This window comes from Saccostrea cucullata, unplaced genomic scaffold, assembly GCF_032062105.1.
Source record: "Saccostrea cucullata isolate Sc308-1 unplaced genomic scaffold, CSIRO_AGI_Scuc_v1 ctg2288, whole genome shotgun sequence".
Taxonomy (NCBI): Eukaryota; Metazoa; Mollusca; class Bivalvia; order Ostreida; family Ostreidae; genus Saccostrea; species Saccostrea cuccullata.
In genome coordinates, this window is record NW_026937753.1 from 412 (window position 1) to 72,500 (window position 72,089).

The 72,089-nt window shown below is 35.4% G+C and overlaps 2 protein-coding genes and 1 long non-coding RNA gene across 3 annotated transcripts; all 3 read right to left on the reverse strand.

Annotated features, from left to right (window-relative positions):
• Positions 1-15,564: 15,564 nt before the first annotated feature.
• On the reverse strand, positions 15,565-16,222 carry LOC134248777 (uncharacterized). The gene is made up of 3 exons (XR_009988135.1): positions 16,098-16,222; positions 15,773-15,862; positions 15,565-15,678 (listed from the first exon to the last, which is right to left on the reverse strand). It is a non-coding gene; the product is annotated as an uncharacterized LOC134248777 (long non-coding RNA).
• A 305-nt stretch (positions 16,223-16,527) lies between these two features.
• LOC134248778 (uncharacterized) lies at positions 16,528-38,866 on the reverse strand. The gene is made up of 4 exons (XM_062731164.1): positions 38,742-38,866; positions 38,500-38,660; positions 18,074-18,157; positions 16,528-16,609 (listed from the first exon to the last, which is right to left on the reverse strand). The coding sequence occupies exons 1-4, from the start codon at positions 38,859-38,861 to the stop codon at positions 16,528-16,530; spliced, it is 447 nt and encodes a 148-aa protein (XP_062587148.1). The 5' UTR covers positions 38,862-38,866.
• A 14,843-nt stretch (positions 38,867-53,709) lies between these two features.
• On the reverse strand, positions 53,710-55,139 carry LOC134248776 (collagen alpha-1(XIV) chain-like). The gene is made up of 4 exons (XM_062731163.1): positions 55,064-55,139; positions 54,154-54,705; positions 53,945-54,067; positions 53,710-53,813 (listed from the first exon to the last, which is right to left on the reverse strand). The coding sequence occupies exons 1-4, from the start codon at positions 55,137-55,139 to the stop codon at positions 53,710-53,712; spliced, it is 855 nt and encodes a 284-aa protein (XP_062587147.1).
• Between the last annotated feature and the right edge of the window lie 16,950 nt (positions 55,140-72,089).

Here is a 72,089-nt window from a genome sequence, read left to right on the forward strand (position 1 = left end):
TCAAATGATCGGTATGATAAATAACAGATCCTGGTTTGTTAACTTTTTTATGATAAATTCACTGTAGGACCTGAGATATTGATGTTTTAAATAATTAAGGTTTTGATAAAATAAAAGGGAAAATTAAAGGGTCTTAAAAAAAGAGTGACGACTTTTTAAGTTCATTAATTTGTTTCTTTGTTCTTTTTAATATATTCGATCAATGCATACTATTAATGCAAGATATATTACTGTATTCAGCGGCGGCTCACACAAAATGGTCCGACCAAAATAGTTCCTTCATGATTAAGTAGATACAACATTATTGTTCATGATAAGAGTGAAGTTGTGTATGTCATACGTTAAAGAAATCAAAAACAACGTCAAAATATTATTAGAAAATCACTTTCCCCCCGAAATGCAAATAAAAAATATCAATATTCCTACGCTCGCTCCCTCCTCAGCCTTTTTTTCATGTTTGATAACAGAGAATATTTAGGTCATTCTTCGATTCATATCTTTTTATCAACGATGAATTGATAATACTATATCAACAATTGTATTAAGTACATGTTTATATTCCGTTAATTATCATACAATTTCTTCTTAAAGAAAAAATTAATCATTCTGTGTGTGTGTTTTACGGAATTTTCAATCCCTGGCCGGATTCTACTCTTGTGTATACACTTGGTAAACTGTAGGGTATAAAATGTGTAGCAAAACGAGAACTGGGTCGGAGATTCGGGTTCGTGTTGAAGTTCAGCATACCATTTCATATAGAACTTGAATTATATAAGTAATTTCTGCGACGATTACATTAGTATATTTCAGTAATTTTCAAAACAAAAAAAGGTTTTCAGTTTAGAATTTTCCGACCCGGTCCTGATTTTCCTAACCCGGCCATTTTAAACACAAGTTGTTGCAGATGCAAATGATAGAACAAACTATAGTTCAACCATGTCAACAGGGATTGTATAATTTTTATTAATCAGAATTCGTATTCATATGATCTAATTAAGAACAGAAAAGTTTTGTCTGCCATCGTAGCTTCTCGGCAAAACAAAACGTGTTTCTCCGAGCTCGCTGGATGCGTTTGACAACTCCATCGCACGTGTGTAGACCTAGGCTAATGTTGGTCTTGCGGACAAAGGTATGTGTACTGTTTGTTAGGTGACTGGGTGACCGTAATGCTACGGACTCACGAAATTTACACCAATTCCATAATTAGACTGCAGGTTTTTTTTTAATTAAAGTCATTATAAACACTGTTAAACATATTAAATATAAAAGTCGAATATCTTTGGATATGGGGTAACCCATATCTATTCTTGTTTAATTCTAGTTCTAAGTAGATGTAAAGGTGTATAGGGGGAAGCAACAGAGCATTTATCATAATAAAAAGGGGCCAATTTGATTGTTCAAAACTATGAAAATTCTTTCTCTCTCATACGTTTTACTGTGCTTAAACATTTCTAGTTTTCATCTGTTTTAATTAACTCATTTATTATTGAAAGTTTTCAACGTCATACCAGTTAGGTAAATACATAATTATATGAATGCTTTGAGTATAGCATAGACATCGAAACTGGGCGAAGGGCCAGGGGAGGGGATGGGGGGCTAAGCCCCCCACTTATTCTAGAAAGATATATACATCGTATAAGCATTGGAAAAGCAGCGTACCCTTTTTTGGTTTATTGCTCTCCTCCCCCGTTTGTTACCGACACCTATGTATTGGAAAGATGAAGATTTTGACAGAGGGATCTTATAAATACCCGTCTTCTCCTCTTTTCGACGGGAGTTAAATCAATTTATTTTTGAGGTTAGGGTTAGGCTTAGTTTTTTGAAAGATAAATAACAAATAAAATCTTTCCATGACTAAAATATGATTTTTTTTTTCAAAGTGCGTTAAGTGTCTCCATGGTAAAATATATAGATGTAGATTCTCAACGCACTTTGAAATTTTTTTTTCAAAGTACGTAAAGTTGGTCCCACATTTAACGCACTTTGAAATTTTTTTTCAAAGTGCGTTGATTTTGTCCTAATTTTAACGCACTTTGAAAAAAATTTTCAAAGTGCGTAATTTTTTCAAAGTGCGTTGCCACACACGTTACATTAAAATTAAAGCAAAACTATGCAAGGAACATCTTCGCTAGCCAAGGGTTTCTAATACGCTACTCTCCTCATAAACCCTTGGCCTACGGTGTTCATAGAAATCGAGATTTTTTTCCGGAGTTCTGATTGGATTTCAGTACACCCAGGTCGACCAATCAGCAATTGTTTTTTGTAAATGACGATATTTGCTTTCGGGATACATCTTCACTCTTTAATCTCGGAAATGAAAAACGCAAGTAAACAACGATCCGTAAGATAACATTCAATTCTATGAATAGCCATGGTGTCATCCAATATCTTCTAAATTTGTGATTAAGAATCTATATTGAAGCTTCAGATTTGTTCTATGAATAATGAATAAACATAACTCTATTATTGCTTCTTAATTATTCTTGAAAAAACTTTGATTTAATTCTTTTAACACGTGTCTTTATTTCTGGCGATGACGCAATCTGTGCGTACCTGATTAGATTCGAGATCACGTGACGGAAAACAATCCCGTCTTTTGACTTCACCGTATGCCAAGAATTTTCATTTTAAGTAACACTGATTACTGGAGTATCAAAATTGAATGAAAACCCCTTTCACTGAATAATGTATCTTTAGTCGGCGAAATCTACTTGTGTGCCAAGTTTTATTGAAATCAAACACAAAAACTGTAGGAGGAGTTTTAAAGATGACCAACATCTTTCATCATAATCATAATCAAAAACCCATCCATTGAATTGTACAGTATCTGGTTATAGTCTATTCGTTTATTTAGCTAATCAAAACTATATACGAAACAACGTTTAAAAAAGAGTTTTAACAAAAAAATTTCTAATTTTAATAATCATGGTACGGTTCATCAAAATCAAAACCCAAAAAAGAAAATAAAAGTATCTTAGCATAGTTTGCATGCGTCCCTTGTTATATTGAAGTCGGACCAAAACTATAGGAAAAGAAGCGTTTTGAAAAAAAAAATGTTTACAGACAGACTGACGGAAACCTTACTATCACACAAACTCTTTTGGTCTCTGACTATCAAAGCTAAAAGTACGCTCTTTACTTATGTAAATCTTGTATTCTTGTGATTATTTTTTCCAAGTCATGATCTTTCTCTTTCATTTTCTCAAAGACAGCTTTCTTGACACTTTCAAGGCTGGACTCTAATTCCTTAAGTCTAATGAAGAAATACATAGATGTTAAGAAATTTTACCTAGTAAAATCACCTTTAACAATGCACAGTACATATGCAAACCTAAAGCGTTTCTTTTAAAAAATACAACTCATTCGTTAAAATTGTATTTATAGTAAATATTGTCCATATCTATTTGATTTTTAACCTTTATATTTTTAAATGATCTTGAATATTAATACCAATATCAGACATCATTTTAGAAATTGGGTAGTTATTCATAAAGAGGTAAATACTTGTGTTTTATGAAGAGACTTACTTTTACAGTTGACGACTGACTTTTACAATTTAAACACATACAAACTCCATATACTAAAATGTAAAAGTCAGCTGTCGAATGTAAAAGTAAGTCTCTTCATAAAACTCCACTAGTAACATATTATAAATTATTGAATTATTAACAAGAGGCCCACAGGCCTTATAGGTCACCTGAGTATCATGCAACAACTTTCCAGCGATTGTATTTGGTTCGTGTTTTAATCCAAAAGCCATGAAATTCACAAATTTTGAAAGAGGCACAATTGCTTATCAAAGGGCAGATTTCAAAGCATTAATTTATTTTTAGTCAAAGTACCCCCCTGGTACCCCTGACCCAGCGGCCCTGAAATTATCTATTTTGAAAGAGGCCCCTTTCTTCATTACAAGGCCAGCATTTTTTTTATGTTTAGGTTTAGTTATGAACATGAGAATAAAAATGTCCCGAATGAGAAGAAAATAATTTTTTTTTTGATAAATCAATTATTAACATTTGTACATTCTTTTTTTTATGCCATTCTAATAGGCTCCTTACCACTGGACACATAATGCTTACAAATACGAAAGTAGAACATTGCTTATTTCATCATCTGCCAGTTTGGGCCAGTTATATAAATTTTGTGATGTTGGTCAAAATGTATTTAAAAAAATCAATTCTTTAAATGTCTTTCAATATATCTTCATTTTTTTAATATGTGTTAGGTGAATGTGTAGGCATTGTTCTAAAATTTACTTGATGCCTAAAATTATACAATTCCTATCATAAAACAGACAGGGAGTATTAGGGAGTAGGGTGAACATTTTTCAATTAAGTGTTAAATAATTTTTCTGGCTGATACAAATGATACTTCATGCCTGTATATATTTGTATATTTTTGCCTTTTAATAGTTGAATTTTTTCTTTATTTCTTCATGTTATTGTTTATTTCTTCCTCAAATGGACTAAACTTCTACCATAGTTTTATTCATTACATCTGATGCATAAGCAACCCTTTTCTGAAGAATGATGCTTAGACTGTAAGCTATAACAGAGATCTAAACAATGTCGCTGACAATATGCAATAGCTACCACTGGCAGTTTAAAACCTGGGGGAGGAAAATAATTTACAGACAGATACTTTTGAAACTAACCAAACTGCAGTAGATTCATTCTTTTTAAATGGAAGTTTCAAATCTTCTTATATCAACTGTATACATGCTAACAGACTAATACATAATTATCTCACCAGCATGTCATTGTGCAACAAAGTCGTCAGCATTTTATTTGTCCTTTGAACGGGTGAAACGTTTTGAATGGCACTCGAATCGATGAATTTTACACTAAACCAAGCTATCTTCTCAGATAGATCTAGCATTATTTACCCGCCGTTTCATCTTAAAACCGGAAGTGCGACTTTGTAAATTTGAAATCTCGATCCCGACTCAAATTTGACATCGGAAAGAAAAAATTGTTTTATTTTTTTCTGAAAATTCTAAACCTTGAGCGGAGGGTTTATAAAACTGAAAATGAAATAAATCCTGGTCTTAAATATGTAATTAGATCATTAGCATATTAACCAGGAGCAAAGGATAAGATGTTCAAAGAATTCATGCATTTCACTATATAATCATTAGAGCCCCACCCTAAAACAAGAACCCTTGACCCTGGGGCCATAAAATTCACAATTTTGGTAGAGGCACTCTTGCTCATCATAACTATGTACTTAGTTAGTTTATTTAATACCCAGGAGCAGAGAAGAAGATTTTCAAAGAAATAATGTATTTTCACTATATAATCAATAGAGCCCCGCCCTAACACCAGAACCCCTGACCCCGGGGCTATAAAATTCACCATTTTGGTAGAGGCACTCTTGCTCATCATAACTATGTACTTAGTTGGTTTATTTAATACCCAGGAGCAGAGAAGAAGATTTTCAAAGAAATAATGCATTTTCACTACCTACTTATTTAGCCCCGCCCTAGCACTAGAACCCCTGACCCCAGGGCCATGAATTTCACAGTTTTGGTAGAGGACTCATTGCTGATTACAATCATGCAAACAGATTGACTGCTTGATGTCCAGGAGTAAAGAAGAAGATTTTTAAAGATTGCATTAATCTTAGTGGTTTTGGCCCCACCCCTCAGGCCCCAGGGGGGCAGCGATCATGAAATTCACAATTTTTGTTCCCCTTCACCCATACATGCTTTGTGCCAAATATGGTTAAAATTGGTTCAGTGGTTTCAGAGAAGAAGCTGAAAATGTTCAAATGTTAACACACGACGCACGACGGACGACGACGGACGAAAACGGATAGCAATAGGTCACCTGAGTTTACTCAGGTGACCTAAAAATTAGATAGTCATTTCAATCACGAAAACCATGTAAGCTGATCATAAAACTCATTTCAAATAAATCGTAGAATTTATATTCTTCATTATTTCATTTCCTTGTTATGTCTATATATTGTATGTATCATACCTTTCCATTTGTTCTTTGTTTTTCTGCTCCTTAATACTTAACTCACTGAGAAAATAAACAGTATTGTTTTTACAAAAAAGTATCAAATTCATTTACAGTAATCTAGTCTATCTCTTTTACGTTAAAAGTGAATATTAATATAAAGCAGATAAGTTTCCATGTTTTCAGTTGGTATATTTCAGCACGAGTTTTCATTTCTTTGATTGCTAATAAAAAACATATGTAGATAACGAACAGTATTCAATATCAAAGTCCATAAAACAATACAAAATAGAAGCAGAGCAAAAACGAGCTTTTAAACATCAGCTGTGGGATCAGGTGCCAAGGTGATTTCCTTGTCATAATTGGGAAATAACGGGAAAAGCCTCAGCTTTTCTCGACCCCGGAGGTTATCCTACAACATTCACAAAAACATGAACTTTGTTTCTTAAGTATATACTATGCTTGTGGGAACTGATTTTGCTTTCTATATTATATACTACAAAAAGATAAACTTTGTTTGCCAAAAAGCAATATAAAGAATTATGCAAACTTTTTCAAAAAGTATAAAAAAAATATATCTATAAACTATGTTTCTCACTGTAGTGCATTTACATGACACGTTACATTAAAATTAAAGCAAAACTTTAAATTAAGGAATAACTTTTTGAATATTTCACATAAATTTTCATTTTTTAGTAATGATGGCAACGCTGATTATCAGAAATGAATGAAAAAAACATTCACTGAATAATGTATCTTTAGTTGGTGTAGTCTATACTTGTGTGTCAAGTTATTAACGTCAAAAACGTATCACTCCGCTTGACGTTAGTTTTAAAATAATGCTCACTTTGAAGCCTTTTCCTGGAGGAAATATTGTCTTATTGTCTACATTGAAATTAAATTATAAGAAATGAAGCTTATTTCAACTTATGTTATCCGATATAACAAAACTTGGGGAAGTTTACGTTTATAAAGCGTAAACTGCCCCAAGTTATGTTATATCGGATAACATAAGTTGAAATAAGCTTCATTCCTATTGAAATCAAACCGAAGTCAAACCAAAAACAAAACTTTAGGAGGAGAAGAGTTTTAGTTAACATGACCAACACCTTTCATCAAAACCATTGAATAATGTATCTGGATGTAGTCTAGTTGTATTTTTTGTAAGAAAACTGTATGTGAAATAGTGTTTTAAAAGAATTTTAACAAAAATTTCTATTTTCAGTAATCATAGTGCGATTCATCAAAACACAATAATCGCAAATCTCGCTTCAAAGTCTACACTCCGGCCGAAATAGTGTTGCGTTGAGTGATGATACCGTTGAATTTGACAATTGAACAATTTGAATCACGAATTTCGTTTTATAAAAACAAACATTTTAATTGGTTGATTAGGACCACCCACTCTCGTGCGGTGTCCTTTGCTTGACGTATAAAGTTGGAAAGCGTCCAACGGCCTAGCGAATAGCCATGTTTGATTGTCGGAAAGCGTTGTTGACTTTCTGAAGAAAAAAAAAAAACAAGCACACAAACTATAAAAATTTTTTTTTAGCATGTGATATGTTCCTTACGCAGACGGTACATGAATATCATTCGATGGCGCACACTATCGGGTATTTCATTTCATCCTACATGTATTTCTGCCGATTTCCTATATTTACGGCATTTTACACTTTAAGTGATTTTTTCTGTACTTCTTTTCAGTGCATTGAAAAATAATTTTCTCCATGTTTTAGTCACAAGTGAGCTATTTCATTGACCTTGCAAACACGAGCAAATTTAAAATTTAAAATCATACAAGTGAGCTATTTCATTGAGTTGGCAAACACAAGCAAATTTAAAACGGGGGTATTACTGGAAATCATGTAATTACCCAGCTAATAACGGACAACTTGTTATTCAGTGAAAAAAATATAAATTCATAATCATAGGTGGTAAAATACGTAAAACATCGGATTACTTCAGAGGTTTACTGTTTTATTGCCAATACTGTGAAAAATACCATATGTTTTAAATACATGAGGGCTACTACGTTCCCATTTCATGATCAACGGTCGTCATGGCAATAAACATGCGACCAGAAAAATCTAGATCTTTGTTCTTTATTGCGAGCAGTGCGATTTTTACTGCGAATGTTATTCATTAAAAATAAGAAATATCACTTATGATTTATGTTAAAAATAATTAATGTAACAACATTTACCAAATCTAATTTCGTTTCATTTTTATTGGTGTATTGAAGAAAAATCGAGAGAAACGGCTGTGTTCATGTGCACCTGGAACATGCAACTGATATTACATTACATGACTGCTGCAAGTTCTGGAACATATCGTATTTGAAAATCATTATACAAATTACCCATACCCACAATGATTTAATAAGGTATTGTATAGGTCTACTAAATACTTTTTTTTCAAAAATGCACCACTTTTTAGCCCGTTTTCTACAGCTATTCTATTTTACTTGGAAACATTCCATATTTTCACAAAATACTTTACATCTGAGAAAGTGGGCGGGCCTATGAAAAAGCACTGTGGCAACGCACTTTGAAAAAATTACGCACTTTGAAAAATTTTTTCAAAGTGCGTTAAAATTTGGACAAAATCAACGCACTTTGAAAAATTTTTTCAAAGTGCGTTAAATTTTGGACCAACTCAACGCACTTTGAAAAAAAATTTCAAAGTGCGTTAAGAGTCTACATCAATATATTTTACCATGGAGACACTTAACGCACTTTGAAAAAAAAAATCATATTTTAGTCATGGAAAGATTTTATTTGTTATTTATCTTTCAAAAAACTAAGCCTAACCCTAACGTAAAAAATGAATTGTTTTTACTCCCGTCGAAATGAGGAGAAGACGGGTATAAGATCCCTAAGTCCAAATCTTTATCTTTCCAATACATAGGTGTCGGTAACAAAGGAGGGGAGCAATAAACCTAAAAAGGGTACGCTGCATTTTCAATGCTTATACGATGTATATATCTTTCCAAAATAAGTGTGTGTGGGGGGGGGGGGGCTTAGCCCCCCATCCCCTCCCCTGGCCCTTTGCCCAGTTTCGATGCCTATGCTATACTCCAAGCATTCATATTATTATGTATTTACCTAACTGGTATGACTTTGAAAAGTTTCAATAATAAATGAGTTAATTAAAACAGATGAAAACTAGAAATTTTTAAGTAAAGTAAAAAGTATGAGAGATAAATAATTTTTATAGTTTTGAACAATCAAATTGGCCCCTTTTTATTATGTTAAATGCTTAGTTGCTTGAAGCTGTCCTCTGTTAGTGCCCCCTATACACCTTTACATCTACTTGTTAAAGACTAGAATTTAAAAAAAGAAGAAACGAATTAATGAACTTAAACAATCGTCACTCTTTTTTTCAAGACCCTTTAATTTTCCTTTTTATTTTATCAAAACCTTAAATATTTAAAACGTCAATATCTCAGGTCCTACAGTGACTTTATCATAAAAAAGATATCAAACCAGGATCTGTTATTTATCATACCGATTATTTGAAGGAATATTGATCAATCTTTACATTTTTTCAAAGTGCGTTAATATGGTCGATATTAACGCACTTTGAAAAAAAATTATTTTTTTCAAAGTGCGTTAGCTTGGTCCCAAATTTTAACGCACTTTGAAAAAAATTTTCAAAGTGCGTAATTTTTCAAAGTGCGTTGTAACAAAGCACCAATCAGATTCTTTGTTGGATTGCGCAATTGAACGTCTTTCAGATTCATTAGTATCGTCACTCAACGCATCACAATATCAGCCGGTGTATGGCACGCCAAATTCACAAAAATGAGCTAAACTTAGTTTCACAATTGATAAACTAGGTTTATCGACTGTAAACTATAGTTTACAAATCGTAAACTATAGTTAACGATTCGTTAAGTAGAGTTTTCATCTGTAAAACTATATTTAACGGTCGTTAACTATAGTTTACGAATGCTAATCTAAGTTTATCTGTGTAATAGGCGTTAACAATAGATTTTGTTGATAAACATAGATTCACGTTTGTAAACTATAGTTTACAATCGTAAACTATAGTTAATAGTTGTTAATCATAGTTTCACAAATCGTGAAACTAATATTTATCAGATCGTTAACTATAGTTAACGGTTTGTAAACTAAAGTTTACAAATCGTGAAACTGTATTTATCAGATAATCTATGTTTTGCAATTGCAAATGATTGTTTTTCGGTGTTAAGTATAGTTTATGGTTGTGAAACATAGATTAACGTGTTAACTATAGTTTACATATGTAAGATATAGATTAACTTCGTTAACTATAGTTTACAGTCTGAGAGAACATCCCCTGCCGACCTGTCACACCCTGTTTCTTCTCATGATCGGGAAATAACGGGGAAAATCGGTCGTCAGTTCAATTGATTAGAGATATCGTGATTTTTATAATTATTCTCTAATTTTTTTTTAAAATTCATTCATTAAATTAAAAAATAAATTGCCTACAGTGACTACACCCTACTAGTCTGGTCCTGATTTTTAATTAAAAAGAAGGCTAGAAATAACTTCTAACGGCAAATAGAAATTATTTGGTCCAGCATAGTTTTTTAACCTATTTCGAGTATGCTGAATCTGAAAAAATATGCTGGTCTTCATGAAAATGGCGTTAAAGAGGTCAAAATGGCGATTCAAAATGGCGAACATCCAATTAATTTTTCTAATTTTCTATTAATGTCGTTTAAAATGGAGAATTAATGAGTGAATATCTAATTGAGTGTAATAAAACTATAAAAATTATAATAGAATGCTAATATTATTAGTTAAACTCAAAAAAATTAGTCGTTTCTACACTTAATTCGAATTTTCTCTGCTATTTTTTGTCTATTGTTTCTATATTCTTCTTTGTTCAGGTTTTTATATTAGCTAATATGCATACACTGCAGATTTGTATTTTTCCCTCTACATCTCACTATTCTACAATTAAATGATAGTGCAGCTGTAAGTTAAAAGTCAAAATGGCGATTCAGAATGGCAGACATTCATCTTTTTCTTTAAATTATTCAATTCTTAATGTCGTTTACATAGGAGAAAGGATTTGTGAATATTTTACTGAGCTTAGTACAACTATGTAAAATGACAAATGAACACTTTAAATTGGAAAATTTAGTCTTTAAATTTGAAATGTGTTAATTAGCTCAAAATGGTAATTCAAATGACGTCTTATACACTCGAATGTCGAAAAATACCCAAACTGCTTAATTCTGGTTCGTTTTGCAGAAAATAAATTACAGTTTGTTTTTTTATTCATGAAATAATGTTTAACTATGCAATGGAAGTTGGAGGATATTTTTGTTAATGACTTAGGATATTTATAATATGTTTTTTTGTTTAATTACTTCTATTGTTAAGATAAATTTTTGACGATAATTCCGAAGACATTTTACCTTTTACCTGTCTCATCATGCTTCTTCATATAAAAAGTTAATAATATCATAAAGTTATTGCTGTTTTGAGTACAATATGAAAATTAAGCTACCCCAAGAGCAGTATCCCCCGAGCATTAAGGCGAGTGAACATTCAGTTGCTGGAAATTCTTGATCTATTTTTAGTCCAGAGTAGAAAAAAATGTGTATGTTCATGTAGAAGGTCTAGTGCAACATAACTTAGTATGATTTTTAAAATGATTTAGCACGACCACTTATAGGGCTAGTAATTGTTACATCATATAAATCTGAATATATTATAATATCTAAATAAATTAAATATAAACATATATATTAAGAATTACCAGTATAATATACATAAACCATAAATTTTATTGATTGTCCAGCTCTGATTCTGTGTCCCTTCATTTGCATTTTGCTATTCTCAGTCAAAAATTCAATTGCATTCTCAAATATTTCATGCTGTGAATGGATAATTTTGTATTGAACAGTGTACATAAATTCGAAAATTTTGAAATTTACAAAATCTGAAATAAGAACATGTTTGTGTTCAATCCCCCGTCAGTTCTTGATACAACCTAACTCTATCCTAACAAAGAAGTGTGGATCAAGTTGCCTTCTGAGTTCTTGAAGTGTTCAAGGAAAATTTGCTGTCAAGAGGTGTTGACTAGATCGAAATCAGGAATGGCTTAGGTCTATTGGTACAAAAGCTTGTAAGTGATAGGAATTACGAGGAATCTGCAAGCGCTCCTAAATTGCATAATTTTACAATTTTTCTCACCAAAATATGCACACAATGTGATTTCAGATGATCAGGTTTGAGAAATTGAGACAACAAATCTATATGAGGTCACAAAATAAAGAGCTATATAGAGAAATCGGTATGTCTGTCCGTCCGTCTGTTACGCTTTGGGGTACCCATCTATTATCCGCAACTCCTCTCATACCACCGATTGAAATTTGATGAAACTTTCACAGAATCTTTATTACAAATTGCGATTGTGACCTCCTATTTTACTTTTTGATCCGAGATATACTTTGGATTTCCCATAGCAAAACATGGACACTGTCATTATATTTATATGGGAGACCGGGGTATCATTTAGTGAGCTAATTGCTCACAGAAACTCTAGTTCATTTTGCGTATGGTTTTGGAAAACAAAAATAGACTTTTCACATTTGAACATAAATGTGTTGTTCCTTGAGTTTTGGTTGATTGATTGTATATTGTTTAACGCCGATTCGGCAATTTTTCAGCCATGTTTCGGTGGACTATCACTTTAAATAATTTGAAGAATTTTGGTTTCTCTGGCGGCCCCCCGTGAGCTTACTCTTTTTTCGAACCCCGAAGAAATAATGTTTTACATGCCAAGGGAGTTGCCATCCTTGGCAACATTTTACTTGAGTGTTGAAAATACCAAAATTTCGAAGACAGACTGAAACAGAAAGCAAATAAAGCTGGAATAGAAGATGTTAGGGGATAATACTAAGTTCTTATAAGTGCTAAAAAGCTAGAACAAAGTGTTCGATGAAATATAATCGGACAGGAATTTCTGCAGTAATTTTGATGGTGTGCCGAGGGATGTTGAGGTAGAAGTGCGAGTTGATAAAACTGCAGATCTGTAGCTCTCCGAAAAAATATATATTGATAGACCGGAGAGCTACAGAGCCATCCATTGAAAAAACTGTATATTTATTGCGCACAAAAAAATGCGCCCGGTTCTCGATTAATATCTCCATGTTTTTTAAAATGTAATCTCAAAATATTACTAACCGTGTGTTCCTAACATATTCTTTGACTCTTTCCACAACAAAACATTCCTCAAAATTGTTGTTAATAGTCCTCCTTGCCCCGATATTGCATGCATCGAACATTTCGCTTATTATTATACCCCCCGCTTGAAAAGCGGGAGGGTATATAGTAATCGTTAATTCCGTCCGTCTGTACGTCTGTCCGTCCGTCTGTCTTGTCCGTCCGTCCGTCTGTTACGCTTTGGGGTACCCATCTCTTATCCGCAACTCCTTTCATACTACTGAATAAAATTTGATGAAACTTTCACAGAATCTTTATTACATATTGCCATTGTGCACCTCCTATTTTACTTTTTGATCTGACATATATTTTGGATTTTCCAGAGCAAAACATTGACACTGCCATTTTATTCATATGGGAGGCGGGGGGTATCATCTAGTGAGCTCAGTTTTTACTGCCATTTTGGTTTCAAAGATAATTCGGTCCAATATGCATCGTTCAGAAGTCAACTACGAGAGAACTTGATAGAGGAGAGAGGAATTATTTGAAATCTTCCATTTTTGCAACTGAGGTAAGAATTTGGAAGAATTAATCAAGAATCCAACGCACTTTTTTGTGCGCAATAAATCTACAGTTTTTTCAATGGGTGGCACTGTAGCTCTCCGGTCTATCAATATTTTTTTTCGGAGAGCTACAGATCTGCAGCTAGAGCTGATAATGACAGGATTCGGGAGTGATTTTAGGTGGAAGGGGGCTCAAAGGCTTTGGAACTTATGTCAAGGTTGTTTTAACTATTTCCAGAAAAAATGAATCTTTTCACGTATTTTTTGTTCATATTTAATGGACTAATCAATATACTATATATACTATATATATAAAAAACAAACTAATTTATTTTCTGCAAAACGAACCAGAATTCAGCAGTTTCTACGAAATTCGAGTGAATCAGACGTCATTTTGAATCTCTATTTTGAGCTAAATAACACATTTCAAATCTAAACGACTACATGTTTGATTTAAAATGATCAAATGAGTGTTCTGTTCGTATTTTACATAGTTGTACTACGCTCAGTAAGATATTTACAAATCCTTTCTCCTATATGAACGACATTAAGAAATAATTAAAAAAAAAAATGAATATCCGCCATTTTGAATCACCATTTTGACTTTTAACTTACAGCTGCGCCATCATTCAGTTGTAAAATAGTAAGATGCAGAGGAAAAAATACAAATCTGCAGTGTATGGATATTTGCAAATGTAAAATCATGAACAAAGCGGAATATAGAACAATAGACCAAAAAATCAGAGAAAATTCGAATTAAGTGTAGAAACGACTAAATTTTCTGAGTTAAACAAATAATGTTAGCATTCTATTATCATTTTTTATACTTGTATTACGCTCAGTGAGATATTCACACATTATTTCTCCATTTCGAACGATATTAAGAGAAATTTAGAAAAATTGGATGTCCGCCATTTTGAATCGCCATTTTGACCTCTTTAACGCCAATTTCATGAAGGCCAGCATATTTTTTCGGATTCATCATACCCGAAATAGGTTAAAAAACTATGCTGGACCAAATAATAATTATTTGCCGTTAGAAGTATTTTTTTCTATAAATCGGACCAGACAATACCCCAGGTTCATTCATTGAGCAGACTTGAATCTAAACAATTTGATGATGTTTTGTACACATATGATTGATCATTAAGATATTTGAAAAAAGATTTTCCTACCTAAATATACCCATTGAAAACTTTGAATGCTCAGAGTGGCCACACTTTACTCCCGGGGGTCATGATTGAACAATCTTGAATCTAAACTGTCCATAAATGCTTCCATATAAAAAGTACTCATCTTGAATTTGCTATTTTTGAGGAAAAAACGTAAAAGTTTTTTCTATATGTTCCTAATATGTAAAACTTTATGCAATTTCTTTTTAATTGGTATAATCTTATAGACCATATATGGTAACATCACTTCATGCAAAAAGAACAATGTTTCATTCTTTTTATAAAAGGCATCACATGTTTGGTAACAGTAACTGTAAACGAAAAAGATAATGACCTTGATCCATCCTTGATTCTCAAAAAACGGTCAAATTCAATCGATTTTATACCATCACTTAGTGTTGGTATACCTTTTTTCCTCATGATAAGAGGTATTTTGAAACTAAGACTTCAAATATACTGTTGAAACCCCAATGGGTATGCAAAATTCGTAATACATATATTTCCATTATAGAAGTCGTCAGACAAAAATCTCGAAAACCCACTGCATGCTCTTTATTCAATGCATTTGTCTGGAATATTTTAATGTTTAATATTTTACTGTTATGACTATAGATTCGATAGACTTTTAAATTATTTAAAAATTACTCTTTAGTTACTGAGTATACATTCATAATTGTTAAAAAAATATTAATCAAACCTCGCTGCCTCTGTAAGTATCTTTTCTGATGCTTCTCCTTCTAAACCTAACTCTTGGGCAAGAAACTTCACCTGCCCATTAAGACAGTTAATCTCTTCAGCCTTCTCTTCAAATTTCCTTCAATCAAAAAAAATTCTTGGTTATTTCAAGTTATTATGAGTAAAAAAAATTAAATTCCATGGCCAAATGTTTTGCATTGCATTTCACGTACGTTCTCCAGTCGTTGGATTCTAATGAGGTAGAATCTCTAGATGGATTCTTATCTTCAACTTTTGTTGCATCTTTATTTGCAGACCTTTTCCTGAAAAAAAAAACGTATCTATACCCTTGTCATCTCCAGATGGAAATTTATAGGAATGTTTTAGTATGCTATAAACATACGGTGTTAGTGTAGCTTTCCTATCATGGTAGAATCCCAAGATGGACTCTTTGCTTTCATTTTTGTGGAACCGCTGTCCTGAGATAAAATATATGTGTACCCTTGTCGTAATCTTTTAGGAAAATTATTGGAATATCTCGGTTTGCCATATACTTACGGCGTTGGTGTAGCTTTCCCATCTTTCTGATTTACTTTGTTAAGCACAGCCTTCCTTTTCCCCTCAGGTACTCTGCAATATCAATATTTATATTCATATCGAAAGGAAGATTGAAAAATTATATTAAAAAATCAGACGCAAGCTAAAATGATAATACTTGTCAAGACCCTTTAATTTTTGCTAGTTTCATCACATTCTTTTCAATTTTGGTGTTACATGTAAAGAAGCAAATTAAAAGTTTGGTATATTTCTTTTGATTTGTCTATGTTTGTGTCTAAAAGAAAATTACTTCATTCTTATTTGACGTACAGCCATTATAAACACATTTTTACACAAACTGTACATTTAAACATAAAAAGTAATAATATTTAGGATAAATGACATTATTTTTGAAAATTATGAGAAGATCCCAATTTGTCATATACAGTACTTACGGTGTTGGAGTTTTCCTGTCTTTCTGATCTACCTTAGTAACTCTGTTGGTTGCATTCCTTTTTGTCGCTGAAGATGCTCTACAATGTAGGTTTCAAGGTATGTCACTCGTCAGCTTTTTAGAAAAGTTCACGCAGAACCTCTTACTTCAAAACTATTTATTAAAATTCAATTTTTATAACATATTTAAATTTAACAATGTTAATATTTTTACATTCAACTAAAAAACTGCTCAAAAAGCTACAAAGAATCAAGATTTATGAGGGACTATTTCTTGTGGTGGAAGGATATTTAGCAGATAATTCTGCAGATCTGCACATATATTAAATTTAATATCTTGGAACTTAAGCCTCACATACTTTTACTCGGAGAATATTTTCCGTTATGATATTGTTAGGAATATTTCATACAGGTCTTAGTTTATATTTTTAGAAATAGTTTTACATCTTCCTTAAACAAACTTGGTCAAAAATGAAGATATGTCAAATAAGTCAAGATAAAATTTACACCATTTTTTGCCTGAAAATCACATATTTTGACCAATATTTCAAAATTAACATCACTGACCCTAACTTTTTCTTGCATTATTTTGAAGTACTCGATACTTGTGACTGATCAGCACTTAAGCCGTAAAGAGCTTGATTTAAGAAAATGTTTTATTGCCTATTTAGTTTTTTAATTCCCCAAATATGTTACTTCTTAGTGCAAAAAGGTCAAACAATAATTTATGCGCATTAATTTGCAAGATTTGTTCAATGATAAATATTATTCAAACTATTTAACGTAAAATAGAATTACGTTTATTGGCATGGTTACATCTGATAAAATATGATAAAGGTTAAAGTAATTAACCAAAAAGTCAAAATTTAAGTGCAAAAAGTTTAACTTGATTGTACAGTAGATCAGTAAGATGCACACTGACCCCCTATTTTCTCTGCGATTTTAAGTCTTACTATATGAGTACTTATCCAAATTCTACTTCTCAAAAAATTCACGAGTGACATACCTTAAAGCAACGTCACTACTTTTTGTGTACTTTGTGTTCTGTTTTTATTCCATCGGTCTATTACACTTCCTTTGCCTATATATGTGTGTTTGATAACGGAGACTGTGTATATTTTTGGTTGTATGATGTTATCAAGAATTGACTTGCGAAATTATTTGCACATAACAGTAAATTTAAGCGATTATGCAAAAAAGTATCAAGACAAAATAACCCCACTGACATATATAGTTACTAAAGTTATTTAAATGATACCGTGCATTCACAAGCTTAATCAAAACTCGCTCTCTCGATCGATCGATCGATCGAAGAACCAATAGTCCTGTGATGAAACATTTTTTTCTCTAAAGAAGAAGTTTGAAAATGTAAATAAATGAACTCATTTTGTAGAATAGGCGATCTTCGCTAGCCAAGAGTTTCTGATACTCTACTTTACTCATGATTTATTAAATGAATTTATTTGGTGTTGGTGTGGGCCTTTACCCCAACCACTAAATGTTTGCCCCGCTCCCCCTTTTTTCAGGATTCCTGGATCCCCTACCTTTGATCTTTCTTTGTTCCCTGTTCAGAGTTGCTATGTTTGCTGCTGCTACTCCCCTCTCTTTCTTTCATGGCATTTTCTGGGCTACAATTAATAATTAGCATTTTTATTTCTAACAATATAAAAGATAATTTTTTTATGTGAAATGTTAATCAATCAATTTTATGAATATAACAAAATGGTGAAACGTCGGTTATATCCTACCTGATATACTTTATATTATAAGTAAAATATATTTGATAATATAATATAATGAAAGGGAAATCGCAAAGAATGAATATTTAGGTTATATTTTCAAGTAGCATCCAACTTGCCTAGGATGCGTTAACCCTATACCATATTCTTAGAGCAGGTAAGCATTTGTGATTGACTTACTAGTACCTCTTTTTATGACTTCCAATAATTTCTTTTATAAAGAGAAAGTGACCTATTTCTGTTCAATATTTTAAACCTCCTAAAGTTCATACTGTGGTGTTATAACATATGCCTATTATATGAATATAAGTACAAATGTACGTGATATCACCTAAAAAGTATATTTTTTTTTCTCAAAAAATATTTCCTGGAGATTCCATAAAACTTAACTCCAATAAAAAAAAACGCCTCGGATGTGATAATGAAAGTAGAATTGGCTGTTTTATTCATTTCGCATTGCACAATGACAAATATAATTGAAATGCCTTTAATGATTAGTTATAATTAAAAGCAGCAGAAATAATTTTATCTACGGTTAAAGCAACAACTTCTGGGAAAATATCCAGGTAAAAGAACTTTCAATAGAATGATCTCATTTGATGAAAAAGTAAAGATGACGAACTGCTATCTATCTTAAATCCTCTAAACAATACAAAACGAGAGCAGTCAAAACATGGATCTTAGAAATAGTTAAAGTCATCACGTTTATCATATAGCTTGGTTGTTAGATTACCATTAGTGTCTTTTTGAAGTAAAATATCCAAGTATGAAACAGAAGTGTCGGACTCTGTGGTATCTTTCATCTCAAGCTCACCAGGATATATCATATCGACGTAGGAATGGAAAATACCATTACTAATAGACAATACGTCGTCGATATATCTAAATGTCGAGTTGAAGGCCACAGCAAGTCTTTTCTTCTTTTCACTCATAAGATTTTGCATAAATTCTGCTTCATATGAACATAAAAATAAGTCTGCTAGTAACGGAGCGCAATTTGTACCCATGGGAATTCCAACAGATTGTTGGAATACCTGGTCTCCAAAAACCACATAGATATTGTCAATCAGAAACTCCAGCATCTTCTTGATGTCAACTTCAGAGAACTTATGTGTGCAATCAGAAGCTGTTTTAACAAAATAATTTTGCAAATGACCAATGACGAGGTAAGTAAATTTACGAGTTCCATTTTTATTGAAGAAGCAGCTGTCAATGATATCAAAAGGCCTGGATTTTAATTTGTCGAGGGGAATTGTTGTGTATAAAGTTGAAAAGTCGTAAGTTTTTAAGCTGTTGATTTTTGTAAAGTCTTGTGATTTCAAATTGTCCAAAAGTTCTTTAGAATTTTTTAGTATCCACATCTGATTCACACCACTTCTTGAATATATAGTTGCACAGTACTCTTGAAGTTTTTCCTTCGCTACTGTCAATATCTATAATGTCGAAGAGGCAGCAAAGCGTTTTCATTTGACGTAGGGACATCGTTGTACGATGGTAATGAAGACCATAATATGCCAAATTGCTCGATTTAGCTGCCGATTGGCACCTATCCTCCCCGATCCAAAACTTTTTCAGATCGTGGCTTGATCGGGATGATCGTCGTAAAGTCGCAGCTCTGTGTGAACAGGTGGTTATGAAGACTCCACTACGTCTCTCCTCCGATTTGTCACGATCGACCACGTTTTCTGTCACAATTTGATCGTAGAAGAAACGTAGAAGAGTCTTTGTGTGAATGTTGGCTTATTTTGAACATGCTCATTTTGAACATGATCAAAACAAGCGTAGCAAGATCGTGGCCAACAAAATCTGAGAAAAGTCGTAAAAAGAGTGTAGAAGGAGGGCCGTAACCGTACAAGCTGAACGGAAGCATCGTGGAGAGATCGTGATCGTAGTAAAAGCGCAGTAAGAGCATATAGTACATTCGGGAACTTATCAAGTAAGCTCTTATCACGCTCCCACTACGTTTTTACTACGTTTCCATTCGATTTCTCTACGTTCCTGGCGATCATACGGAGACCTACAATGGCCTTACACCGATCATTCCATGACCTATAAGGCGGCAGTTTGTGGAAAATATGTAACAAACGCAAGATATATATACATCGTCGTCAAAATCGTCATTAGAAGCGTATTACAATCGTTATATGATTAGCACCATCGTAGCGACCATTATAAACAAGCCATGATTTGAAAAAAAGTTTTAGATCGGGACGAATCGGAGTCGATCGGCGTCTCAATCGAGTAAAATAGCAAATTACGGTCTTCATTACGACCATACTACGATGTCCGAACCTCAAACACGCCGCTAACACGCTTCTACAATGACGTTACGCGGACCGTTGTCGACCTGCGTTTACGCTACGCTGCCGCTACGACACTGAAGATCATACTACGACGCTACGCAGACCTAGATGTTCGTACGATGATATCGCTCATGATATCGCTCATATAACGATCTTATTACGTTTGATCGGAATCGTTGTCGCAGCTCTGTATCAGAAGTATATTCTTTGATGTAATTTTGAGATATAGCTTCTTGATTTTTAATACTTTCCTCGCAATTAATGAAAGACTTTAACCTGTCAACATGAACAAACACATACTATTTGCCCTTAACTAGAATCTGATATGTAAAATCGTTGAATTTCTTCAGAACTGTGAATGGCCCTGTCCACCACATCTGGAACTTCGGTGAAATGTCTTTATTCTGTACGTATCGGAGTATACAACCATACTTTGCTACCAGCGTTAAACATCTTCCAAGAAAGCTTAGAATCATATCAGAGTTTCTGTCTTTTAAACTTTCATCCTAATTTTTCTAGCTGCTAGTATTTCATGTGCCAAGACCATTGAATCTTCAAGGTGACTGATATGTTGTTCAATCGATTTCTTCTGAGCTGGCAGTCCAGCCAGTAGTTCTAAGGGAAGTACATTTTTTTGTTCAAGCGTTGAATAGCTGGGTGTAAAATCAGAAACTTTCGTGTTCTTCAGCCATATATGCCATGTATGCTAATACTACTAGTAGTATTCCATCATATCACGATGTATCAGGCAGCAGTTTGAGAAAAATATGTAACAAACCTAAGATATGTATATATCATCGTCAAAGTCGCACTTGAATCCTTATACAATCGTAGTATGATCCGCACCACCGTACCGATATCGTCAAACATTCATCTAGGTCTGCACAGCATTGTAGTATGATCTTCAATGTCGCAGAGGCAGCAGTGTTTGATGTAGGAGCATCGTAGTACAGTCGTATTGAAGACCATAATTTGCCAAATTGCTCGATTTAGACGCTCATCAGCACCGATATGTCCCGATCCAAAACGTTTTCAGTGGCTTGATGGGAATTGTCTTTGTAAATACGCAGCTCTGAAAGGAAGGGGGGTTAAAGGAGTTGCTGACAGGCAAATCGCTTTGATGATTTTCAACTGTATTATATGACAGATTGAGACCAAAAAATCAAGGGGAGAATAATCTGCTCCCTCTCAATTGCAGTCTTGCAATAAAATGGCGAGAACGACAATTCAATAAGCAAAGTAACTGCTATGCATAAATGTTCACTAAGTATCGAGGTGTTCCAGAGTCCTGAAGAAGTTTTAGAGCAAATTGGCTTAGAGCACGACAAAAGAATCAAGTGTGACTACTGTGAGTATACCTCAGAGAGAACTCTCGATATGAAGAGACATTATAACGCCAACATTCTACACTAACCAGTAGAAACCGAAGCAAAACTCTGAGAAAGACTGTACAGCCCGCTGCGGCGCTCAATCGACGCCCGACTTTAATCAGAAGAGAAATAAGCCAGCGACACATAGCATAGACAGACATCTGTAAGTTGTCAGGCGGGAACAAGATTCCTACATGAGGATGCTGCCGTACAATGCAACGAAAGACGTTGAAAGGATGTGATGCGTTTACCCAGTCTAATGAAGTTAAGAAGAGGCAAATTCTGGAGACAATGACAATGTTTACACTTCATTATCTATTTAGCTCACCTGAGCCGAAGGCTCAAGTGTTCTTTTCTGATCAAAATTTGTCTGTTGTCTGTCGTTGACATCGTTGTCGTCGTCGTCGTTGTTATCGTTGTCGTCGTCGTTGTTAACTTTTCATATTTTCATCTTTTTCTCAAGAACCACTGGGTCAATTTCAACAAAACTTGGCACAAAGTATTCTTGGGTTAAGGGAATTCAAGTTTGTTCAAATGAAGGGCCACGCCCTCCTCGAATTGTGAATTATTTAAAAATTAATGGCATCTTTTGAACATCTTCTTCTCTAGAAGCACTGGTCCAGGAAAGCTGAAACTTAGGTGGAAGCATCCTCTTGTAGTGTAAATTCAAATTTGTTCAAATCAAGATCCACAGGGGTAGGGTGGGGCCACAATGTGGGTATCAAAGTTTAACATAGGAATACATGTACATAGGAAAAATCTTTAAAAATCTTCTTTTCAAGAACCAACTGGGCCAGGAATGCATCCACATGTAGTATAGATTTAAGTTTGGTAACCTAACAACCAAGTTATATGATAAACGTGACGACTTTAACTTTTTTATCGTCAACTTCCCTTTCTTATGCAGCAATTTACCTTTATCATTTGCATAAGGAGTAGATATATATCTAAGTTGATTCGATACACAAGAGCATGCTCTACGTATGGACAATTTCTGAAACGAAGTAAATTATTGACAAACAAATTGATGAAGCAAGAATATCAGCAGTCTCGTTTTAGGTCATCATTTCGTAAGTTCTATGGTCGATACAATGACCTTGTCAGCAAATACAATTTATCATTGAGTCAAATGCTGACTGACGTTCTTCATACCAATTGTTAGTCCATTATTTATACACTGAATTGACGACGGATTTTTCCGTTATTTCACGATCATGACAATGAGCACACGGCGGGTGTGACCGCTCAGCAGGGGATGCTCGCTCCTCAATGGCACCTGATCCCACCTCTGCTGTTTCGGAGGTCCGTATTTGCTCTGCTCCTATTTTGTATTGTTTAATGGACTTTGATATTAAATACTCTACGTTAGCTGCAGATCTGTAGCTCTCCGAAAAAATACATTGATAGACCGGAGAGCTACAGTGCCACCCATTGAAAAAACTGTATATTTATTGCACACAAAAAAGTGGCCGGGTTCTCGATTTATTTCTCCATGTTTTTAAAATGTAATCTCAAAATATTACTAACCGTGTGTTCCTAACATATTCTTTCGCTGTTTCCACAACCAAACATTCCTCATAATTGTTGTTAATAGTCCTCCTGACCCTGATATTGTAATCATCGAACATTTCGCTTATAACAACGCCATTTTGGTTTCAAAGATAATTCGGTCAAATACGCTTCGTTCAGATGTCAACTTCGAGAAAACTTGATTGAGGATAAAGAAATTTTTGGAAATCGTTCCTTTTTTGCAATTGAGGTAAGAATTTGGAAGAATTATTCAAGAACCGAGCGCATTTTTTGTGCGCAATAAATATACAGTTTTTTCAATGGGTGGCACTGTAGCTCTCCGGTCTATCAATATATTTTTTCGGAGAGCTACAGATCTGCAGCTAACTCTTCGTTATCTCCATATCCTTCTTTGTTCATGCCATGACCCCAGGTGGTAGGATACGGCCACAATGGGGTATCAAAGTTTAATATAGGAATACATAAAGGAAAAATCTTTTTTCTCAAAAATAGCAAACCCATGATTGGCCATAATTATATGTAAGCATCCAATGTTGAATAAATTTACATTTATGTTTGTTCAAATAATGACCCCCATAAGTAGGAAAATGACATATTGGGGGTTCAAAATTTTACATTGGAAAACATAGGAAAAATCTTCTCAGGAACGGAAAAGTCATGGTTTCCCATAGATACCACTGTCATTATGTGTCATAGTAGCAGAATTTATGCAAAATCTTACGCGTGAAAAGAAGAAAACACTTGCTGTGGCCTTCAACTCGACATTTAGATATATCGACGACGTATTGTCTATTAATAATGGTAATTTCCATTCCTTCGTAGACACGATATACTATAGTATCCTGGTGAGCTTGAGATAAAAGATAAGATACCACTGAGTCCGACACTTCTGTTTCATACTTGGATATTTTACTTGAAAAGGACACTAATGGTAATCTAACAACCAAGCTATATGATAAACGTGATGACTTTAACTTTTCTATCGTCAACTTCCCTTACTTTTGCAGTAATATACCTTCATCACCTGCACACGGAGTATATATATCTCTGTTGATTCGATACGCAAGAGCATGCTCTATGTATGAACAATTTCTTAAACGAAGTAAATTATTGACAAGCTACTTGACGAAACAAGAATATCAGCAGTCTCGATTAAAGTCATCATTTCGTAATTCTATGGTCGATACAATGACCTTGTCAGCAAATACAGTTTATCATTGAGTCAAATGCTGACTGACGTTTTTCATACCGATTATTAGTCCATTATTTATACACTGAATTGATGACGGATATTTTCCGTTATTTACTGATCATGACAAGGAGCACACGGCGGGTGTGACCGGTCGGCAGGGGATGCTCGCTCCTCAATGGCACCTGATCCCACCTCTGATGTTTTGGGGGTCCGTGTTTGCTCTGATCTTATTACCGGCCGCCAGGAGGCGGTCGGTTATTTGATATGAAAGTTTGAAGTCGTCGTGCGTTTCTGCGGAGTTAAAACAATTTATTAAATAAAAATATTTAACATTCATATTATAGAATATTAAACAAAGATTGTCTAAATGTTTAACAAAAAGCACAATAATCATACAGTTAAATTTTTTATAAATAATGGGTAAATGTTTCATCCAATCCTGATTGTCAAACTGTGACATGACAGAAGTGCGGAAAAAATTAGCAAGAGTGTTAGGAATAGTCTAAAACAAAGACCGCATCGTATATCAACAATTTTACTTTCTCTTTTTAAACAGGATTTATTGTATTTATTTTAAAATAACGTGCATATTCATACATTTCCTATGGAAATTTTTCAAAAAATATGATGAAATATTGTTTTCTTAAACGCACAGAATCTTAAGAGATTTTGGTCCAGGTGACAAGGATAAAGCGCGTTTTACAATGTGCCTTGGCATTTCCCGCCACATCTCAACACCAAAACAAAGAGAAAATGTAGTGTTGGATCTAAAGGGTGTTGGGGAGGGGGGTGGTGGTTAACATCTTATGAGAGCTAGCGAGGAGCCCACATATTTATTGCGTTTTTATGAAAGTAAAGCTACATCTATAGTTATAGCTAAGTTTAAACTTTAGTTTTGTACTTTTTAGGTAAAAACTATACATAAACATCAAACTTCCACCGAGATCTATATATAGTTTGCTTATACATGTAATATTCATGAAGAATATCGTCAATGTCGTAGGAAGTCTTTCATGTCAAGGAGATATTCTAACAGATAAATAAAAGAAATTTTGATAACAGGAACACGCAAATTTCAGTTTCTATAATTACTTCATGAAAGGAACAATTAATTGATCTGCGGCCGATTTTTGACGCTTGCGTCAATATATGTTTCTTGTTTTGTATTGTTTTATGGACTTTGAGAACCAGGCTGAAGCTAGCAGCCAATAACAGCAGCCACAAAGCCCGTAGAAGCTAGCAGCCAATAAGGAAATTCAATAAAGAACTGAAAGTACTGAGAGGCAGTACTGTTTTTAATACTTTATTTTAGATAAGTAAGGGCTAATGATTGAATAATTAATGCGAAAATTAATTACAAAATAAATAAGACACTCGGAGGCAGTAAGGCTCACCTGAAGAAAAAATGTGCTTTCTTGAAACTGAAAAAATAGAAAAAAAATAACCCAATCATCTTAGTCCACTTGACCAAACAAGCACTAAGAATTGGTTTATTACTTCAAGACGAATACCTTTTCAACTCTTTCAAGAAACCTCAAGAATATGACAGGACCAAAAAGCTAACCTAAAAATTGTTTACTCTATCGATTGTAAACTGAAATACTACACAAGTGTAAACTACGTTGAAGTATGTTTCGAACATTATTACCCGGGCGACTTTATGGGTTTATAAGAATATTAATAACCGTTATCAGTAATAAGAGGTGGTGGAGGTGCCACCAAGTGGTTCCAAGAGCATTTTAAATATTACAGGCAGGTATAATACCAATGATTTATAAAGTGCCCACCATATCGTAAATAGTGCAAGGTAGAAAGGCCCCAGGACTTTTGTTTCCTGCTATCAGAACGGGAATGTAGTGGTACCACCAGGTGGTGCCAAGTGCGTAGAGTATATTTCAAGCAACCAATTGTCATCAATTATTGGCCACTTGAAAAAACTAATCACTGCAGATGGATTAAGCGCCTAAGGAAGTATCCCTTGTCACCTTACAGAGGGTCCCAGGGGCCGCAAAGGGATAGTAGGCTAACCTGGAATTTACATTTTATCCCGAAAAAACCATTAGAGATGGGCCCTAGGGCTATCATTACCCAACTTCAAACACTTCCAAGTGGTGCCAAGTGCGTGGGGCATATTTCAAGCATTCATTTGTCAACCAATTCCGGGAACCTGAACCATCTTTCACTGGGGATGGGTTAAGGGACTTAGGGGGTATCCCCTGTCAAAGATTCAAAGGGCCCCAGGGGCTGGGAAAGGCCGGTTAGCTAACCTGAACTTTGATGTTTTTTAAACATTGCATATTGTGAAACGGGAAAAGGCCAGCTATTATACGCCTTATCTTTGAAGTGTTCATCAAATGATTATTGGGACAAGGTACAGGGGTCCTTGGGCTATCATATCCCACCTTCAAAATGAGACTGTAGTAGCACCACCAAGTGGTGCCAAGTGCGTGGGGCATATTTCAAGCATTCATTTGTCCTCCATTTCCGGGAACCTGAACCATCTTTCACTGGGGATTGGTTAAGGGACTTAGGCGGTATCCCCTGTCAAAGATTCAAAGGGCCCCGGGGGCTGGGAAAGGCCAGTTAGCTAACCTGAACTTTGATGTTTTTTAAACATTGCATATTGTGAAACGTGAAAAGGCCAGCTATTATACGCCTTATCTTTGAAGTGTTCATCAAATGATTATTGGGACAAAGTAGAGGGGTCCTTGGGCTATCATTTCCCACCTTCAAAATGGGGCTGTACTGGCAACACCTAGTGGTGCCAAGTGCGTGGGGCATATTTCAAGCATTCATTTGTCCTCCATTTCCGGGAACCTGAACCATCTTTCACTGGGGATGGGTTAAGTGTCTTAGGGGGTATCCCCTGTCAAAGATTCAAAGGGCCCCGGGGCTGGGAAAGGTCGGTTAGCTAACCTGAATTTTGATGTTTTTTAAACATTGCATATTGTGAAACGGGAAAAGGCCAGCTATTATACGCCTTATCTTTGAAGTGTTCATCAAATGATTATTGGGACAAAGTAGAGGGGTCCTAGGGCTATCATTTCCCACTTTCAAAATGGGGCTGTAGTGGCACCACCAAGTGCCAAGTGCGTGGGGCATATTTCAAGCATTCATTTGTCCTCCATTTCCGGGAACCTGAACCATCTTTCACTGGGGATGGGTTAAGGGACTTAGGGGGTATCCCCTGTCAAAGATTCAAAGGGCCCCAGGGCTGGGAAAGCCCGGTTGCTAACCTGAACTTTGATGTTTTTTAAACATTGCATATTGTGAAACGGGAATAGGCCAGCTATTATACGCCTTATCTTTGAAGTGTTCATCAAATGATTATTGGGGCAAGGTAAAGGGGCCCTAGGGCTATCATTTGCCACTTTTAGAATGGGGCTGTAGAGGCACCACCCAGTGGCGCCAAGTGTGTGGGGCTTATTTCCAGCATTCATATCTTATTCATTGTCGGCCTCCTGAACAAACTAACACTGAGGGTGAGTAGGGGGCCTTAGGGGGTACCCCTTGACAGATTTCTGCAGGGTCCTAGGGGCTGGAAGGGTCCAGTTAGCTAACCTGAACTTTGGGGAATATTTACAGCATTCATATTTTATCCATTGACGGCCTCCTGTACAATTTATCACTAATGAGGGTAAGGGGCCTTAGAGGGTATCCCTTGACAGATTTTTGCAGGATCGTAGGGGCTGGAAAGGGCCAGTTAGCTAACCTGACCTTTGATGTTTTTCATCATTGTACATTGTGAAACGGGAAAAGGGCAACTATTATACGCCTTATCCTTGAAGTGTTCATCGAATAATTGGGTTAAGGTAGAGGGGCCTTAAAGCTATCACTTTCCACTTTCAGAATGGGGCTGTAGTGGCACCACTTGGTGGTGCCAATTGCGTGGGGTATATTATTTTACAGCATTCATTTGTCTTGCTTTATTGGGCACTTAACCAACTAACACCGAGGATAGGTTAAGGGTCTTAGGGGGTATCTCCTGTCAACGTTTCAAAATGACCCAGTGGCTGGGATAGACCGGTTAGCTAACCTGATCTTTGAGGTTTTTCATCATTGTATATTGTGAATCGGGAAAAGGTCAGCTATTATAGGCTTATGCTTATCTAATGTCACCTATAACTTCAACATAATCTGTCAAACTGAACTCGACATTTGTCGCAAATTTGTAATCAAAGTATAGACACGGCAGTTCTATTGTATCTTAGCCTTTCATTTATTAACTTGATCGTTCAAAGATTGAACAAATCGAAATAATTTGTTTTTACAGAAAATCTGCAGTTTTATTTTACAGCAGTCGTGTTTCTCAAAACTATTAAGTGCGGATCACTGTCTTGGTTCAACCAGGAAGTTGGAACTCGTGACGTAGTGTCTAGAATGTATGCATTTCAAGCAAAGAGTTCTGAGTTCGATACCGGTTGGGTGCATTTTAAATTTTTTTTTAATTATGCCCCCGGAAACGAAGCTTCGGGGGGTATATAGTTTTTGTCGTGTCCGTCTGTCTGTCTTTCTGTCTCTCTGTTTGTCCGCAAAAACTTTTATTCTTATTCATAACTTTTGATTTAGTAGAGCTATGAAATTCATATTTCACATGTGTATTTCTAGAGAGAAGACTTTCTTTTGGGTACCGCCAAATTTGACCTTTTGACCTTGATCTTGAGGTTTGACCCACTTTTACACACAAATTTTGAATATTTACTTTGGCCATTTCTTTTAAACAATATCTACCAGGACATTTATACTTCACGTATGTATTTTTTGTGGCACGGTCTTTCATTGGATACCACAAACCTTGCCTTTTTGACCTTGACCTTAGAGATTTACGTACTTATGAAAAAACTTTAAGCTTGACTATAACTTTTGAACAGAAAGTGCTAGGGCTTTCATACTTCACAAATGTAATTCTTGTGAGAAGACGCTTCATTTTATACTAAGGACTTTGACCCTTTGACCTTGACCTTGGGGTTTGACCTACTTTAAAAATACAACTTTGACTATAATTTTTGAGGGGTTAGTAATAGACTTTTATACTTCACATATTTTATTCTTGTAGAAAGACCTCTCATTTGATACTAAAAACCTTGACATTTTGACTCACTTTTACACAAAAATTGCATATTTTTACTTTTGGCCCTAAGTTTTAATTGGTAGATACTATGAATTTCATTCTTCAAATATAACTTCTTTTTGGCAAGACCTTTCATTAAAGCCAAGAATTTTGACCTTGACCTTTGAGATTTTCGAACTTATGAGAAAACGTCAACCTTCGAAATAACTTTCGAAGAGGAAGGGCTAGGGTTTTCAACCTTCACATATGTAATTCTTGTGACAAGATCTTTTAATCAGTACCAATAACCTTAACCTTCTGACCTTGATCTTGGAGTTTAACATACATAAAAATCTTTTTTAACCTTATAACTTTTGAATGGTTAGGGCTAGGGCTTCCATCATTCGAATATGTAATCTTTGTGGAGAGACCTTTCATTGGATACCAATAAACTTGACCTCATTACCTTGATCTTGAAGATTTTTGTACTTATGAAAAAACTTAAGCCTGCTTTCATGTCTTGCAATTGTATTTCCAGTTAGAAAGCACTACTTTAGGTACCAATATATTAACTTTTTTATCTCGGAAAAGTTTAATCTTCACTATGTTGCCATACGGGTGCATCAGTATTTCATAATCACATTTTTTTGCACTTTTATGTTAGATATTTGCATATATATACATTTTATGTTATATGATATAAATTATAAGTTCACATCAAGTTTAACGTTTGAAGGTAAAAATCTCTTCACCTCTAAAAAATGCAAAGTTTCGATGTTAAAAGTATTAGACCATTACAGAATCTTTATTACATATTGCCATTTTGCACCTCTTATTATCCCACCCGGAACGAAGTTTTGGGGATGTATAGTTTTTGTCGTGTCCGTCCGTTCGTCTAGCTCTTTGTTTGTTTGTCCGCAAAACTTAAACCTTGTCCTTAACTTTTGATTTGATGGAGCTATGACTTTCATATTTCACGTGTGTACTCTTTGTGACAAGAAATTTGTAGAAAGACCTTTCATTGGATACCAATAACCTTGACCGTTTGGCCTTGGAGATTTCTGTTCTTGTAAAATAACTTTTACCTTGGCTAAAACTTTTGAAAAGTAAGTGCTAGGGTTTTCATACTTGACATATGTAATCCTTGTGACAAGCCCTTTCATTGGATATCAAGTCGTTTGACCCTTTGACATTGGAGTTCGACCTACTTTTTACAAACTTTAACCTTGGCCATAACTTTTAAACGGTAAGGACCAACGCATTTATACTTCCGAAATGTAATCTTTGAGACAAGGCCTTGTGCAGAAACCAATAACTATGACCTTTTGACCTTGACCTCGGGGTTTGTCTTACCTTTAAAAACGTACCCTCCCGCTTTTAAGTGTGTGGTTTGGTGGGGTGGAGGTGGGGTATGATTAAAGCACGATATACCTTAGTATGACCCAAAGGAAAACACTAGCTCCAATAATTATAATAGGAACCTCTTTGTAGTGACATTATTAAAACAAAGCTATGCTTTTGATAACTAATTAACAAGAGGCTCTGTGAGCAATGAGTTCGTTAAATGATACCCCCGTATCCCATAAAAATATAGTGGCAAAGTCAATGCTTTGCTATGAGAAATCCAAAATATGTGTAGGATCACAAAATTAAACAAGATGTTTTTTTGAGTGCAAATTTAATATATTTGTACCAAAAGAACGGTATTCTCGCTAAAAATACAATTGTAAAATATTAAAGTTGGCCAAGACTAAAGTTTTTCACAAGTAAGGAATACTTCAAGGTCAAGGTCATTGATATCCAATGAAAGGTCTTGCCACAAAAATACATATGTAAATTATGAAAGCCTTAGACCTTACCTTTTAGACGTTATGGCGAAGGTTAAAGATGTTAAAAAGTAGGTCAAACTCCAAAGTCAAAGGTCTTGCTTTCAAATGAAAGGTCCTGTCACAAGGATTAAATATGTAAAGTATGAAAGCACTTGGCCTAACCCTTCAAAAGTGATGGTTAAGCTTTACTTTTTAAAAGTATGTCAAACTGCAAGGTCAAAGGGTCAGAGTTCATAGTATCCAATGAAGGATTATATAAGTGAAGTATGATATCACTAGCCCCAAGTGTTCAAAAGTCATGTGACCTTGACTGTGACCTATATGCTAAAAATATATTTTTTTTCTGCAAACTTTTACAGACTTCATATTTTGTATGCATACACCACTGGTTAAGCTCTTTTAAATGCCACCATGGCCAATGACCTTGTGACCTTGACTGTGACCTACAGTGTATACGCTAAATACAGTTTTTTTGTCTGCAATTTTAACCTTGGCCATAACTTTTGAACGAAGAAAGATAGAGACAATATTTGAAATATATACTTCACTAATGAAGCACATCACGTGCCACCAAGGCCAATGACCTTGTGAGCTTGATTGTGTCCTATATGCTAAAAATAACTCGTTTGGAACCATGAGAGATAAAAACTGCATATTTAGTATGCATGCTTCACTATTCAAGTTCTTTGTGACCTTGACTGTGACCTATATATTATAAAATTGGTTTTTTTTTACTTAACCGCCGGGCGCATAGTGTTTCAAAAATGCATCTGGTTCATAAGTATAAAAATCTCCATGGTCAAGGTCCAAAGGTCAAGGTAACTTGTATCCAATGTAAGGTCTTGTCACATAGAATACATACTGAGTATGTAAAGGATGGAAGTTTTGACCTTTACCGTTCATAAGTTATGGACAAGGCTAAAAAATTTAAAAGTAGGTCAAACTCCAAGGTCAAGGTGAAAAGGTCAAATTTGGTGGTTCAAAAAGAAAAGTCTTGTTACACGGAGTACACACGTGAAATATGAAAGTCATAGCCTCATTAAACCAAAAGTTAGGACAAGATTAAAGTTTTCACGACCAAACAGACAGAGATGCAAACGGACGGACACGGCAAAAACTATATACCACAAAAACTTAGTTTACGGGGGCATAATGAGGTGCAAACTGGCAATATATAATAAAGATTTTATGATGGACTCATATTTTTAACATCGAAACTTTGCACTTTTTAGAGGTAATAAGATTTTTCAAACGTGAAACTTATGATGTGAACTTGTAAATAATATTACCGGTATAAAAAATAAAATGTATGCATGTGCAAATTTTTTCCATTAAAGTAAAAAAAAAAATCCTATGCAAAAATAAAAGAAAATACTAGTAATCATTATGTAAACTTGTTAATAATATTTAATATAATATTTATACAAAAACAAATGTTTCCCAATGAAAAAAAAACCCTTATGCATAAAAGAAAAAAACAAAATACTGATAATCTTATTGTTTCTGTGGCCTTTCGAACTTTAAAAGGTCTTTGGGTTGAAGAAATAAGAAAAAAAAACTTAAAAAAAAAAATCAAAATACACCCAGCTGGTATCGAACTCACGACTCTTTGCTTGTCAGGGATACGTTCTAAACACTACGTCAAGAGTTCCAACTTCCTGGTTGAACAAGACAGTAATCCGTACTAAATAGTTTTCAGAAATACGATTGGTGTATAATAAAATTGCAGATTTTCTGCAAAAACAAATTATTTCAATTTGTTTAATCTTTGAACAAATCGAGCTAATAATTGAAAGCCTAGGATACAATAGAACTGCCATATCTATACTTTGTTTACAAATTTGCGACAAATGTCGCGATCAGTTTGACAGATTATGTTGAAGTTAAAGGTGATATTAGATATGCATAAGCCTATAATAGCTGCCCTTTTCCCGTTTCCCAATCTACAATGATGAAAAACATCAAAGTTCAGGTTAGCTAACTAGACCCTTCCAGCCCCTAGGACCCTGCAGAAATCTGTCAAGAGGTACCCCCTAGGGCCCCCTACCCACCCCCAGTGTTAGTTGGTTCAGGAGGCCGACAATGACTAAGATATGAATGCTGGAAATATGCCCCACGCACTCGGCACCACTGGGTGGTGCCACTACAGCCCCATTCTGAAAGTTGCAAATGATAGCCCTAGGGCCCCTCTACCTTGCTCCAATAATTATTTGATGAACACTTCAAGGATAAGGCGTATAATAGCTGCCCTTTTCCCGTTTCCCAATCTACAATGATGAAAAACATCAAAGTTCAGGTTAGCTAACTGGACCCTTCCAGCCCCTAGGACCCTGCAGAAATCTGTCAAGGGGTACCCCCTAGGGCCCCCTACCCACCCCCAGTGTTAGTTGGTTCAGGAGGCCGACAATGAATAAGATATGAATGCTGGAAATATGCCCCACGCACTCGGCACCACTGGGTGGTGCCACTACAGCCCCATTCTGAAAGTGGCAAATGATAGCCCTAGGGCCCCTCTACCTTGCTCCAATAATTATTTGATGAACACTTCAAGGATAAGGCGTATAATAGCTGCCCTTTTCCCGTTTCCCAATCTACAATGATGAAAAACATCAAAGTTCAGGTTAGCTAACTGGACCCTTCCAGCCCCTAGGACCCTGCAGAAATCTGTCAAGGGGTACCCCCTAAGGCCCCCTAAGCACCCCCAGTGTTAGTTTGTTCAGGAGACCGACAATGAATAAGATATGAATGCTGGAAATATGTCCCACGCACTCGGCACCACTGGGTGGTGCCACTACAACCCCATTCTGAAAGTGGCAAAGGATAGCCCTAGGGCCCCTCTACCTTGCCCCAATAATTATTTGATGAACACTTCAAGGATAAGGCGTATAATAGCTGCCCTTTTCCCATTTCCCAATCTACAATGATGAAAAACATCAAAGTTCAGGTTAGCTAACTGGACCCTTCCAGTCCCTAGGACCCTGCAGAAATCTGTCAAGAGGTACCCCCTAGGGCCCCCTACCCACCCCCAGTGTTAGTTGGTTCAGGAGGCCGACAATGAATAAGATATGAATGCTGGAAATATGCCCCACGCACTCGGCACCACTGGGTGGTGCCACTACAGCCCCATTCTGAAAGTGGCAAATGATAGCCCTAGGGCCCCTCTACCTTGCTCCAATAATTATTTGATGAACACTTCAAGGATAAGGCGTATAATAGCTGCCCTTTTCCCGTTTCCCAATCTACAATGATGAAAAACATCAAAGTTCAGGTTAGCAAATTGGACCCTTCCAGCCCTAGGACCCTGCAGAAATCTGTCAAGGGGTACCCCCTAAGGCCCCCTACCCACCCCCAGTGTTAGTTTGTTCAGGAGGCCGACAATGAATAAAATATGAATGCTGGAAATATGCCCCACGCACTTGGCACCACTGGGTGGTGCCACTACAGCCCCATTCTGAAAGTGGCAAATGATAGCCCTAGGGCCCCTCTACCTTGCCCCAATAATTATTTGATGAACACTTCAAGGATAAGGCGTATAATAGCTGCCCTTTTCCCGTTTCTCAATCTACAATGATGAAAAACATCAAAGTTCAAGTTAGCAAACTGGACTTTTCCAGCCCCTAGGACCCTGCAGAAATCTGTCAAGGGGTACCCCCTAAGGCCCTTAAACCATCCCCAGTGTTAGTTTGTTCAGGAGGCCGACAATGAATAAGATATGAATGCTGAAAATATGCCCCACGCACTTGGCACCACTGGGTGGTGCCACTACAGCCCCATTCTGAAAGTGGCAAATGATAGCCCTAGGGCCCCTCTACCTTGCCCCAATAATCATTTGATGAACACTTCAAGGATAAGGCGTATAATAGCTGCCCTTTTCCCGTTTCCCAATCTACAATGATGAAAAACTTCAAAGTTCAGGTTAGCAAACTGGACCCTTCCAGCCCCTAGGACCCTGCAGAAATCTGTCAAGGGGTACCCCCTAAGGCCCCCTACCCACCCCCAGTGTTAGTTTGTTCAGGAGGCCGACAATGAATAAAATATGAATGCTGGAAATATGTCCCACGCACATGGCACCACTGGGTGGTGCCACTACAGCCCCATTCTGAAAGTGGCAAATGATAGCCCTAGGGCCCCTCTACCTTGCTCCATTAATCATTTCGTGAACACTTCAAAGATTAGGGGTGTAATAGCTGATCTTTAATGGCGTTTTGGGATAAAATGCAAAACAGGCAAAGTTCATAGTAGATAACTGGCCCATTCCAGTCCCTGGGACCTTTTGAAACGTTGACAAGGGATTTCCTCTAAGACCCTTAACTTAATGACCAATAATTGATGACGAATGATTGCTTGAAATATGACCCATGCACTTGGCACCACCTGGTGATACCACTAAAGCCCCTTCTGATAGCAGGAAATAATAACCCTTGGGCCCTTCTACCTTGCCCTAGTAATGTTGATCACTTTATAAATCATGGGTATAATACCTGCCTGTAATATCAAAATTTGGAACCACTTAGTGGCACCACCACCACTTATTACTGATAGTGGTAATTTACAGTCTGATAGATTCATTAAGTTGTCCCAGTAATAATGTTCGAAACATACTTCAACCTAGTTTACACTTGTGCTATATTTCTGTTTACAATCGTTATATATTAATCAAATTTCAGGTTAGCTTATTGGCCCTGTCATAATCTTGAGGTCCCTGAAGGAGTTGAAAAGGGATTCTTCCTGAAGGAGTTAACCATTTCCCAGTGCTTGTTTGTTCAATTGGATAAAAATTATAAAGTAATGTATTTCTTATTTTTCGGTTTTAAAAAAGAAAAAAAATTGTTCAGGTGAGCCTTACTGCCTCTGAGTATCTGATTTATTATGTAATTAATTGTTGCATTAATTTTATAATCATTAGCCCTTAATTATCTAAAATAAAGTATTAAAAACAGTACTGTCTCTCAGTACTTTCAGTTCTTTGATGAATTTCCTTATTGGCTGCTAGCTTCTACGCGCTTAATGGCTGCTGTTATTGGCTGCTAGCTTCAGCCTGGTACTTTGAGATTGTATACTGCTCGTTATCTCCATATCCTTCCATTAATTCAAAAGCGTCCTTAGGAACTGTAGATTTAAGCTTGTTCAAATCCCCCTCCCCTAATCCCAATTGCTCAGGTGAGCAATGTAACCCCTGGGTCTTTTGTTTAAAACTATGCCAATATTGTCATTTGTTTTCACGATTAGGGACAAATCTCAAGGAGACGTGGGTTGTGTTATGGACTTTGTAAATTGTGAATTTTAATAACTCTAATGTTTATTATATGTTATCATGATTACCGTTCTTTGTTACAATGTGTAGATGTCTCTTTAATCACGTGATCATAATTACATGTATATAAACCATGTTTTTTTGTTACGAAGTTATCAGTCTGTTGGCTTTCATGGTTCTCAATATGAACCATAGCTCCTAAATAATGAAATAGGTGACAAAAAAGTCCTGATTAATTATATAATGCAACATTTTTGAATAGGGAAAAACGAAGAACATGCTCTTTGGGCTATAAAATCAACAAATTGCCATATGGAATTCAAAACAAGAGATGTTTGTAAAACACGTATGCCCCCTTCCTCCAAATAATTGGAAGTCCAAGGGGCTAACTCTGTCCAAAATGGCCCAATTGTACCAAAACACAATTTGACCTATATATTTTTTATGATTTATCTGTATGCCAAATTTCATTGCAATAATTACTAGTATGTGCAATCTCTGCGAAAAAAGTGAACGGAAACTGCAAATTACTGAATTTTTTTTAAGCCCAATGGAAATTATATTATCCAAATCGACCCGATCGTACCCAAAACACAACTCGACCCAGATATTCTAATGATAAATATATCAAAATTTCATTTCAATATGTGCAACCTCTGCGAAGAAAATGAACGGAAACTGCAAACTATTGGAATTTTGTTAATTTCAAGGGGCATAATTCTGTCCAAAATGGCCCGATCGTACCCCAAACACAATTTGACCTAGATTTAAACAATAAAATGCTTTCTTTGTTTGTTGTTACTGGAATGAACGGAAGCAGCTGTTGCAGAAAAAATACATAACCCGCGTAAGCGGGTTATGTAAATTTTTTCTGCAATAGCTGCGACCGTTCATTCCAGTAACAACAAACAAAGAAAGCATTTTATTGTTTATATTTATATCTGTTTAAATAATCAATTAAAGTAGGATTAAAAAGATTAATTATTGTATTAATGATGCGAACGTCTTTATACGTTTCATTGATGGAACAGCCACTGATTAAGAAATCTGTACAGGCGACCTACCTACTGTAGTTTATGAAGTGATGAACGCAATGGGGTTTCTTAAGAAATAAAGGAGAAAATATTTAGTGGATGTAAATATATTCTTATGAATAATTTGCATATTAAATTTCTTTTCAATATGCGCAACCTCTGCGAACAAAATGAACGGAAACTGATGGTGGACCGACCGACAGACAGACAGCATCGAAGGAGGGCATATATATTTTGAAAGGTCCCAAATGAGCTTCCGTAGCTCGATAGTTACGGGGCAATTTAACCCCTGTCTTAATGATAATTTTTCAATTGTTACTTTAAAAGGTATAACGTTTGGGGAAATGTGACCAACATTCCTATCCCATACTACGTAAAGAATCATTCTTTAGAAGAAGACTTAAATCATTCAAGAGATATTGTTTTATCAATTTCCTATTCAGTGATCAATATCAGAGACGTGATATTTTGTTGATGATATTACTTGTTAAATACCAAAATATACTAAAATGGTGCTTCATAGGAATAAATTCTTAGAAGACAGACTCTCAGCGATATCACCTCTGTTGTACATACTCTACTGATATTAAACTACAGTGCATTTTTGTGCATATTATGTTTTATTCAATTAATATAATTTAAAATCAATCGAACAATTCTGCAACTTACCTGGGCGATGATGCCACTGTAATATTTTTACGAGATGTTTTATAAGGAACGGTTGCCGAGGCCTTCTGAAATTGATCTTCGTTATTCTTTCTTAGGTAATCCTCGTAAGATGTTAATGCTTTGAATATTTCAGATTTCGACGATTCTTCATTTTCATCAAACTGAAAATAAAATAGAATTGCAAAATTTTTAGCTTTTTAGAAGCAATGAATCGTGATGGTAAATATATTATATCAACCTACCTGCTCTGCAGCACTTCTCAATTTCCGTTCGAGATTTTTGTATTCGGTCGATGATAGAGGCTTACAAAAGACTTTAATAGATCCAATAAACGCTTTTACTTCTTTTTCCATTTCCTTCATGCCTAGATGTTTTATTGTTTATGGTAGATACCAGTGCACTTTCGTTTTAGTGAATGAAGAAGTTTATTGTTTCTTATTAATTGAATATACTTATATGGTAGAAACCGATGTAAAAAAAAAAAAAAAAAAAAAAAAAAGAATTTTGTGAGGTATTATTTTATATTTTTGAAGTTAAAAAAAAAAAATCTCGAAACGGTTAGTTTTGCACAAATGTTACGGAAGCCCAATTGGTTCATTTAATTTTAAAGGTAAGGGCGAGCACGCTAATGCTGAATTAGTTTGCTTTAGGTCTTTGGTTTGACATGTTTTTTTTAAAAACATTATTCATAAACAAAGGGTATACTTTTATTAGGTACCAAAAGAAAACATCCTAAACTTTGAGACCTTCGTAAAATCAAAAGATATTGAAAGATTCCTTCATCAAAAAATCCAACCCACCTTGAAAATACCTCCTTCAAACCAGGAAGTTTTAATTCATGAAGAGATGTAATTGAGTGGATTAAATTTTGTTCATCTGCAAAGTTCTTTACCTGCATGGTAGAGAAAAATTTATACACCTTTTGTGTAATAGTATTTTACAAGAGCTGCCCATGTTAGATTGATTGATAGAACATATCAAGACAAAAGAAAAAAAAAAGAAAAAAAATTATTAAATTACAGCAGACTAACAATAGGATCGTGTGTCATATTTTTTCCATTAAAATCCATTTAAAACCTTGTTTATGATTTCTCTTTCTCTCATATAATTGCTTTTTATAGTTATTAGAATTCGTGTTTTCAAAGAAAATGTGCTTTAATAGTGAAGTGGTGTCTGACTAGATTTTTACGAGTTTTCTCTTTTATGTCTTCTATATCAAAAAATGAACATGCAATAAAGAAGAAAAATACATTGAACAAAAAATTGTATTTAAAATAATAAAATACAGGCACAAATTAAAAACTAAATTGTGGTGCTGGTTGGACTCGAGCACAGGCACCAAAATTGCGTGATTTATTTACTACTTAGTATATTTTATGGGGTCAAAATATCAAGCGAGTGCGTTCCGTCCCTGTGGTTCGAGCCACGATCGACTCTAAGAATAACTTCGGTTTGAGCGTCAGCTTAGGCCAAAATAAAATTATAGTTTGTTTGGAATTGCCGCCCGCCTCATTGAAATACCCCCCGCTCAAAAACTTTTATTGGCAAAATATTGGAAATATTTTTTTTACCGTCTTATGTCCGACATCGCTTTCTACAAGTTAGTTCGTTCTTCGAAATAGCTTTTTAAAGTCGGGTTTGAGCTCGCATAAATTTAACAACACCAGTCAATAAAACGCTTTATTCATAGTATTTATGATATAGGGAATATAGGTGGCTATTTGACAAAATGAAAGCCGCCAAAATGTCAGACCAAGTTGGATCAGTGGATGTGAAAACATTCAAGCGTTGAAGACCAGAACATTTATGCATCTTCATAAAAATAAAAGGTGAATAAAAAAAATTAAATGGAATGATACACCGATACCTGAAAAGAGCTACTAGTAATAAATTGCCATTTGAACTTGATAGGATAAGTCCGTCATGTTGAAATTAAAAATGATCGTTCAGTTCCCAGTTAAAAAATTACATGGGTCAGAAATGTTTACTCCCAAATACAAAAGGAAAAATGTTTTCTGTCAGTATGAGTCTTTGAAGTCTTTGACACCGAATGTTAAAACTGATTCATGGCGAGCACTCTAGAACATACTAAGAACCCCCTCCCGTTTTTCCACAAACTTAAGAAATTTTGTGTGGTTCGCACTCTTTGTAAGGGTTGTATAAAAGATGGGCTGAATTTCAAAGAGAAATGCTATGAAATGCACTAATCAAATTGTTTTAAAAAGATTTGTAAAGAAATTGTTTTAAAAAGATTTTTTAAATAAAGAAAAAGCTTGACGCTGAAATTTGACTTTTAATAGATAAGCAAATCTAACATCGAAGAAAGATTGATACTTGAGTACTGTTCTGTGTATATTTTAGACAAAAATGATATTAATCAAATAAAAGGGAGAGGGAAATTAACGAAAATCGCCACTGTTCATGCGATTTTTAATGTCTATTAATTAGCTTTAATTTGTAAAAAAAAATAAAATTTCCCTCCCTCCCTCCTGGGTCTGAAAACCCCCAGGCGGCAATTCCAAACAAACATTTTTTAGGTCACCTGAGTCACTCAGGTGACCTATTGCTATCTGTTTTCGTCCGTCGTCGTTCGTCGTCCGTCGTCAATCGGTCGTAAACTTTTGAACATTTTCAGCTTCTTCTCTGCAACCACAGAACCAATTTCAACCAAATTTGGTACAAAGCATCTATGGGTGAAGGAGAACAAAAATTGTGAATTTCATGATCCCTGCCCCCCTGGGGCCTGGGGGGTGGGGCCAAAACCACTTAAATTAATGCAATCTTTAAAAATCTTCTTCTTTACTCCTGGACATCAAGCAGTCAAACTGTTTGCATGATTGTAATCAGCACTGAGTCCTCTACCAAAATTGTGAAATTCATGGCCCTGGGGTCAGGGGTTCTTGTGCTAGGGTGGGGCTAAATAAGTATATAGTGAAAATGCATTATTTCTTTGAAAATCTTCTTCTCTGCTCCTGGGTATTAAATAAACTAACTAAGTACTTAGTTATGATGAGCAAGAGTGCCTCTACCAAAATTGTGAATTTTATGGCCCCAGGGTCAGGGGTTCTGGTGTTCGGGCGGGGCTCTGTTGATTATATAGTAAAAATACATGAAATCTTTGAAAATCTTCTTCTCTGCTCCTAGGTATTAAATAAATTAACTAAGTGCATAGTTATGATGAGCAAGAGTGCCTCTACCAAAATTGTGAATTTTATGGCCCTGGGGTCAGGGGTTCTGGTGTTAGGGCGGGGCTCTATTGATTATATAGTGAAAATGCATTATTTCTTTGAAAATCTTCTTCTCTGCTCCTGGGTATTATATAAACTAACTAAGTACATAGTTATGATGAGCAAGAGTGCCTCTACCAAATTGTGAATTTTATGGCCCCAGGGTTAGGGGTTCTGGTGTTAGGGCGGGGTCTATTGATTATATAGTGAAAATACACAAATTCTTTGAAAATCTTCTTCTCTGCTCCTAGGTATTGAATAAACTTACTAAGTACATAGATATGATGAGCAAGAGTGCCTCTACCAAAATTATGAATTTTATGGCCCCAGGGTCAGGGGTCTGGTGTTAGGGCGGGGCTCTTTTGATTATATAGTGAAAATACACAAATTCTTTGAAAATCTTCTTCTCTGCTCTTAGGTATTAAATAAACTTACTAAGTACATAGATATGATGAGCAAGAGTGCCTCTACTAAAATTGTGAATTTTAAGGCCCCAGGGTCAGGGGTTCTGGTGTTAGGGCGGAGCTCTATTGATTACATAGTGAAAATACATGAATTCTTTGAAAATCTTCTTCTCTGCTCCAAAGTATTAAATAAACTAACGAAGTACATAGTTATGATGAACAAGAATGCCTCTACCAAAATTGTAAATTTTTATGGCCCCAGGGTCAGGGGTTCTGGTGTTAGGGAGGGGCTCTATTGATTATACCGTAAATCTGGAAATTTTTACTGTAGATAAATTTTTAGCAAATTTGCGCGTGCATTGCATTCGCAAAAATATTTTTCTTAAAAATAAATCGAACATGTGAAGAATTTTTTCTGAGAACTCGTGTCTTTTTTTAACTCAGTGAATAGGCGTCGGTAAGCACTGGTCATTTTCAAAAGAAACCTGTTTACACTAGTCTACTATATAACTACAAGTTAATTACCCGTGCGTGTAAATTGCCCTAATTATATGCAATATCGTCCGATGATTTGACAAGCACTGAGGCGGTATGTCCCTTTTTAATTATTTTCATCAATTAATTTGCCAATAAAAAGAGAACTGTCATTTTATCTAATCGTGTATCAACACGGGCAATAACTCAAATTCAGTGCATTTACTAGAAAGTTCCAAATGTAAACGCGGCATGTGAATTTTAGGTGAGAAAAAAATCAAACGTTGAGAAAATTATATTTTTTCTTTATTTGGATTATACTTTAGGTTAAAAGGCATACACAACCTCTAAAATGTTTGTTATAATTGATTTAGAAATTATTTTCAGTGCAAATCCTTTTGCATTTTTATCAAAATTGTTTGGGAGCGATTTTGCAATTTCTTGCCACGTTGCGAGTATATTGGTGGTATTCTAACTGGGCATACTATTTGAAAAATAACCTGATATGAAAAATTTCAGTGATTTTTAAATTTAGCACCAGTGACAATTCGCAAAAATTTGAAGCGTAAAAATTAATCAACAGCTTTTTGACTCAAATTCGCAAAAATAAATCGACGTAAAAATTTCCAGATTTACGGTATAGTGAAAAAAACATTAAATCTTTGAATATTTTCTTCTCTGCTCCTGGGTATTAAGCATATGAACCTCCTATATAGTTATGAGCAAGGGCCCTTATCTTCCAGAATTGTGAATTTCAAGGCCCCAGGGTCAGTAGTACAATAGAGGGGGGGGGGTCTGTACTGAAAAATAATGAATTGTTTGAAATCTGCTCCTTGGTATTAATCAAATACTTTTGAAAAGCAAGGATGCCTTTTCAAAAATTGTGCAATGTGTGGATCTAGGCCTAAGAGTCAAGGGTTCATGTGTGGTAGCGGCACTACTGATTATTGCTGAATATTACTGATTTGTTGAAATGCATTTTTTGTTCCCCTACCCTGCCTATGGGTATTAAGTAACCAAACTAAGCAACTGCTAAGTGTATAGTTATGATGATCAAAATTGTAAATGCTATAGCATCTGGCTTAAAACATGGATCAAATTCAATCACTGGAAAGTTGTTGCATAATGCTCAGGTGACCTATAAGGCCCATGGGCCTCTTGTTTGTTCCCCTACCCTGCCTATGGGTATTAAGTAACCAAACTAAGCAATAATATTGCTAAGTATATAGTTATGATTAGCAATGGTGCCTCTTTCAAAACTGTGAATAGCATCTAGCGTAAAACATGAACCAAAATTAATCATTTGAAAGTTGTTGCATGATGCTCAGGTGACGTATAAGGCCCATGGGCCTCTTGTTTAAGAATGGCCTTACTCACATTATGAATTTTATTGGCTCTATATATTTTAAAACCTTTATAAATACCAGTTTATCTTTTAAAAAAGATAGGTGAGGTAGCGCCGTTGCAATTTTTAAACACAGAAACAAGTGATTTATTTTGCTGAATTCTTAAATTTTTATCGAGGCTGGAGTGTGATAAAGTTATAATTGTTTTGTGAAGTGTATTTTATAGACACATAGTTAAAGAAACGAGGGGGATGAAGTTTTTGTGTTGACCTATTGGATTTTGGCGCAACGGCACATTAATGATCTTTACTGGAGAGGGTGGAGACTCTGTGTAATATGGTGAAGATGCCGATTGAGGCATTGTATGAGCTGGTTTAAGAGTAGAAAAGAAAATACAGGGGAGTTAAAAGGAATATAGAAATAACTCAAAGTGTATGTTTCTAAAGAAATCCAGAGAGTTCCGAATGAGAAGTTGTGAAGTAGCATGGTCCTTTGGGTCATCTTTGTCAAGAACTATTAGGTTTTAAAAAGCCATTACTTACTTACTTACTTAGGCCTGTCGTTCCGTGAGGAACATAGGCCATCAACGACAGTCCTCCAACGAACACGATTTTGAGCTGCTCTGGCTGCATCGTGCCAGGTCATATTCTGCGTCCTTAGCTCTGACTCCGAGTCACGCCTCCAGGTGTTTCTAGGTCGTCCTCGTTTTCTTTTGCCCTGTGGGTTCCAAGTCAGGGCCTGGCGTGTGACGCTGGATGGTGACTTCCTTAATGTGTGTCCAATCCAACCCCACTTCCTCTGTCTTATTTGTACCTCCATTGATTCCTGTCCTGCTCTCATCCATAGTTCTTCGTTTGAGATCCTATCAGGCCATCGGATGTTGAAGATGCGCCTGAGACAGGTGTTGTAAAATGTCTGGATCTTCTGCAGGGTAGCTTTAGTCATCCTCCACGTCTCTGCACCATACAGTAGGACGGACTTTACATTGGAGTTGAGGATCCGGAGTTTGGTGGTAGTACGTATGCTCTTTGAGGCCCAAATGTTCTTTAAAATGGTGAATGCAGTCCTAGCCTTGCCAATTCTTGACTTGATGTGTCTGTGCCACCATGTCTGTCCACCACACTCCCCAGGTAGATGAAGGATTCAACTTCTTTGATGGCCTCACCACCAACTGTGACTGGTGTTTGGACAGTGGTGTTTATCTTCATCAATTCTGTTTTCCTCAAGTTAATTTTGAGGCCCGTTCCTGTCGATGTTGTTGCAAGGTGAGTTGTTTTATCCTGCATCTGGCTTTGGTTGTGTGAAAGGAGAGCCAGGTCATCTGCAAAATCAAGGTCATCGAGTTGCGTCAGGAGTGTCCACTGTATGCCATTGTTCCTGCCTGCTGTGGTTGTCCTCATGATCCAAACAATGACCAAGAGAAAAAGAAATGGTGACAGCAAGCAACCTTGTCGGACTTCTGTCTTGACCTCGAAACTCTCAGACATCTGGCCAGCATGGGTAACTCTGCATATCATGCCTTGGTAGGTGTTTCTAATCAGGGAGACTAGCTTCTCTGGTACTCCATAGTGCCTCAGTATCTTCAACAATGTCTCTCGGTCTACGCTGTCAAATGCTTTTTCATAGTCGATGAAGTTGACATATAGGGGGGACTTCCACTCCAGTGATTGTTCTATAATGGTGCGTAGACTGGCTATCTGGTCAGCGCATGATCTGTTGGCTATAAAACCAGCCTGTTGGTCACGGAGCTTTGGGTCCACTGCCTCTTTCATTCTCTCGAGAAGTATTCTGTTGAGGACCTTGCCAGGCACTGACAGGAGCATGATCCCCCTGTAATTACTGCAATCTCTCAAGTCTCCCTTCTTTGGCAGCTTAATAAGGATACCTTCTTTCCATTCTTCTGGGATGTTCTCTTCTTCCCAGATCTTGTTAAAAATGTTGTATAGGATGTTAATGGCTGTCTCTGTATCAGCTTTGATCGCTTCTGCTGGTATCTCATCAGGCCCTGCCGCTTTTCCTTTTTTAAGTTTATTAATTGCTCTCCTGATCTCTGTATTTGTTGGCTTATCACAGTTTATCGGGAGGTCTGTATTGGCTGGTTGAATGTCGGGAGGTGTTTCTGGTGATGGTCTATTTAATAGTTCTCTGAAGTGTTCTATCCATCTCTTTAATTGCTCTTCTGTTGTTGTAAGAGTTTTCCTGTTTTTGTCCTTCACTGGCTTGTCTGTTTGCTGGAACTTGTTGGCAAGCTTCTTTGTTATCATATACAGTTCTTTCAAATTTCCTTGTCCCGCCGCTTCTTTAGCTTGTTTGGCCAGGTTGTCGATGTAATCCCTTTTGTCTTTCCTGATGCTTTTCTTAACTTCTTTATCTGTGGCTGTGTAGTCCTCTTGAGCTTTTGTCTTTGTTGATCTTGTCCTGCTCGTATTCAGCACTGCTTTCTTTTCCTTCCTCTCCTCCACTTTCCTCATGGTATCACCAAAGATCCACTCCTTGTGCTGAGTTTTTCTTCTGCCTAGGACTTCCTCGCATGTGCCTTGCCACATTTCCTTGATGTGCTGCCATTGGGTCTCAATGTTGGTATCGTTGTTTTCTGGCTGGTCTTGTAGTAGTTGAAATCTATTTGACAAGCTGAGTTGGAATGCTGTTTTTACTTCCTTTGTTTTGAGGGCACTCGCGTTGTACTTTATCCTCCTGTTTGTCATGTTGTTGAACTTCTTGAGACTTAGCCTTAATGCCGTCATCAGCAGATGGTGGTCTGATGAAATGTCTGCTCCTCTCATCACCCTGACATCTTTCCATGCTCTTCTAAATTTCTTATTAATGCAGATATGGTCAATCTGGTTTTCTGTAACATGGTCAGGGGATCTCCATGTGGCCTTGTGAATTCTTTTATGAGGGAAGATGCTTCCTCCTATTACCAGCTGGTTTAGTGAGTATAGGTCTGCAAATCTCTAACCGTTCCCATTCATGTAGCCCAGTCCTTGTGTGCCCATGACTTCATTGTGTTGTCACCTCCAGTTTTTGCATTGAAGTCACCCATGAGTACTGTCATGTCTTTCCTGCCTGTTTTATCTAAGACTGCCTGTAGTTGGTGGTAAAAGGCATCTTTCTTTTCCTCATCAGTGTCATTTGTGGGGGCATAACATTGTATGATGTTTAACTTGATCTTGCTTTCCTTAGTATTGAACTTGGCTGTTATTATCCGGGAGTTGACAGGTTCCCATCCGATGAGAGCACGTTGTGCCTCCTGGGATAGCATCAGACCTACACCTTTGGTGTGGTGGGCTCCCTCCTGGGTGTGGCCTGAATATAACAGCGTTTCCCCGGTGGTTAGCCTCAGCTGTCCCGTCTGTAGCCACCTTATCTCACTAAGTCCTAGGAGACAGATGTTGTAGTGCTTCATCTCCTTTGCCACCTGTGCTGTTCTTCCTGCTTCATACATTGTTCTGATGTTCCAGGTGGCAAATCTGATGGTTTTCCTGGGAGTCAGAAAGGGAGTCAGCTCTGCAGTTTCCTTTCGGCTTTCATTGCACAGCATCATGGTTCCACTTGAAGTAGGCCCAATCTGGCCCAGGTTATGTTGGTTTTGGTTTGTCGTTGATGCTTCTGTAACTTGCTGTTTTTATAGGCAGGGTTGTTGGCCCTACGCAAACCTCTAGTAACCTCGAGGAAAGGTGGATTGATTTTGGAGTTTCCTTCCTAGACTGCTTTCCTTCCCTGGATATTGAGCACAGTCTGCCCATTTGGTTTTATATCAGTGTTTCCTTCACCTAGCCTTTCCCGTGGTTGGGTATGGCCGCAAGGCAGCGGAGGTTTGGAATCAGAGTTTTCCTTCTCTTAGATGAGCTATCCTCCCAGACTGATGAGCCCCATCTACCCAAAGCACTGGTTTTCAGGCGCCAGGTGACTCGCCTTCACCCCTTCTCCTATCAGTAGTAGCAGTTCCGCCGGACTTGGTGAAAGTCACACGAGCAGGCTAGGAGCTGGACTTTGGTTGTCAGAGGCTATTTGAGACGCACGCCATAAGGAGCTTGTCCCCATTGCCACCCCTTGGCTATGACCACCTTTGGAACCTTTAAAAAGCCATGCACATCAGAATTTTTTTTTATAGATAATGGATTTATTCGTTATATTTAGTGTAAATTCTTGTTTCTGGAATTTGTAAGATTGCCTGAATTGACCAATCAGAAATTAGAGTCTATCTTTGGTTGTGCTTACACGTAAAAAAAACCTCCCTTGTCTTTGTTAAGAACAATCAGATAATGACTCGGGCTTTTCCGTCAGAAAAAAAGGGAAATTTGAAGTATTGCTATTATGTAATTATCTTTAAACTGTATGCTACATAATAAATAAACATGGTTATTTAATGATACAACGAATTGTTATTATACGGTCTATCTAAAGTAGTTTTCACAGTTTTCCCAGAATGCACGACCATGAAGCCGAGCATGGGTATTCTAGGAATTTGGACTAACGTAGTCGCTCGAGAGCGCTAGCAATTAACCAAGTTGTGAAAAAAAGAGGTTTCCTCATTTTCATAGGTTGTGTTTGTGATTTATCGACCACAGGACACGGGTGTCACTAAAATAAATCCTTTTTAAGGTTTGGCATTGGCCAGCTTTGCAAAAAGATTTATCAGAACCTCTTTTATCAAAATTAACTATTGCATATTTGAGTAAACAAAGGACAAAATATTAACACCGGAACACACCAAAAGAACAAACGCACGAAAATGAAGGACAAATGCATTCCTATAAATGTTTTGATATCTTACGAACAACAAAACTTAAATTTCTCAATGTGAATTCTAGCGTCTGTATATGGTTAATATTCTCTTGAACAGAATGGTAGGAAATATAAGAAAGACATGAAATAAATTAATTTGTGAAATTAATGCATAGTATTTTATGACATGTCATCTAAAAAAAACTTTCTGTAACAAGATGTGTTTGTGATACACTGATGCCCCCGTATAACTGTTCCAGCGAAGGTTAAAGTTTCTCAAATGCAAGTCAGACGTCTAGGTTAAAGTCAACATTGTAAGTACCAAGGAAGGTCTTCATTGTCACAAGGAATACACTTATGGCCGATCTAAAAGTGGTAAAATTTTCTGAAAAATGGGGCAAACTCCAAATTCAAGGTTAAAAAAACGTTGGTACCCAAGGGAATGTCACTCGGAATATGCTTGTGAATTGAAGTTTTTGCGGACAGACAAACAAACGGACGGACATAACAAAGAAACCATATGTATGGAACGTCGTAACTGCCTTATGTGGAGAACTTTCATTATATGCTGGTACTTTGTCATTATATGATGGTATTTTGTCATTATATGCTGGTACTTTGTCGTTATATGATGGTATTTTATTACGATATGATGGTATTTTGTCATTATATGATGGTATTTTGTCATTATATGATGGTACTTTGTCATTATATGATGGTATTTTGTCATTATATGATGGTATTTTGTCATTATATGATGGTACTTTGTCATTATATGCTGGTATATTGTCATTATATGCTGGTATTTTGTCATTATATGATGGTATTTTGTCATTATTTGATGATACTTTTTCGTCATTATTTGTAGTGTCGATCATCCAGACGCTTGTCTATGTAACACAAATTCGCTGTTCTGCGACAATCTCTCACCAGAGGGCGCGCTCCGCTTACACCAAACTTTGAAAGAACAAAAGAAGTGCTACAGATTGATATTTCTTATTTTATTTTAAAAGATTACTAACTTGGTGGGAATCTATAATTTATTTCCGTTTTACAAGATTCTTGTAATTTAGACGATAACAGAGGTGTTGGAGCGGAGCGTAAAAACGCCCTCTGGTGAGAGATTGGTTCCGCAATAGAGTGGAAGCGTCGGTAACGGGATTTTTTCTCACCTATGCATATGTTTCGCACCGATTCCGTTTCTCTCTTAGATGGTTCGCCCCACATTGTTGTACAAATTGTGCTAGCCTATTGAAGTTCGTTCAACAAAATCTAGATTTTTAAACGTGTTATATGATGTAAATTTTGATATTATTTGAAACTTTTTTTCAAGAAGATTCACCATATTTTAGCAGAAACATAATTATTTATGTCTGTGTTTGAAGTATACATAGCATATAATTATTTATTATTTTAACACCATGCTAATTATAATAATTAAGTAATTATTGCTGGCGTTGACTACCAACATGTCAATTAATAAATTCTCGCCCTCTGAATGGGCGGTCCTTCGGATGAGACCGAATAAACCGAGGCCCCGTGTCACAGCAGGTGTGGCACGATAAAGATCCCTCCCTGCTCAAAGGCCGTAAGTGCCGAGCATAGGCCTAAATTTGCAGCCCTTCACCGGCAATGGTGACGTCTCCATATCAGTGAAATATTCTGGAGTGGGACGTTAAACAGTATATAATCAATCAATCAATCACCTGATGTCCAACTAATTACAATATTGAATCCTCAAATGAACACGATCCGTAATCTTTGGCAGTGCATATTATTATGTCATGCATTTGAACACACAACATCTATACATGTATATCTTATAATTGATAAACAATTTTTTTAAAATAGATAAAAATGTCATGGAATATTTAGAATAAATCGTGAGATGTTTCGCACCTAAATCGGCGCAAATCATCCTGGCGCGAACTATTTCAGTGCGAAACTGAATCGGCGCAAAACATCCTGGATTCGAAGCGTCTAGATGATCAATAGAGAGTTTGGCATACGGAACTTCCTGTAAACAAGGCTGGTGAATTCAAGAAGCACGTGTAAAAATGTTGCATATATTGGAAAAAGTGCGCCAGAATTTTGCGCCATTTTTCCTTGAACTACAATGTAGTTTACTAGTTCAAGGTATCCCAATCCCGATGTTATACACATCTATTTAAAAATCATCTTCATAAAATGATGAAGTAACACCATATAATGACAAAATAGTAGTATACAAGTTTATCTTATTAAAAAGATAGGTGAGCTAGCGCCATAGAAATTTTTAAACAAAGAAAGGAGGATCCTTGATCAAGTGATTTATTTTGCTGAATTCTTTAATTTTAATCGAGGATGGAGAGTGATAAAGTTAATTGTTTTGTGAAGTGTATTTCATAGACACATAAGTAAAGAAAGGGGAGGTTGCGTTGACCTATTGGAGTTTTGGCACAACGGAACATTTATGACCTTTACCGGAAAAAAAGGGGGGGGGGGGGGCTCTATATAATATAAAGAAGATGCCAATTGAGGCATTGTATGAGCTCGTTTAAGAATAGAATTTCTTGGCAATGTAGAAAATACGTGGGAGTTAAAAGGAATATAGAAAATCTCTCAAAGTGTATGTTGTGAAAGAAATCCTGAGAGTTCCGAATGTAAAGATGTGAAGTAGCTTGGTCCTTTGGGTCATGTTAGGTAAAATGCCATACACATAAGAATTTTTTTTATATAAATAATGGAATTATTCGTTATTTTTAGTGTTAATACTTGTTTCTGGAATTTTTAAGTTTGGCTAAATTGACCAATCAGAAATTAGAGTCTAGATCTTTGGTTGTGCTCTACACAATACATGATACAACGAAATTGTTATCGTACGGTCTATCTATAGTAGTTTTCACAGTTTTCCCAGAATGCACGACCATGGCGGCCGAGCATGCGTATTCAAGGGATTTGGACTAATGTAGTTGCTAGCGCTGGAAAGCGCTAGCAATAATGACAAAGTACCATCATAATATGTTGACGGCGACCGTAAGAGCGAGCGCAAACTCTTCTATTGTTTTAATTAAGATCGGGCTCGTCAAACCGCACGTGACATTTGGTGCGTCAAGACTCTGACGTCACATGACGTCGTATGTAATACCAAGAAAAAACTGAACAGTGCTGAAAGTTAATGAAAAAAGTTACGTTTACAATTTATCTTCAATATGTATCCATTTAATCAAGGCGAGTAAACTTTTTGTTGAACATTTGCCGTCATTCTCGCGAGAATGCAACTTTGCTATGTGATGCATTGTGGGTTAAAATTACTGCAGCAAAAAATTCTAAAGAATGAATGTGCAGTAGTCCGAATTTTCTCTTCGCCCAGGCGTTGTCGTTAGAGCTCGCAGTTACGAGCGTCGCTTCGCGACGCTCGCTATAATAACAAAGTAGTAGCATATAATGACAAAGTACCAGCATATAATGAAAGTTCTCCACATAAGGCAGTTACGGCGTTCCATACATATGCCCCAAAATCTTCCATAAGTATGGTTTGAAAATAGTACAATGATTCTAAAATTAACAAATCTGGCATAAGAATATACTCAGTAACAAATTATACAATAAACGACATTTTCAAACATTTAATACTTCTATAACAAAGCGATATTTCTTCGCTTTAAGTCCACGCTGTTATGGCTGGGGGCATGGATGATTCGATTGGTCCTGCCGGGATTCCAGAGAATTCGAATTTGTATTTACACTTGGCTTTACCCTGTCCCAGAGGCGCATCCTTGTACTGGGCCACAATGGACTCCACAAACGGGTTAGGTGCCTGGGCTTTTCTGCAAAAAAGGTTAATAAATCTTAAACATAGATAAGTAATGTTGCCATCGTTTAGAGGTGGGGACGGATTAACGATACAGCATTTTTCACTCATCAATAAGATAAGACTACCTGGAATTGTCGACAGTGAAGCATGTCATAGGCGCTCCCCATGTAATTCTGTAAATGACGTATGATAAGTATATATAGGTCTACCCCTCTATACTATAAGTTGTTATACCCTTATAAATATCCTTCTATATATTTATTACTAATAAAAAGTCCAACAAAAAAATGTTTACTACGTCGGTCTAACAATTTCACTATTGACCGGTCTTACATAAGAATTGTTAGACCGCAACGTCACTTGTCTGTTACGTCACAATTAATAACCATCGTTCAATATCGGCGACGCGAAAATAGCCGAAGTTAAGAGCTATTAAGAGTTGTTGCTAACAGCTAGGTAAGGTAGAAGGGAAGAGTATGTTTTGTGATAAATAGTTTTTGTGATATAATAGATTTATAATTGATTTTGTTCTTTCTCAGCTTGATGTTTTATATTTACTGAAGAAACCATAATTTTCCATATAAAATAATTGATAGTATAGCGTGTATTGATAAAATTGATCAATCTTAAGAGAGCAGTGAATGGTATAACAAAACAGTTATAGACTGGGATTCGGGCACTATATGATTTGTTGGACCTGAAGATGAAAATGTTGCCCTTGGCCTGCGGCCTCGGGCAACATTTTCACCTTCAGGTCCAACAAATCATATGTTGCCCTCATACCCAGTCAATAACTGTAAAATATTTTATAGAGGGGTAGACCTATATATACTTATCATACGTCATTTACAGAATTACATGGGGAGCGCCTATGAAGCATGTGAGATATGTGGGGTCTCTCAAACAGATAAAACAAATATTATAAAGAATGCTCACGTACTAAGTGAATTATACGGTGGTGATGGGTGGTGCGGAGGGTATTATAACATCTACACTGTTAATATGGAAGATTTCATTGTTCTGAAATTCGACAGGACGGAATTTGGTGTTACTCTGACCGAGGGGTACCTCTTTATATTGTGATACTATGGACTCCACAGAAAGGGCCTTATTCCTCCTTAAAAGTATTAGTATAAAATGTACATCCATTTGTTAATGGTAGATGTTTAGATGTAGTCTGTCGAAACATAATGTTAATATCATTGGGTAAAATCACAGATCAGATGGACAAATACTTACAGTAGGTTCGCGTACTGCACGGCTCCATACGCAGCTGCCGCCGCTATTCCCACTCCGGCCACGGCGCCCACTGCACCACCGACTGCTCCCGCGGTGGATGCTAGAAATAACATAGTCAGACAGTAAAGGAAAACGACCAACTAAGCAAAGACTTGGCAATATTTATCTTATCAATAAGTTTAAGATATTTGGAATCATTTAGAATCGTTATTATAGAGATGATCTCCTTACATCCGCCATCTGTTGATGTAGAATCTTCACTGCCACTGGTTTTATTTAGGAATGTTAATGTTCTGGGAGTGGTGGGAGCAGGGGTGGGACAACGGAAAAAATCTGAATTCAGAGTCTCGTTATCTGCAATTAAGAACGTCAAAATAATGCAAAGTATACAAAAATCGAAAAATGGCATGACAAAATAACAAGCAGAATAATATTTTTACCTAACTTTGGGACAAGCTCTGGAACAAGAGCACAGAGATACTGGAACATATCCACAGTTTGTAGATACTCGGAGTCGGGGTCGCTAGCAATATCAGATAACTCGGTGTTGGTAGAAGCCGCGGCATTACCGATTCCTATAGCGTACACCTCTACATTGTCGGCGTGAAGTTCCGCTGCCCTTTCCTTCGTCAAGATACTATTGGCGGACAGACCGTCTGTGAGCACCACCACAGCTTTAGGAACCCCTGCCCTAGCGCCTCCTGAAGATGTAAGGACATTCGTCCTAACATGGTCGAGGGCGCTAAACGTGTAGGTCCCCCCTCCTGTGGACTCAGTCTTTAAGTTGGAAATGGCGTCCAGTAAACTTGTGTTTGTAGAGTAGGAGTTCAAGTCAAACTTTGTCTGGACGTATGTGGAGAACGTGACTGCAGACACTTGGATGTTGGAGGGTCCAATGGTCAGCCATTTTGTCACATTGTAAATAAAGTCTACCGCTTCATCGAAATCGTCCTGCCGGACACTTCCTGATTTGTCCAGAACAAAAACAACATCTGTGGAAAAGTAATAAATGTAAAAGAATAGGGCCGAAGAACAAACAATAGTAATCTACAAGGAAAAAAATTAACAATTGATATTTTTAAAAAAAAATAAGCCGTCAGTGACATTTCGTAGTGGATTTTCGTTTGTAACTACTGTCTTTCTCCGTATTCATTAAATCGGCAATTGCAAATTGTTAATGAGTGAAAGACACAACCATTCGTAGACGTGGCAAAACTATATTGCAAAATAGACTGTTTGGGAAGAAACTACAGTAATGTGGTGGTATCAGTTGATGTAACATTCAACAAAAGTCACATTCAATAGTATGATAACAATGACATATTTCTTGAGACTGACAGACAAACAGACCTCGCAGTGTTCCGGAGCAGACGTCTACCAGGTAAACCAGAAGATGGAGCGTCAGAGTAGCCAGAGGAGGTTTCATGTTGTCCGATGAGCCACCATATTTGATATCACATTAATTCAGCTCTAACTCGCGATGCCAATTTCAAAAGCTTTTGTTTAATGTGTCATGCTTTAATAAGGAAAGTGTTCGCAATATACGTTTATTAATACGGGATTAAATATTTAAGTTTAAACTGTATACCAGCCGTGTGATCTTATTGGGTCAGAGCCAGAAAGGTGCAACAGGAAGAGTAACTTGTAGTTTATACATTTATTTTCGACAGTACACAATTCCATTTCGGATACTCTTTTAACAGCTTCATAAATAACACGCAGTAACTAACAGTAGATTGTTGTAGCTATAGACGGCTAAGACGGGGATGTAGAATAGCGCTAGCGGTCCACTCTAGTTAGGTGTTGAATAGAGTTGTGTGCTCTACTTAAGAGAATTTTTATTATTTATTTTTTTTTTTAACTTTTTTTTACTCCCTAAACACTATTTATATTGCATAATACATGTAGTCGAAAACATTTGGAACTGAAAGAAGTTTGAACTTATTTCTTGATTACCAAATGAGAAACTACAGCATTGACGTTCTAGGCATATCTTTATTCTGGAAATGAGAACGAAAAAGATCATCACACAAAAGGAGTGGCGATAATGCTATCCAAGAAAGCAAAATAACAGTCTCATGGAATGGGAACCTATCAATGAAAGAATAATGTGGGTGCGATTTAAAGCTAAACGCCAAAACCTTACCATCATTCTGTGTTATGCACCAATGATGCAGAGGAAGAGGTTATTGATAACTTCTATGAAAACCTACAGCAAACTTGGAACAATGACTCATAGAGAGATATTAGAATAGTGATTGGTGACATGAATGCTAAGATCGGCCAGAGTAACAAAAGCAGAGAAAAAGTAATGAGAAAGCATAGAATTGGAGAGATAATGAAAATGGAGATAGACTAATTGAATTTTGCTAAACAAACAAACTAGTGATAGGAGGAGGTCTTTTCTTTCACAAAAACATCTACAAAACAACCTGAGAATAACCCGACGGCAAAACGAAGAACCAAATCGACCAATTATGATAAGTTGAAGATGGAGAAGTTCGTTCCAGGATGTAAGAGCTATGAGAGGAGCAGACGTTAACTCCGACCACCACATGATACTAGCCAAAGTAAAAATTAAACTGGCAAAGAATGCAAAAATTGAGACAAAGAGAATAAAGTACAATGTAGACAAACTGAAAAACTTGATTGATAAGGACACATTCCAATTAGAACACAGATTTGGTGCACCATTATACAGAGAGATCAAGAATTAGATATTGAGGGTGAATGGACTGCTGGAAGGGATATCGTCAAGAATGCATATGAAGAGGTCCTAGGAAGGAAAACCAAAAAGAAGAAAAAATGGATGTCTGATATCACATGGCAGAAGGTCGAAGAAAGGCGTAAAATGACAGAAAAATTAACTTTGCTAAAACATGAGCACAAAAGAGTGATGCACATGCCAAGCACCGAACTCTAAATAAGGAAATTTAACAAAAAAATCATGCAGGAATGACAAAGAGAGTATGTTAACCAACATACAACAGAAGTAGGAAGATCTGCCTACATGGGAGATAAAAAGACTCTCTCGGACATCACCAAAACATTAAGTAGACGTAAAACATGCAAGTCTAAACTGGTCAAAGACAAAGATGGTTAAGTCCTCACCAAACTAAATGAACAAATGGAACGGAGGAATGAATACTTCATTAATGTCTTGAATAGGTCAGAACCACACCAACCAGTAACCTTGCCACCAGGGGAAGACCTAAACGTAAAGGTTGACAATTTATATAACGAACAAGACATTAACATTCTTTGTGCCGCGGGCCCTTTGGGCCTATTTTCAAATACTACGTTAAGTGCCGCGGGCCTATTTTGGGCCTACCGTTTCATTTACGTCACAAGTAAAACTGATTATGACGTTAGGTCATCATTCCTAGTTTCGCGCCATTTTGACCTCTTGTTACAAGAAACAATTATTTTGCCTTTCTTCTACTGAAAAAAAATAGATGTAGGAAAGAATGTTAAACAGGTATTTTTTGGTCTTGGAAATTAGAAAAGGAAAACAGTACATTCTGATTTGAAATTAACAACTTTGTCAGTATTTTCCATCCTGTTTAAACCGGCAATACAATACAATTAACAAGAACAAGTTAAATTGATGCAAAGCATCAAATCGGCCGCCAACAAAATTTAGCATTTCAAAAAGTACTTTCACAATTATTCAAGCATCCGTGCAAGAAAAGCACAAAAGTGAAATAGTAATCTTTTTTATTTCAGACTGTCTTCAAAGCAAAATAAATGAATAAATAATTTTAGAAAATATATCAAATAGAGTGTTTTAGTGCATATACTTGTCAAATGGATACATCTATGTATTAAAGTTAATGATAAGAATTTATTGTCATCAAAATGAAGATGAAGGTCCCTCAAGATGAACCAAGTGTTGATACCAGGCTAATGTAATCCGCGATGCAAAATGTACTGAGGAAAATGTACCTTTGTGTCATTCGCAGTTTTAGCATATTAGTTTTCTCCACTGTTTGAACAACTTTTCTATTTTAATTCACCATCCTTTTCTGCGACGCCATTATTATCCGGAAAATCATCACGATTTGCTTTCAAATTTTACACACTCCCGTGCTGGGGAGTACCCATTGTAAACTCTTTTCACAGAATTATAAATTATCAATTATCTATTGAGAAATGATAATGAAATTAACACATATTTACAACAAATAATACTTAAGAGCCATTCTCTGTAATGATTTGAAATTTTATATAGGAGCTGTGGCACGCATAGTCTCAGAATTTCTCCAAACTCTCTATGATAAAAGTCATTGATACCCTAAACTGAAATCAGGCAAAAATTGGTTGCTATGTTTCATAGTTACCATGGCAACATGTCTTAAAGTTCGAAAAATGGCATTTTTTAACATGTTTAGAGCCCCATAGTTAACATTTGCGGCAAAGCAAACAGTTGGCAATGACTGTTTCCAAAAGTTGAAGGTCAGATGTCTCATTTGCATGATAAACATGTTTGGTAAATCGACTATTACATACGTTACTATGGTAACAAAATATTCAAAAGTTAAAAAAATATTCATTGAATTTTATAAAGTCATACACATAAAAATAAAAAGCAATTATAGGATGAAATGTAACCAAATAATAGAAAAAAGAGCCTTGAAACATATACCAAGAACAAAATATGATATTTCATTTTGGTTGGCAATGATTGCCAAGGTTTTTATACCACAGAGAACCTTCAAAGTAACACTCTGTTTGTTTAAATCTGATCCTATCTTTTAAAAAAGCACTTATTTCCTCATAACTGATGATCAATTTCTAAAGATGTTAGTGTGCTCCTAGTTTTCCCATTTGAAAAAATTCAGATTAGATTCTTTAAATAGAGCGTTGCTATGGAGATAAGCAGAAAATATATGCTTAAAAACCTGAAAAATATTTTCTTTCCTTGGATACGTTCCCCTAAATGTAGATTCCCAAAACTTTTATGATTGATATTTATTAACAGCTAACCTGACTTTTAATTTTGACTATCATCCAATCTTTAAGTGGATGCAAGAAGTTGGCACGCAGGGTTTAATATTGATATAAAGTTCAAATAATCGAACATTTTCCCTTCTTGGTTACCATAGCAACAGTGTTGTTTTCTTCATCAACTTTTATCAATATAGGATATCCAACTACAGTTCTAACAGATAAGTACTATTCAAGCTGAGTCCTTTAATTTGTTTCTTGATTATATGGCAATTTAATTCTTAATGCAGCGAAAAATAATTCACTTTTAAGCACTGGTATTTTGTTTCCTTGGTTACACTGCAAAGTAGCAATTATACCCAATTTTTCTTATGGTTTTGGTGTTGCAAGGTCCTACGGATGCATATTTGCCAGTTTTGAATTTTCATGTTTTTCCTCAAGACAGTAGCATTAACCCAAACTTAGTTACTGGTTTTGCATAGTTACACTGTGTTACCATGGGAACCATAAAAGTTATTTATAGAATAATATTGCTTATACTTATATACTTAAGGTCAAACATTTTCATTGTTTTTCTTAAGTCATTGATTGAGTTTTAGCATGTAACACCTACCATTAGTGAATATGGAGTTTTTTTCAGCATATTTCAGCATTTTAAATGTATTCCAAATGTACCCTTGGTTACCACTTACTTAGAGATATATTCTAAATAGTTTCTTTACAGTATAAGTGACATCAAGGTGTCATGTTTTTGTTAGAATGGTTTGTTTGCTTTTTCTAGTTTTTATTAAGCCATAGTCAAGATTTAAAGTGGCTTAAAATCTCGATTTTTCAAACTTTTCCGGCTGTTGCCATAGTAACCGAGACACTTAGCAACGAAATTTTGTTTGATATTTGTTTCTGGTGTCAAATACTAAGAATGGGTGAAGTTTCATCAAAATCAGTTACCATGCGTGGCAACGAAGTTTAAGTGGTTACAGAGAATGGCTATTAATTTAAAGCAAGTCTTTAAAAATATTATACTCCTAATCATGATACATATTATCATTTAAGAATTATTTTTATTGAACCAAATAAATAACTTCTCATTTCTCCATGTGCACTTTCTAAACACAACCACAAATAGATCGACCGCTGCTGCGGCCGATAATCAAAATTCCATTGGGAGAAAAAAAATTATTCAGCGTATCTTAAAAACGGGAATATAATTTACCATTACTCATGTTTGATACTTAATGTTTTGATCGTGAAAATACAAGTGATGCTATATCATTTGTAATTTCTGTTTTTTTTTAAAATCATTAATCGGCATGATATGTTATAAAGTTTTAACATTGTAACATTAAATCCTTGAAGGGCTTTTAACGGACTATAAAAAAAAGTTTTAAAGTTTCATCCTCAGGAGCATAACAAAGTAAAAGGGTTTATTTCATATATGTCCAGGCACGTAGCATCGTTTTTGAGAGTAGGGGGGAGGCAAAAAGAGGAAATTATTTTTTACTTACAATAAAATGTTCCTGTAAGTTGACACGCCAAAAAAAACAACAACATGTTGTCATGCAATACACGACATCGCCAATGGCCGGAAAAGACCGCTTAAAAATTGTGTCCTGTCCATTGAACAATTATGGCTCTTTTTTTCTGCAACCTCTGCATCATGCATGCATGTTTATAATTATGTTCCAGTCGGATTCTTACATTCTGTAAGATTAAATTTCTTTTAGGCACGAATTATCAGTTCTAATTGCCGGCATGGCAAGGGGGTGGGGGGAAGGGCTTGCCGGGGTCAGAATTTCTTCGCTGGCCTCTCCTGTTAGATCATATCTCAGGTATTTACAATTAATCAAAGACTCTTAAGAGCAGGCAAGATATTATGTCTGTCGAAGTTGGGACAAGTTCCTTAACCACCACCCCCTTTGCAAATACCTCTAACATCTTGATTTTCTCGAGATCTACTGGTAGTATTATAACATATTATTTATTCTCTAACAGCCATGCGAGCGATTTTTTTTTTTTTGGTGATTTATTTTCTTAAATCAATATTTAAAAAATATAATTTCTATACTACGAGATAGAATTACTATAGAAGCTAATGCCCATGATTTGATTTATAAAATCTGTAGATAAATAATGATTTTTTATACACCAAAAGATTTAAACCTCCTTATTTGATTGAATCAAATAATCTACAGATTACATCCAAGTTTCCGGTCAAGGGTGAAAAGACCAATTAAATATACGAAATAACTTACACTGTACGTCTTAGTCATGTATTCAATGTTATAATTTTAAGGAACACAATTTGAAAATGTGACGGTGTTAAAAGACCAACATATAACACTTTAAGTGGTACTTTTTTTCTGAGTTTAGTATGTATAACAGAAAATTTTTATTTAGATACCGGTTGCCCCCCCCCCTTTCACACACACACACACACCCTTACGTGTGAAGGGTGTCAAACGGGGACAGGGGTTAAAGACTGTCAAAGTGGGGACTTCTTCATTTTTAATATTTCAGTGACTTTTGACTTAAAATATTAATCACCATGTAACCCTGATGACAAATATAATGAGAACATATCAATATCTTTAATTTTAAGCTGAGCACATTTCACAGCACAAACGGGGACCTATTTCACACTCATTAATATTCACACACCAGTTCTTGTTTTATTGTATTTAAACGGGGACATTTTCCAAAACGTATAAAATCCTCTCTTTTGTGCTCTTTATTCACTCATTACCACCGTTTTCATCACTGATTAAGACCCCTGTCTTCATAGGCACTTGAATGCTTAATATTTTGAATCAAATATGGAAATTACGAACAGTTATTGCATGATGAAAATATATTTTTATTTTTTCTTCTCAAATAATTTTGAAATTAAGGAATCTGTCTTAAATTTATCAATTTGGCATCACTGACCTCTTTGTCGCAGTAGCATGATTAATGGAATTTAAATATGGTGATTGCAACATAGTTTGCAAAATTCAAAGCTACTTGTTTTACATGTAATTTATGATTTTCCAAATTTTTTTATCTCAGAATTAGAGTATTGAACAAGAAAAATGATTGTCATTTGACATACTTACAACTATAAAAAATATAACAAAAGGTCTGAAGGGGGCGCTGATAATACCACTCCAAAAAATGACCAATATCAAAATGAAAAGAAAAATTTATATTGACCTTTTGATAATGGTGAGCTATTGAATATAATCGATAAACACTTAAAAATCAAATCCACTGCATTTACGTATACGCTTCATTACAGAATCGGAGTACGACGACTTCTTTAAAATATTTACATTACATTGCATCTTTGATCAGGTACTTTTATTAAAAAAAACATTAACTAAAAAAATCTTTCAAAGCAAGGACAATTATTCATTTTATGTTTTACGCAGAAAACCGATGATCCGGAATTATTATATCTGTGCAGTATTTTTAATGGCTCAAAATGTTTATGAATACATCTCATTAAAGTCAAATAATTTTATTTTTTATAAGAAATATACAAATGAACTAAATTAACAGAAATAAAAAAACACAGGAGTTAAATATGTTTTCCACAACCGTTGCTAAAATTATAAAAGAAAATTTACAAGACATTTCAGTTGCGACTGCTGCAAATAGGATACCTTAAACCAATAAACTTTTTGCAAAATCACCTGATTGCTTGAGATATGTATACTGTACAGTAAGGTTTAGTACAGTAAGGTTCGAGCACCCTCGTCCTCATTATTAAAAACATTATTTCAGAATGTAGACACTTGTGTTGTAGAGTTGCATTTCCCCCATAGCCAACTCCCAACTGCCCCACAGGGAATCGTACTCTAGAGCAGAATTTCCCTCCAAGGGGACTTCACACACCAGAACCAAATTACTCCTTGAAGTTCTCTCTTTCTTAGCTGCAGATCTGTAGCTCTCCGAAAAATATATTGATAGACCGGAGAGCTTCAGTGCCACCCATTATCTTTTGCTTGAATCTAATGAACGGAAGAATTGATTGAGTTCGTATCATGTGAAAACGAATTAATTATTTCATAAATAGTTAGTTTTCTCCTTTTATTTTATACGTCTACTGATTTTTTCCTCTATAAAAGCTACGCAGTAAAATGTGAATAATTCCCTAGAAATCTCTGCGAATGGACTAATCCCCGTGAAATAGTTAAATGATCTAATCCCTGCTTCGGAAGTTAATTCCCCGGTTATCTCTTATCTCTAGATTTTACTTTTGTTTCGGTTCTAATATGTTAAGGGGCTAATCCTCGTGCGTTAGTCCGGAAGCTAATCCCCGGTCATTCGTAATCCTTTATTTTTTTTTTAATTACTTTTATATCGGTATAATAACATAGTCAAAAAGTATATAATTGGTGAGTTAGCAAGATTCTAGTTCCCCTTGACCAGGAGTATTTCCCGAGACACAGCCACAATTTTCCGCTGACTAATGAAACCACGCCCTCAAGCGTAGCAACAATCAACACTGCTTAATTTGATGACGTTGATATTATAAAAAAAAATATTGATTGTGCAGAATTCATGCGCGCAAGGTTCATTATACCACCGCTTGAAAAGTGGGAGGGTATATATAAAAAAATGGTATGCCCGTCCGTCCGTCTGTACGTCCTTCTGTTACGCTTTGGGGTACCCATCTCTTATCTGCAACTCCTCTCATACCATTGAAGGAAATTTAATGCAACTTTCACAGAATCTTTATTACATATTGCCATTGTGACCTCCTATTTTACTTTTTTATCTGACATATATTTGGGATTTTCCAGATCAAAACATGGATACTGCCATTATATTCATATGGGAGGCGGGGGTATTATTTAGTGAGCTCATTGCTCACAGTACCTTTAGTTGTACATGTAATATGTTTTTATAGAATATTAAGAATATTATAATGCATAAAGCATGTAGTTAAATGCTACTTTGGCATTTTCACCCTTCGAAATCTTTGGCAACCTTGGCTGCGCATTAGTTGACAATGGTTTTCTTTGAGTGAAAATGATCCTTTAGGCGCGGGTTTGAGACCGTATAAACCGAAGTCCCGTGTCACAGTAGGTGATGGCACAAAAAAAGATCCCTCACTGCTCAATGACTCTGTTTGCCGAGTGTAGGACAAAGTTTGAAGCTCTCCACCAGAAAGTGGTGGCTTACGTCTACATATGAGTGAAAAATTCTCCAGAGGAATCAATCAATCAATTTCTTGCAGTATATAATAACAGGTTTGTTATCATGTTAAGGACAGATGATACAAATAAAAACTGATCGTATAGATGGGAATCTTTTCTTGGATCTTTTTTGGTTGTAAATGATAAAAAAAATAAATTTCAAAAATACACGTACTAAAAAAATTTAATTTACCTAGATGTTCAAATTTCCATCTTTCTGTAACTATCCTTAATTTTCTACACACTTTTTTGTCACCTTAAATCCCAATAATAATTATCTTTCTAATATTTGATAAATGGCTAAAATTTTATTTAGAGTTGGGGGCTAAGTTATGAAAAATTCTTAAACTGTTCTGCGGCCAATAATCTTAAGGATTAACTTTATCACTCCTGGGAAAAAAAAATCGTGAACAAGGAGATACTTTTTTGACATATAAAAAGAACACTAATTAATCAGTTGCAAAACTATTCTTCAATTCCATTATCTCTTCATTATACATATTACACACACATTTTAATAACTCGAATCCGCTTATTTCTAGTTCAGTTATTCTTTACTATAAAAGATATCAACTCTAAGGAAAAATTATTTCGAGATAATAAACTCGTTTAAAAGAGGAATTATTATACAGTTAAAGTATGACATTAAGGGGGTTAGCAAGATTACAGTTCCCCAGGGTCAGGACCTGGTTGAGGGGAACTGGAACCTTGTTTACTCCATCAATGATATACATTTTATACATACAATTATACCAACACAAAAATAAAAAAAAAATACATATTAATGAGGATTTTGGTGTTATGGATAACTGAGAATAAGCTTTTGGGGGCGGAGACTAGTTCATTTGATTAAGCCAGTTCTCCTTGGGCGAAATTCTACTATAGAGCTAGTTTTCCGATGGGTGAGATTATTAGGTGGAAAGACCGATATATTTAAGGAATCACTGTCTAGTTTTGGGAGTATGCCAGGGCATCAACAAAGTGGGAAACATGGGATAATTTGCATAACGGGCGAAGCCCGTTATGCTAAAATTGTCCCATGTTTCCCACCATTGTTGATGTCCCTGGTATACTCTCAAAACTAGACAGTGATACCTTATATTTCCATTTCATTGTGAAATAAAATTGTAGACTTAGACATTAAAAATGTAGACATGGATTTAAATTACACGAGGACTACCATGCCAATTTCAATAGTCCTCCCACACTGACGTCAAACACAAAGACAGCCGCACGAGATTTGCATGCGTATTAGGCCTCCTTAGCTGCTGACCTATCGACCTGCCTAATTTACATTCCGGCAGAATTATCAAGAAATAAATTCTCCAAACTTTCAAACAGTTATCACAGAGAAAAAAATTAGAAATGGAAATATTTATGTATTACGTTTGATTATAACCTAAAACTAGAGGACGCATGAATGGGTATTAAAGTATATTAATGAGCTAATCGCGAATCAGTAAAAAAAAAAGATCGTAAAAAATACAGCACAACAGAAAGAATTTGTTAATACTAGTAAATCTTGGGAATAAATAAAAAAAATATCTTAATCATATAGGGGAACTGTGTGTATAAAAATACACAATACAATAGGGGACATTTGTGTATGAAAAAACTACAACACAATAGGGGACATATTTTGTGGATAAAAATGCACAATACAATAGGCGACATTTGTGTATAAAAAACTACAACACAATAGGGAACATATTTTGTGTATAAAAGTACACAATACAATAGGGGACATTTGTGTATAAAAATACACAATACAATGAGGGACATATTTTGTGTATAAAAATACACAATACAATAGGGGACATTTGTGTATAAAAACCTACAACACAATAGGGGACATATTTTGTGTATAAAAATCTACAATACAATAGGGGACATTTGTGTATAAAAATTCACAATACAATAGGGGACATTGTGGCTATAAATGATCACTATACAAAAATAGATATTCCTGTATATAACATGTAAATACAAAAAAAATGTGAATGACGTATGTATATACATGTACCTTAGGCTTATCAAAATACAAGGAGCATGTTTATGAATTATTCTAAAACCTCAATGGAGGAGAATTGAGTAAAAATACGGAGTGTTTTTAAAAGGTAGCAATTATAAAATTTAAAGATGCCGAAAAGCTATTCTCTGATAGCATTTACTTTTGATTCTGTTTTGTTTTGTTCGGATGAAAGCTTGAAATTGAGTTTGAATTTTGTTTAGGAATTAAATACAGTTAATGTGGAACTCCCATCCACACCTCATCAAACCTCCAAGCGCATAAATCAATGTTAAAGTGAAGTAATAATTACATCGACAGTAGTGTACTCATTCTTAAAAGTATATGCATGAAACAATTTGAAAAGAAACAATATATTATGCTGCCAAGATATTATTTACTTCCTTTAAATGACCATCCGACATTTTTGATAGAAAAAGTATGTCATCAGTAGTTTTTATGTCTTAATGTACAAGTGCTTTGTATCTTTTAATCGAGCTAAAATATCAAATATCTTAGTGTTGAATTGTACGATACACATATTATATTTCCAAATTAACAAAATCTGTTTTCAGAATTTGTATATACCCCCCAACCCCGTCGAAATTACTAGATCTGCCTATGGAAGAGAACAAATTCATCTTCATAGTATATATATTGAAAATTTAAGATCTTGAAACAAAGACAATTTAAAAAAAAACATCTTTTAAGCTTTATATATGTTATAAAAGTTATTTGAATGATTGGAAACTTAATTCGTTGCACGCGACGTCATTATACGTTCTTACTGAATAACGACGATACCGATTTGAAATTTTGACTTTAAGGTCATATGCAACATACTTTGAACTTTATTGAGCTCTTCCCTGGAGGTGAATTCTACTAGATGATGGACATGTGTGCAATACTTTAAAATTTTATATAATTATGGATTTGCACACCTCTTCTAAAACTAATTTTGAAAAAGAATCTGTAAATTCACTAAATTGTGTTGTGTAATTTTTGTATATACTTTTCTTTGAATAATGTAAAAATTTTCATAATTTGTTATCTTTCAAAAACCCTGGTAATGCATGCTGATTTTTTGTCTATAAACATCTGATGACACTATAATCTTAAATTTAAAATATCTTGAAAAATTATCAGCAGGTAAGGTACCTTGCGTATGTCTTTAAGGACCCTTTTTTCGTAAAAGCAGTCAAATGATTAAAAATTTTTCTTCATTGTTCTTAACGCCTTCTTCCTTTCTCTCTTTCGACTGTTATCAAACGTAAGCATTGTACTACATGTATATGTCCATGCATAACAACTTCCACGTACCGACGTATCGGGAGTGGACTGCTACTTATTCTGTGTATTATAAAAATATGATTTTTTTTAATATTTTTAATTTGAAAATACTAGTAGCAGATATAATGGTTGTACGAATATTTACAATGGTAACTGGTTCATTATAGATAAAGGATCCTTTTAATTAATCAGATTTATTGTAAATACTCTATATAAGCTAACTTTATGAATCGCACAGGTTTCATATAGTATATAGGTTTTTTTTCAATATATTGTCTTCACACACTTCGAATTCTAAGGGGTTTGAACAGATCGCTGTGGCATATAGACAGCATAAAATTAATAAATTACTGTCTAGTTAGTATAGTATGCCAGGGCATCAACAATAGTGGGAAACATGGGATAAGGATGTATTCACTTTGACAAAAGAATTGACCTATAGGAGAGAACAATTTTCTGGAAAAAGTGACATTTAGAAATTAATCTTAATTTGTTGTTTTCTAACGTATATATGTCTAATTTTTTCAAATTTGTATTTAATACCTAAAATTTATTATTTATAACTTTACAATAAACATCCAAAGTTGGTCGAAACATCATTTTGTCCGTTGAAGCGTTGATTTTTGCATGAATTTTGGCCTAGAAGTCCTTCAGGGCAGGCCTGCCCCTAAATAAAATTTGATAGGTTTGTATGTAAGGAATAATTTAAGATAGGATTTGTTTAGGGGCACCCCTGCCCTAGGGTAGAAATTCAGAAAAAAAACTACAAAAAATAAGGAAACCTGATTTTGATAATCTTCTTCAAATTTATATATTTTAATATTATAGTCAGACTAGCTCAGTTGATATTACCGCTGTGTTTTACACCGTGCAAACTAACATTTTAAAGTCGGGGGTTCGAATCCACCGGGTTCCACACTTTTTAAAGTTTTAGATTTTCGCCTTTTCAAAGACTATTTTAATATTTTTTATAGACTGGTGTATTTTCCTTCGATTATCTATCGATTATGCATGCCCATTCTTGATATATAAGAAACACTAAAGAGATATCAAATCGTAAAAATCCACTATACAGTTGTCAGTCAGGCGGAACAAACTTCAATATAAGCACACTTTCTCCAAGGACAAGAATAACTAACTCTGTGTTACTCAATTCAGGTATTCTTGGCAGCATTGAGCTGCGATGAATGTCAATTGTAAATATTCCTTAGAATTTAATTAAATTGATTTGGCTACATATATCAGTAACTGTACTCCCTCGGATTTGATTTAGGCATATATAATTTGCACATATTAATGGGATGTTTAATTATATTCACGGATAAAACAGCCTAGACATAAAGAAAAGAATTTCAGAGGCAGTAAACATTACCATTATGCAGATTGAGAAGTTAAAACAAATACCAATTATTACATTTTGAGATAACAAACTCAGGAAATCAATGAAAGGGTTCCTCCTACTTCTACTCGCTGAAAAAAAAAATAAGGAAAAAACAAATTGTAAGATATATTCAGCCTAATGTCATTTATCAGAACGGAAATCGACAAGGTTTTTGTAGAGAAAAAAAACCAAGCCCGGTCCTATAGGTCAAATCCCTATTTATAATGAAGCGATCCTTTGCATAACGGGCGAAGCCCATTATGCATAAATTATCCCATATTCCCTAGACAGTGATTCCTTATATTTCCATTTCATTGTGAAAATGAAATTGTAGATTTAGACTCAAATAAAATGCAGACATAGATTTAAATTACACGAGGATTCCAATCCCAATTTCAATAGCCATCGGCCACTGAAGTCAAACACAACAGCAGCAGCACGAGATTTTCAGGCAAATTTGGTCTCCTTAGCGTTAGACTCGCAGACAGATGCGCACGAGATTTGAATGCATATTACGCCTCCTTAGGTCCTGACCTATAGACCTGCCTAACTTACATAACGGTATAATTACCAAGGAATTAACTCCGTTAAGTTTCAAAGAGTTATCACAGAGAGAAAAATTAGAAATGGAAATATTGCAGCATAACCCCCCTTCCTTCTCTTCAACATCACATTAAACATTTCGTTTTCATGAAGCGAGGCATTTGTTGATATTTTTTTGGATTCCTTCCAGTGTCTCTCCCCTTCAGAAATCTCAGACTGTCGAAGCTGAATTTTTAAATTTTATTGTTGTTAATAGCCCTCCTGTGATCATCAAAAATTTCGACTATTTATACTTTCAATTTGGTTTTGCAAGATAATTTGGTCCAACGCACTTTGTGCAGATGTCACCAGTCCTACATTTGAACGAGAGTTTTTAAAGATATATCTTTTTTTGCAGTTGAGGTAAAAAAAAATTGGAAGAATGAATTCAGAACTAAGCGCTGCTTTTTGTCCAGGCAATAAATATACAGTTTTCACAATGAATGGGACTGTAGCTCTCCAGTTTGTCAAAATATTTTTTCGGATAACTACCGTTCTGCAGCTAGTTTTTGCCACACTACTATTACAAGGCACATTGTAGGAATCTCATGCATGTATATGGATATGTCTACTATCCTTAGCTATGCAAATAACAGCTTAGAAATAAAATGGTAAAAACACTGAAAGCTATAACTTTCCAACCCCAACCTCGCTCTTATTCCCCCCCACCCCAATGCATGACAACGTTCAATTCTGGTGAAATTTATATTTACAGGAAATTCTTTAATTAACTATGTGAATTATACTAAAGCATTTTTATCTAAATGAGTATTATTTTGTCACGAAATCAAGAATTATGTTTAAGCTTTAAGAAAATCAACCCTACTGCAGATATCAAACATAATATAAACAATATTATTTCAATTTATCGGCTTAAGTCCTTCACTTTTTTGCAAAGAAATACATTATGTGGACATTGAAAATAGGGTTTACGGTTTTATTGGGGATTAGCCCCATTTTAATATTAGCCCCCCCCCCCCGTTTAATTTGCTTTCGACGCCTATGAATTATGCTGAATGTATCGTGACTGCTTATCGTAAATCATCAAACTGCAATATTGCATGGTTTATAACGTGCAAACTGCCCCAAGTTATGTTAGAATTATCGAATTATTCGAATAACATAAGTTTAAATAACCTTCATTCCTTATAAAAAATTATAGGCTCCATTAAGAAACTTAATTTACATGCGTAAATACTAAGTCAATCGTACATCTATAATCCAGATGTTCCAATGGCACGAATGTTTGTCAGACTGGCTGATGATCATGCCCTAGTAACGTAAAATAATATATGTAACTTTAACATTTAAAAAAAATACGGACTTAAAAATAAGAAAAAGAATATATCTCAAGGTAATGTTTGTTTCAGGAAAGGTCACGTGACACGTTTTTCACTATACTACCGGGGACACGTGTGTAACCCCCAAGTACGAACCTTCGCTAATGATGAAAAGTTCACACTAACACACATCTTTTAATCCTAACTAACCGGGGACATTTTTTCAACATGTTAAAAAATGGAATTTTTCGGCTTTTTGGGGTAATTATACATCCCTGATTTCGAATTTGGCGCTATTTTAAATCGAAGACAACCGGGGACGTCCCCGGTTGGAAGGTCGTCCCCGGTTGGAAGGTGTGTAAACAAACAAATGTCCCCGTTTGATACCCTTCACGCACGCACCCTCACACACACACACACGCGCACACACACAACCATAATCATTTCTGGAACGTTCTAGGATTTTTTCTGAAAAGTTAACTAAAAAGTAAGAAACCACCCAAACCCATCTCACACATACGCCCGAAATATGATTTTTGAAAACAATTTAGTTTTTTTTGGGGGGGGGGGGGGGCAGATTTTTTTTAAGACATCCCCCCCCGATCGATCTTTAAACAATTTCTTCATGGTGCGTTAGTTGCTATACTGTAGCTCTCAGAAAAAAAATGTTTTGACAGACCGGTCTATCAATATGTATTTTTCTGCAGGTATGGGCGGGGTACATTTGATACACATGTATAAATTATGTAAGTTCATTACGTAAGGTCTACGTTAAAAAAATGTATTAAGGTTCACAATCAGAAATGAAGAAGTATGATAGAATTTACAACGATAAATCACGAAAACGTATGAATAGTTAGTTACATGTATTTATAACTGTGTTTCAATTAAACTGCATTTGTATATATTAAATTATACTCGTATTGCGTTCATCATTATGCAATATATATTTGACCCACAGGTTCTTGATGATACATAAAATTATTTTTCATATTAAAAAATAAAAACCTACCTACCTAATCTACTGAAAATATATTATTTGTGCATAAATTTTGCTTGTATCGTTTCGTTTTATAGAATTTATTCTTTATTGTCTGTCTATAAACCATTTTCTGCAAAAAGTGAAAAGGCGAAAACGTTTTTATACCTATACCTTCTTTGTTTGTGACGTCACAGTAACGTTACGTCATAGATTTAACGTAATAAAAATTGTCATGGCACTGTACGTAATTTGAATTCAAATCTGTACGGCAGCGAAAAGGTTAAGGGGGGACCTATGTCGTTCGACGTCAAAGCAGCGTTATGTGACGTCACAATAGCGACGTTTGTTTTTTCCCGCTGACTTTTGCAACTGTGATTACAAGCATAACATTGTTATTAAGGTATTCAATGTATAATGAAGGGATTTTGAACGATTTTAAATAATTTTAAATTAGTTAAAAACACATTGCTAGATAACGATACAAGTGAAATGAACCAAATTCACAAGACTGGTAGCATGTCAGGAGACAGACATTTAGCACTTTAAAAGTTTTTGAAGAGTTATCTGCCCTTGATGAAAAGAAGAAAATTTTTGATTTCTCAAAATTTCTGCGGTAAATAATTCATTTTATTTCATAATTTAATAAAGAGAGGGTTTATGCATATTTTCACCAAGAGATTTGTTTGAAATTCAAATTACTTTTTTCAATATGTGGTAAAAACATGT

What these genes read in the sequence shown, in the direction of transcription:
- LOC134248776 (XM_062731163.1), bottom strand. Translation starts at nt 55,139, where the DNA reads ATGAAACCTCCTCTGGCTACTCTGACGCTCCATCTTCTGGTTTACCTG. An exon ending in CTGCTCCGGAACACTGCGAG is followed by an intron (nt 54,706 to 55,063) that starts GTCTGTTTGTCT and finishes ACTTTTCCACAG; the next exon opens with ATGTTGTTTTTGTTCTGGAC. An exon ending in AGAGCTTGTCCCAAAGTTAG is followed by an intron (nt 54,068 to 54,153) that starts GTAAAAATATTA and finishes TCTTAATTGCAG; the next exon opens with ATAACGAGACTCTGAATTCA.
- LOC134248778 (XM_062731164.1), bottom strand. Translation starts at nt 38,861, where the DNA reads ATGAAGGAAATGGAAAAAGAAGTAAAAGCGTTTATTGGATCTATTAAA. An exon ending in ACAGTGGCATCATCGCCCAG is followed by an intron (nt 18,158 to 38,499) that starts GTAAGTTGCAGA and finishes TATTAATTGTAG; the next exon opens with CCCAGAAAATGCCATGAAAG. An exon ending in GGAACAAAGAAAGATCAAAG is followed by an intron (nt 16,610 to 18,073) that starts GTAGGGGATCCA and finishes CCTACATTGTAG; the next exon opens with AGCATCTTCAGCGACAAAAA.